The sequence below is a fragment of the Malania oleifera genome, chromosome 11, assembly GCF_029873635.1.
Source record: "Malania oleifera isolate guangnan ecotype guangnan chromosome 11, ASM2987363v1, whole genome shotgun sequence".
In the NCBI taxonomy this organism is placed as follows: Eukaryota; Viridiplantae; Streptophyta; class Magnoliopsida; order Santalales; family Ximeniaceae; genus Malania; species Malania oleifera.
Window position 1 is genome coordinate 10,135,240 of NC_080427.1, and position 72,089 is coordinate 10,207,328.

At 35.9% G+C, this 72,089-nt stretch overlaps 2 protein-coding genes across 3 annotated transcripts; one reads left to right on the top strand and one right to left on the bottom strand.

Moving 5' to 3' along the window:
- The first annotated feature begins 6,172 nt into the window (after window positions 1-6,172).
- LOC131167401 (uncharacterized) lies at window positions 6,173-35,578 on the top strand. The gene is made up of 6 exons (XM_058126211.1): window positions 6,173-6,349; window positions 8,009-8,456; window positions 8,513-8,605; window positions 8,805-8,860; window positions 8,972-9,027; window positions 35,335-35,578. Exons 1-6 carry the CDS (start codon window positions 6,173-6,175, stop codon window positions 35,576-35,578), a joined length of 1,074 nt encoding a protein of 357 aa, XP_057982194.1.
- A 5,191-nt stretch (window positions 35,579-40,769) lies between these two features.
- On the bottom strand, window positions 40,770-65,504 carry LOC131168385 (uncharacterized). Of its 2 annotated transcripts, XM_058127759.1 has the most exons (14): window positions 65,363-65,504; window positions 62,212-62,366; window positions 61,766-61,924; window positions 61,103-61,233; window positions 60,794-60,917; window positions 60,386-60,657; window positions 44,760-44,884; window positions 43,494-43,537; window positions 42,682-42,813; window positions 42,449-42,526; window positions 41,978-42,060; window positions 41,718-41,840; window positions 41,479-41,539; window positions 40,770-41,398 (listed from the first exon to the last, which is right to left on the bottom strand). In XM_058127759.1, exons 1-14 carry the CDS (start codon window positions 65,478-65,480, stop codon window positions 41,231-41,233), a joined length of 1,773 nt encoding a protein of 590 aa, XP_057983742.1. In that variant the 5' UTR covers window positions 65,481-65,504; the 3' UTR covers window positions 40,770-41,230. The 2 variants fall into 2 exon arrangements, 1 of the variants encoding a protein (XP_057983742.1); XR_009140286.1 differs by lacking the exon at window positions 40,770-41,398 and having other exon boundaries at window positions 41,474-41,539; window positions 41,718-41,797; window positions 65,363-65,502.
- Window positions 65,505-72,089: the final 6,585 nt, after the last annotated feature.

The following is a 72,089-nucleotide window of genomic DNA, read 5'->3' on the forward strand; positions in this document are numbered from 1 at the left end:
TATTACATACAGATTCCTTCACATACAACTCCATTATACACGCACTCTGCAGCATTTCAATCATACAACATTGAACACAACATAGCTATCTCAAGACACCACTCAAAAGGAATCAACCCATGATTATAATTCAAAGTTAATATTAGCATGTAAATCCACGTATGGATAGGCCATGTCACAGGGCATGTGTAAAGGATGTGATTTGTCTTACTCAGATTGCTCGGAGGCACCTACAAAACGGTCATCTTGACTCAGCCTCATTGGTTTATTCCCTCAAAATTCATTCAAGATAATGGGTTCACTCTCATACGTGAGGAGGAGTGTCATGAACAAACGTCCCACATATTTGAAGAACTAACACTAGAAGTGTGGAGTGAACTAGTCTTATAAGAAAGGAATCCAGCCCTTATTGAGGTGTTGGGTCCTTCACCCTACCATCTTCTCACTCACTTGCCACATTTAATCAAGACTGCCCTAGAGGAACTAATTCCCAGACTTGCGTGAATTCAACAAATGCATTGGTCAAAAGATCCTTCATACATGCAGATTCGTAGTGTGTGTCCTCAGCTTGACCTTTTTATCTTTTCTCAGAGCGGGTGCATATTTTTGTTTTCATTTTTATCTGCTCAAGTTTCTCTTTCTTTTTCATTTTCCTTCTTTGATGGTGAGCTAAAACAATCATCACCTTTTATATTGTCTTCATGTTTCCAATGAGAACGTAGTTCAAATAGGAGTCCATGGAAAAAATCAATCACTAAGGGAGCTTAACCTTTATGTTTTAAGTAAGAAACAAGACCTAGATTTATCTCTCCCCACTTGATGTTACCTCTAGGCTAGAAAATACAAGAGCAAATACTAGTTGTCAAAGGAAATCCAACAAAAGAAGAAAAGTTGAGTTTTATAAACTCATAGTTTAACATCAAAACTAGAGCAATGAACGAATGACTCAACAGTACCTCACAAGGTGTCATAGTCGCCACGATTGTTCTCTCAATGGTCTCAAAGAACCGTAAGTGTTACAAATCATGTGTAAGTGTATTTTTAGCCCTGTGAAGTACCATGTAAATACTAGAGTTTACATTGCCATATTAACCCAAACAAACCACTAGTCAACGACCTAGAGTAATATCAAGTTGTCGGCCATGTTATATGATCTTTACACAACTAATTTACTACATTTTTAGTGAGCATAATGAAATCGTATAACTAAAAATATTATGCATGTAACATTAGGTTATATAGGTGTATGTAGAGTATATAAAATATGTTAGTATGGTTCACTAGAATTTGTTTTGAAAAATTTAAACTTGTGTCATTTTTTTGCATGAATATATCATGCATTGTGTCACCCCCTACCCCCAACTTAGAAGTTCAGTGTCCTCACTGAAGTGTTGAAAGAAAAATATAACCTAGGCAAGGGATAAGATAGTGCATGGTGTTAGTAAGAACAAACAGTGTGCTAGCAAAATATACATGCAAATACATTGTAGCACAATAGACACATAATGGCCAACAATACCATTAATATTTATTAATAGTAAAGGTTAGCATGTTGTGATACAAACAGTGCAAAGTCAAGCACATTATGGTGCTTGAAATGACAACAAAAGAAAAGAGTACCAAAACACATGTGCGTCAGCAGCACAAACAAGCAGTATGAATTGAAACTTGGGTAGCCAACCCTTGCTCTATATTAGTCCTCTCCAGAAGAGTTGTCGTTGTCATATTTAGAATTGTCTCCTCCTAGATCACCAGATGCGTCAGAGGGGGTACCAGCTACTGATTGGTAGTCCTCGAATGTTTGTACACTTGAAGTGGCCTCCTCCTCCACTGAAACATAAGCAGAGGAGGCTGCAGCTGGTGATGGCACTTGAATAGGTGTTTGAGAGGCAGGCTCCAGGACCACTGGGGGAGTAGAGGAGGTTGATGGTGGAGTGACCTTCCTAGATCGGCTATAGCACCATATGATGGGGGGAGGTTGGATTTGCAGTGGAACTAGTAGTCGTGGTACGTCTACCAGTATGATGAGAGTAGAAGTCATAGCCTAGGTCCATGGGGTAAGTGCCAACTGGGGTACGGGAGAAGTAGGCATTGTATTGTGTAGTGGCAAAAGGCTGAACGAGATATGGAGCCTCTCCTGTTGTAGCAACTAGCATGGAAGCCACTTCTTCCCTCTTACTAGAGGATTCAATCTCAATCATAATTGCTGGGCTAGCTAAAATATTGGGCATGGTGAGCAGGAGAATGAAGAGTGGGCGAATGTCTAATTGGGGAGGCTGCTAGATATGGTGGATGAACCAGAGAAGCAGCAAGTGTAGGGGGGTGGGCCGGAGGGGCATTTTGATTTACCGCAGTAGAAAATACAAGAAGGATAACAGATTCAACCGCCTAAGGAGATATAAAATGCAAGATCTCAAGCAGACCCTAAAAACCCTGGCGCATCTCCACGTGCATATCCACCAACAAAGAATGAACAAGCTCTAGATCGTGGCATAAACGGTCTAAGCCCTCTCCAGTCAGAGGCACTAAAGGGCTCCTGATGGTGGTGGTGTTGTGGCTGATGTAAAGGGCATATCTACTATTCTCTTCTTCTTTTTCAGAGCGCAGTGAGGAGGTGGACCTAGTAATTGTATAGGCTCATCCTCGAGGATGTGCCAAAATTTTTGCACAAGCATCTCAGATCACTAGGGTCCTTCGAATGGGGCCCATTGATGAACTTTCAGTCAAACAGTGGCTACTAATTGTAAACTCTGCCACCATAACCTTTCAGTTGTTACCTCGCTAATGGGAACGTGTGCCTCTGGATTCCAAAGGTTAATCTTCAAGTGTTGCAGCATGGCCATGATAAGTTGGGCATAGGGATGAAGGGTCGTCTGAGCTCCTTAGGGGGCTGTCCCCGGGCACGCTTAGGCAGTGACCTTTTTAGCTTTGGGTGTTTCACATTCCTCTGATAAAAATTAGTCATTTCATCTACTTTTAATTGAGGTACATTCAATTGTATTCCTTTATGTATTGCATATAGCACCTGCAAATGAATGCCACGCTGCTCAGAATGATGCCTCTAGGAATAGATATTGCACTGAAGAATTAAATCCCACAGAAGAAAATAAGCAGGTAGTCTGCTTTTAGCTGTACAAGTTCCACGTACCATGTTACCGCCATCATAATACTGATCGTGGAACATGTGGTGGATGATATGATGTACATCGGCAGAGTCTAGCGCCTCCCATAGTGTGTCATCAGTCTCTGTGTAGGTCCAAGCCCTATCAATTAAGGCTGAAGTAAGCTCAATCCCAATGTCGTGGACAGCAATGGACCACACCCCCATTGTTGGATCATGCTGCATATTCTGATAAATTGCTCGGATCGGGGCTAGGTGATAAGAGGATGCAGGTGGGATCATATAATGGTCAAACTTTCTCAATTTGACGATATTGAACAACATATTTTCTTTTCTTGGGCCCGTGTCTCATCTAAATTGAAGGTGTACATTGGGTGTAAATCATAGTTGTCCAAGGTCATTCTTTGAATACTCTACTTTCCACAATGCTTTGCTGCTCCTAAGCGGGGTTGTGATGACTGGCCTCTTATTATAGCTAGATTTGGTGGGAGGTGTTCAGATTCTTACAACGTTGCATTGCGCAGTTATGTAGGGATCCTTCTCCTCTTGGTAGTAGCCCGAGATGATTGAGGTTGATTGGATGCAACCCTAGATTTGGGATGATGAGGCATTCTCATGCTATGGGGGAAAAAGGGTAGATTCTGAAGAAAAATGTAAAGAAGGATTGAGAGGAGGTAAAACCACGTACCCAAACCCTAAGAGGCATTGAATAGATGGTGTGCCTAAGTGAGAGTGTCGCCAGTGCTAGGACTTCTTAGAGTGGCTGTTGGAAGAACGCTGATGAGCGATGGATCCTAGCGAAGCTTGGATGATGAAGTCTTAAATGGGGGCAACAAAGATCGACTGGGTTGGTGGATTGTGGAGGTTTGAGCAATCACGAGGAAAAATGGGCTTCTAAGCTACCTTGTATGCCACACCGACCATGTCACACCGAATTCTCACTTTGGACTCGTTTGGTCACTTACCTTTGTACCCCCTCTTTTTTGAGTAAAAAGAGGAAAAATAAAAATCACTGGGTTGCCTCTCAGAAGTGTTAAGTTTATCATCTTCAACCAGATGTGTCAACAGTACACCTTGAAATCATCCTAGTTCAATAACAAGCATTGTGTCCTCCCCTTCTTCCTTGAACGATGTATCATTTACCCAGATTTTCCCTTCTAACCAAGAGATTGTATCACAAATTAAAAGAATCTATTCATAGGGGTCATCAAGGTTAGATAGAGGGTAGAGGATTGCTCTCAGGTTGAATCGTTTCCCCTAAAGGATTCCTCCATAAAATCAAAGGAGCAATGTCCTCAACGCACTCATCAATCATATCGACGTCCAAATCATGGGTGTCTTCAGGTGGATGCTGAGATGCGTGGAATACATTCAACTGAAGCTGCATGTTACCAAAGGACACATCAATTATCCCTATCCTACATCGAATACAGGCATTTACCATGGCGAAAAAAGGACGTCCTAACAGGACATGGATATGATCTTTTGTTGGGTCAAAGGTTTCCATATCCAAGACTATGAAGTCAACCAGATAGTAGAATTCATCATCCATAACTAAGACGTCCTCTATTACACTCTGGGGTTTTTTCATCGACCGATCAGCAAAACTTAATGTTACCGAGGTGAACTTCAGCTCTCTTAAATTAAATTTTTTGAAAATCGAATATGGTAGAAGGTTTACGCTGGCTCCTAAGTCCAATAGGGCCCCATCAATGGTATAATTACCGATTACACATGAAATATTTGGAGCACCAGGGTCTTTTAGCTTAGGAGGAAGGTAACCTAAAAGGATTGAGCTTGCATGCTTGGTCAACTTGACTTACTTGCTCATATGCATCCTTGATTTACACTTTTGCGTGCATAGATCCTTGAGGAATTTTTCGTATGCAGGTATTTGTTTGATGGCATCTAGGAAAAGGATGTTGACCTTAACTTGCTTAAATGTGTCCATGATGGATTCAGTAGTGGTCTCCTTCTTAGATTTAAAAGGTGCATGGAGAGCTACAGGGTAAGGAGCTGCAAGAATACGGTGGGGAACTAGCAATGTCCTTAAGTAAGAGAGATGAAGGCAAGCTTCCAAATCAGCCTTCAATGAACCCTAAGGGTCAATATAGGGTAGAGAATGAACCTACAGCTAGACCTTCATCATATATTAAGTGAACTCGGGCTGTCACCATTCTCCGGAATGGTAAGGAGGTTAATAATAGGGTAGGGGAGAAAATTGAACAAGAGAAAGGTAGGGAGAAGACGAGGAAAGAAACTGAAGATGAACCAAACGATCCTCCTTCTCCCAGTTCGGTAGCTGATACTGAGACACCTACCCTCTCTAGAAGTGGAGCAAACCCCCCATTACTTTCCTAAAGCACCTTACCCAGCAGCTTTTCTTACACCCTCCAAATTTAAGAAGGAGATCACCACTAAATCCATCATGGACACGTTCCATCAAGTTAAGGTCAATATCCCTCTCACAAATGCCATGAAACAAGTGCCTGCGTACGCCAAGTTCCACAAGCACCTATGCACGTAAAAGCAAAAATCAAGGGTGCATATGAACAAGCAAGTTAGGTTGACCAAGCATGCAAGCTCAATTCTCTTAAGTCACCTCCCTCCAAAGCTGAAAAACCCTGGTGCTCCAACTATTTCATGTGTAAATGTCAATTACATAATTGATAGGGCTCTTTTGGACTTAAGAACAAGCATGAACCTTCTGCCATACTCGGTTTTCAAGAAATTTATCTTGGAAGAGCTGGAATCCACCCCATTAACCTTGAGTTTTTCTTATAGGTTAGTGAAAAGACCCCGGGGTGTAATAGAGGACATCTTGGTAAAATTTGAAGAGTTTAACTATCCTATGACTTCATAGTCTTGGATATGGAACCCTCTGACCCAGCCAAGGACCAGATCCCTGTCTTATTAGGATGACCCTTCTTGGCCACAGCCAACGCCTGTATTCAATGTAGGTCAGGGATTATGGATGTGTCCTTTGGTAATATGAAGCTCCAATTGAACATATTCCATGCATCTTAACATCCACCTGAGGATGTCCAAGCTATGGACGTCGATATGATCGATGAATGCGTTAACGATGTGATCTCCTCAATTTTATCTAGGAACCCTTTAGAGGAGATACTTCAACCTGAGAGCCCCTCCATGTCTAATCCGGATGACCCATATGAGGAGATTCTTTCAAGTCGTGATATGGTCTCCAGTTTGGAGGGAAGCATCTGGGTAAGTAAAACATGGCTCACAAAAGAAATGGGGGAAGACATGCTTATTATCCAACCAAGATGAGTTTGATATTTGCTTTCGATGCATCTAGATGAAGACAGTAAACTTAGCACTTTCGGGAGGCAACCCGAGGATTTCTATTTATCTACTCTTTTCATGGTGCGTTCTTAGGGTGTACATAGTATTGTAAATAGGGTTAGAGTGAAAAGTTTTAGGTAGTTTGGGGTGCAATTCAGGCATGACCAATACGCTCACGAGCGACCTGGTCGATGCTCTAAAAGTTATCTAAATTTTCAAAATACCGAGAAGTTAGACCAAGTGAGTGACCAGCACTAAAGTTTGTACGACCTGGTCGGGAATATAAAAAAATGGTTAAAAACTCTTTTTCCCTCGCGATATTCCACTTCCAAAACTCCCTCCCTCTCGATCATACCTCGTCGCACCCACTCTGTCCATGTCGCCCAAGCTTCATCCATCCTCCTCGAACCTTGACAAAATTTCAGCCACCACTCTGGTGAATCTTAACCTCGGTTGCAACCCCCCTTGTACGTGGTTCCTGATCTGCGACCCTCTAGGGTTTCAGGTGAGTGGCATTTTTATTCCTTCATTTCATTCCTCGGTATTCGAAAAATGCCTCGCCGACCAGTATCCAAGGCTGCTTCTAAGAAAACCCAGTCATCTCACGCCATTACCAAATGAATGAGGGCTCCCATTCAACTAAGAGATGAACCTTCATCGTCAGGGTCTAAGCATATGCCTCCTGTTTCAACAACAGTGAGTGGCTAGATGGCTTAGCCAGAATGGAGAGGAGGAGATGAGGGGACGTGGCTCAAAAGATGATCCACAACGATTATGATCTGAAGCCAATGTATGTGTTCCAAATGGGGGAAACTTGTGCCCATCCATGCAAGAAGTGTTGTGTCAAAATCTTTCAAACAAAGAAGTTCAACCACTATATGACCCCACCAACCATGACATGTCATCCACAACTGATGCTAGAATTTTACACTAATATGGAGCATAACCCCACTACGGAGGTCTGGATTACTACTGTGCAGGGTGCCTCATTCGAACTAACACAAACCCTGATTAATCAAGTTTGGTCCAATCAGGAAATGGATACTATTCCATGGGTACCCCTTAACTCCTCAAAGTCAGGTCAAGAATGTAAGAAATCTCTCATTCCATATGCCCTGCTGATTATAGCCATCCTATTGAAGAAAAAATTTGATTTAGGAAATCCTGATGAGCACATTTAGATTGGCGAGGTTACCATAGAAAAGACATGGGGCTAGAGCTTAAGCTTAATCGCCACGGCACCATTGAAGGTGCATAAGTGGGCGCCCTTTGAAGGTGCCCCAGGGTCAGAATTTCTAGTACCAAGATTCATTTATGATATCGAGGATGAGCCCCCACGTTTACCCTTGCCTCCTCCTTGCCGAGCCCTAAAGAAGAAAAGGAGGACAATGGATGCACCCTTTCGCGTCCACAGCGGTACCTCCTTTACCAACATCCCCTTCTATGCCTCAAGTAGGGGAAAAGCTAGGTTATCTATGCCATGATGTTGAGCTCCTTGGTTTTGAGGTGGTAGTGACACGATGGGAGATAAGCCAGGGTTTTCAAGCCATCTTCGAGATTCTTCGTATCAGCTTCCTATAGAAAGCTGAGTCAGTTATCCTACCGGGATTCTTTGAGGCATCAAAACCAAATGTAGCCCCAGCTCCTACTCCTACACCCTCTACCTCCCCACTGCATCCCCCACCTCCCACAGCTTCACCATTAGGGCATTCTCCAGCCCATCAACCTTCTGCCCCCCAAGCCACTTCACTAGCTAGTCTAGAGATTATGATTAAGATTGACTCCTCTGGAGAGAGGGACGAAGAGGTTTTTCCTACTGTGACCTCACCCCTAGTTGCCACCACAGGCAAGGTTCAGTCCCTCGTACAAATTCTTGAGGACGCTGGTCATATAGAGCCAGTCATTCCACCCTCACCTCCTTTGGCATCTATCCTTCCAGTTCCACCTGTGACCAATGCTCAAATTCTACCAATAGATTTACCACAGCTATTAGTATCTCTTAAACTCCAAGAACCCCCATCATCTGTCGGTATAATAGATATAGGATTGTTTCTCCACTATCTACTTCATCTGTCCCTCCAATAGAACTTGAGCTAGCTTCACAGGCACCTTCTCATGTGCCATCTCTAGTTCCAGTTTCATCAACTTATGTTTCTACGAAGGAGGGGGCCGCTACGAGTACACATTCTGATGAGGCCCACTAGTCTGTGGCAGGTATTCCATCTGACGCATCTGGGGACTTGGGAGGTAGCCCTTCAGAACCAGATCAATTAAGAAATATTAAACAGGGCCTAAGGCCAGTTTTTGAAACCTTTGATGACCGCTTCAACTATATAGCTTGTTTTCTTTCTTTTTTGTCTATTTTCCTTTTTGATAGCTCACCATGCTATTAACAAGGTTGTAACTACACCTATTATGCTTTCTATTACCAGTGTATTGCCATGAGTGTTAATAAAATTATCTGGTGATTTCGACTACGCCATTTGTACTTTGATGTGTCTATGCTTTCTTGTGCTATTTCTAGAATTTCATGTGTTGATGCAGGTACACCATTTACTTCTCATTGCACCATGCAGTGTTTCCTCTACCATGCACTCCAGGTTCTCTCTTTCCATACTTCACTGAGGACACTGAAGTTCTAAGTTGGGGGTAGGGGTAGGAAACACTACATGGCACATTTAAGCACAAAAATGACAAAATTTAAAATTTTCAATGAACAATGTTCCCTTTATGCCACTTTAACACTGTTCATACCCTTTATATACTTCTATATCACTTAAATTTTACATGCATAAGTTTATCAGTTATATAATTTTGTTATGCTCACTAACGAAGTAGTGAGTTACTGGTGTTTAGTCTTACATACTATGGTCAATATATGCTTTGAAACTCTAGGATAATTGACTAATAACTCATTCACTTTAATATGGTTGTGTAAAGACTGCTATTTACATGGTATTCCATAAGGCTAGGATACACTTACATGTGATTTAAACACTTAGGGTTCCTTGAGAGCACTGAGAGAACAACCGTGGTGACTATGACACCTTATGAGATACTATTGAGCCTGTTGATCAATTATTGAGTTGTTGACGTCAAACTTTGAATTTATAAAACTCAACTTTCCTTCTATTTTCTGGATATTCCTTGTACACTAGTCTTTGTTCTTGCATTTGCTAGCCTAGAGGTGACATCGAGTGGGGAGATATAAACCTAAACCTTGTAGCTTACTCAAGACGTGAAAATTAAGCCACTCCTAGTGATAGACTTATTTCGTGGACTCTTGTTCAAGCTCAATTTCCATTGGTGGTATGAAGACAACATAAGAGTGTAATGATTGTCCTAATTGACCATAAGAAGAAAGAAAATGAAAAGAATGTGCATAAGAAAGAAAAAGAGAAATAGAAATGCAGAGGAATGAAAAGAAAAATATATACCTGCTCCAAATGAATATAAAAAGGTCAAGCTAGGGACACAACTCCACACTTCTACATGTATAAGGAGTTTTTAGCTGACCGATGCATTTGTTGTATTCAAGCCTAGTCTATGAATGAGTCAATCTAGGGTGGTCTTGGTTGGATGTGGCAAGTGAGAAGATGCTAGGGTGATGGACCCAACACCTCATAAATAGGTTGGATTCCTTTCGAGACTAGTTCACTCCATATTTTAGTGTTGTTCCTTAAAATATGTGAGATGTTTGATCTTTACATTCTTCCTCACATATGAGAGTGAACCCATTTTCTTTGAGTGATTTTGAGGGAATACCAGTGAGGTTGAGTCAAGACAACCATTCTGTAGGTATCCAAGGGTACTTTAAGTGTGACAAATCATACACCCTACACATACCTTGTGGTATTGCCTATTTATACTTGAATTTACATGACTATTAACTCTAAATTGCAATTGCTGGTTGATTATCCATGAGTTATGATTTTCTTGATGACTATATCATTTTGAGACTTGCATGAGTGATTCGTTTTGGAGTTGTCTGTATAGTGAAGTCATGAAGGACAGAGCTTGTATGTAATTAGGTGACATACTTGTATGTAAAATGGTATGACTGAGTTGCATATGCTTTTATCTAATGTTCATTGGAAATGGTGTTTGTGAGTATTTCCCTAGAAACCCTCACAAGAATAGAACTCATCCACTAAGGTCAACCTAGGGGTTTAAAGCCTTTTTGCATATGGTAAATACAACCATATTTTCCACGAAAGAGGAGGTAGTTAGGATTTTCTTAGTTTTCTTATTTTTTGCTTTGCTCGAGGACTAGTAAAGTGTAAGTTGGGGGTTTTGATGAGTCCCTAAAATGCATGATTTTAGACCCTCATTACCTTTGTTTGTTCTCTTTTATCTTGTAGGTAACCTTTTGTTAACATAGTTCAGAGTTATGTAAGGTTTGTTCGTGTTTTGGGGAAAATAGGTTAAAAACCATGAAGTTAGGCATTATAAGAAGCCAAGGGAATATTTAGGACACTTAGAACTCAAGTTAGATGTTTAACCAAGTCCTTAGAGCTTCGGTGCATTCAAGGAAGAAAATCTTGTTCGACCATGTGGAGCGACTAGCTACCAACAGGGCCACCAAGATAATAGATGTAGACTCCAAGGTCAAGCCTGAAATAGAACAACTACAAGGTTTAACCAAGTCCTTGACACAATGACTCTTTGGGATGACTAGGTCTAGATATTGAAGTTTACTGAAGATAGAACTACTAAGAGTCTCGACCAAATGCTCGACCAGAGAGACTATTACGAGTGACAAAGTCAAGTTCCTAAGATTTCTTGAACCCCGAGATCGTGCAAGTATCAATCATTTACTCAACCAACAAGACCTAATTGAGCGACTATGTCAGGAATAGCTGAATTCAAATTCCTGCTTTCCTGGGAGCTCCGCCTAGGGCACAATCGAGGAAGAACATGGATGCGACCTGGTTGAAACTGACGATCTGCATCACGAGACACTTATAAAAGTTGCCATTTTTGAATCCCAAATCTTGTATACCCTAATGGGTATAAGTTATAGCTACGAACATGTTCTTTGGGTTCCTCTTTAGCCGATTTTGGGGTAGTGACAGACCTTAAACGCCATTAAGAATCACTGTAGATTAAATTTACATGCTTTTTTATTTGCATTCCTGCTCTGCTTTTCTTTGTGTATGAGTGATCATTAGTGACAGAAGATTTGTTCTGCAATAAAGAAGCCATCTTTACATGCTTTCTCTTTAATGCTTTCCTTTACTGCTTTGATTTACATGCTTTCTTTTATAGCTCTGATTGTGATGAACACTTAGTAGATAGGACAGCACTTCTACATCTTCAGTCTAGCCTACTACACGTACTAGCTTACGGTCTCCTATAGAGGTTCTTGTGATCATTGTGATAAAGTATACTCTGATTCTCGACCGTACTATAGACGGTTGGCGCACCCTTGCTACCCTATTCCATCGAATGGCTCCTTAGATCGTTTAGCTAATTCTCGGTTAGCTTAATACGGTAAACTGATAGAACTTAGATTACACACACGACATCCTAAAGTTGATTCATGATTGAGCACTACTTTGCAGGAGTAAGTGATTCATGATTGAGCACTACTTTGCAGGAGTAAGGTTAATATAATTTTTTTTTCCTTTCTAGTAGATTGTTAGAAAACACCTTGAAAAATACAATCTTTTTTACTTTTCTTTTACACAAGGCTACAATATACTGATTTGGAAATGGTTTGATAATTGCGCTTTAAGTCCCTAAGGATCGACACCTGAGTTCCCTCACTTTTTGCAGAACTTGGGATTAGTTAGGTTTTATAAATATTATTTTTGGTAGTTAAGGACCCAAGCCTTTACGAGCTTACCAATCACCAAGGGCATTACTAGAGGGGAAAGTTGCAGAGGAGGTATGGATAGGTAATGTGGCAAACTACTCTAGTTTGAGAGTATTTGGTTGTCCAACCTATGTACACATTTCTAGTAAGGAGAGATCAAAGCTTGATGTAAAGTCTATACGATGCATTCTTCTAGGGTATTAAAAAGGTGTGAAAGGGTTTAAATTATGGGATCCAATGATAAACAAAGTGGTGATCAGTAGAGACGTGATATTTGATGAGAAAGTCGTGGTGAAGCATACTTAGGAGGAAGGTGAAGAGAAGCAAGCGCCATATAATTGGAGCATAAATGAGCATATTGTGCAAGTGGAGTTAGAGAGTCAGGGCAATGATGACGGTGTTCATAATGCATAGAGTTCTAGCTTAGAACCAGCAGGATGACAGTATAGTTATACACGGACCCAGATGCACTAGCAAACCACCGCCTAAGTATGGATTTGATGATTTGGTGTCTTATGCTCTCATTACCAATTGCAAGGATCCAACTACTTTTCAAGAGGTGGTGCATAGCTAAGAGAAAAGTAGATGGATGGGTGCTATGGTAGAGGAAATGGAGTCATTACATAAGAACCACACATGGATTTTGGTGGAGCTTCTAGAAGGGAAAAGGGCAATAGGTTGCAAATGGGTGTATATGAAGAAGAAAATAGTATCAGAAAAGGAATAAGATATTGTTGACCTTATTGGTCACGCCCGGTTTTGATTATGACAAATACTCATTGAATCTAATGAGTGGTTGAGTTTTGTGCAGGAATCAAGAATGATAAGATCAAGATGTGCACAAAGCAAGAAAGGCTTGAAGACAATTTCATAACTCTTAATTGTAATACTTTTCAGTGAAGTTGTCTGTAATAGTAATTAGGGCATTCGGTTTGTAATAAGCTCACGCACATCACATGTATGATTTACTACGTAAGCTCAAACCGAACCATGAATGAGAAAGGACCGTAGAAAGACCTTAGGGTCCCCTTCGGTTGACCGAAGGTCCACCGACACCGGATTTTTTCGGTGCTTTCAAATTGGACCCCAAGTGACCTTAGGACAACACACATATTCACATATATTTGTTAGGCACTTGAATAGGAATTGTTTGGGTCGATACGGGACCGAAATGCACACTTGGTGCACTTTCGGTCGACCGGCCAATTCAGTTCAATTTGGCTCGGTCGACCGAAACCGGTCCAGGTCAACTATCTGACCCAGGCCCGGTCGACCGAGCCCTTATAGGTCATTTGACCTCGGTCGACCGAACCACCTGGGAGTCAACAGTTTGACCTCCCGGTCGACCGACCAAATTTGTACTCCAACTACCTGGTCGACCGAGGGGTCTTGAAAGGATTCCCAACGGTCTGGTCGACCGAGCCATGCAGTTCAAAAAGGGGCCGGTTGACCGAACCTCGGAGTTTTAGAAAATCGCCCTTGCCCGGTCGACCGACCACTCAATTCAAAATGCCCCTGGTCGACCGAGCCACTTGAGTCCTGGTCGACCGAACCATTTCTGGTCGACCGGACCTCTCGGGTTGGTCCAATTTTTACCGTGGTTAATATTTTTCTAAACAGGGTTAAAATGCCTAAAACGTCATTAAACTTTTTTAATAATACCCAATAGGTCCCCAACGGTCATATTTTCTCCATTGCCTATATATACAAGTTCATTTGAGAAAATTAGTGTGGGATTAGTCACTTTGATTAGGGAAAATTCTTTGAAAAACCAAAACCCTATAACACTCATTTCCAAGCTCCACACACTCAATCCTACGTTCTCATATTGCCTACATCATTTGTAAGTTGGTTTTGAGTGTTTATATTTAATAGGTTTGCTCTCCCATTCATATTTGACTGATTTATTTTGATTGAGAGCTAAACCTAAGTATTCTTAGGAGACTTTGTTAATAAGTCTATCCTAAGAAAACTTTGATAGATCTTCTAAGATTTGCACCTTCGTTGCAACATCTTAAGAAGTTGGTATTTTCATTTTGGTTGCAAAAACATTTTCAAATATCTACTGTGTTTTTATCTCGAAAATATTTGATGAGATATTTGCTAGTGTGATAAAATCTTTGTTGCAATATTCGTTAACTCATATATCCCTTGCTGAATACAAAGATTGAGTATCCTTTTTGCAAACCAAATTTATACGTTGCTAGAGCTTCATATACATATATGTATTGAGAAAACTTGTTGATTGAAATATATGAAGTTTGGATAATATCTTTGTTTGAGCACTTAGATTGAATATCCTGTGATACAAAGATAATTTACGTTTGCACTCTCACGCACTCATTACAACGATAGTAAATCTATTTGAGAGTTGACATCTTAGACCACATTAAGCTTACATACTGAATCATATAGTGGTGTATGTTATTGTGCGAATTTGGGTACATATATGCTTTACTTGAAAGCACAATCACTGTACCATTTCATTGTAATACACTTTGGTTGTATTTCCAGGCACGGGCCTGAAGAGGGAGACTAGCCCTGGAATAGTCCCGGATTGGCTTAAACCCGGTTAGGAAAGCTAGGTGCGTCGTCCTGTTAAGGCGTGTAGGTTGAGGTCAGCCCCGCTAATTGACCTGGTTAAGGTTGAGGTCAGCCCTGTGTTAATTTGACCTGGTTGTATACGGTGTCGCTCCACCCTTAAGTGAGCTATTAGTGGAATCCTCCTGCTTGCGAGCTTGAGGCGGGGACGTAGGCACAGTTGGCTGAACCCCGATAACATATCGTGTGTTTGCTTACATTTCCGCACTTTACATTTACCGCACATGTATGTTGTGGGTGAATGATGCGTATGACTTAATTTTTATATTATATTTATCTACGCATTTGGAAATTGCATAGACAGGCCCTAGGTTGTGCATATACTGTTGTTAAATACATTAACCTAGGAGAAAAAGTTTAAAATTCCAATTCACCCCCCCTCTTGGGAATACACAAATTCTAACAGATAAGTTCAAGGAACTGTTAGTAGCAAAGAGATACTCATAAATCAAAGGGATTGATTATGATGAAATCTTCTCCCCTATGGTTAGGCACACTTCCATTAGGGCAGTGTTGGGATTGGTGGCACATTACGATATGCAATTGGAGCAAATGGACGTAAAAATAACAGTTCTCCATAATGATTTGGAGGAGCAGATTTATATGGTATAGCTATAAGAGTTCAGTCAACCCGAATAGAAGCATTTGGTTTGTAAATTGAAGAAGTCATTTTACGGGCTAAAATAGTCTCTAAGGGAATGGTACAAATGTTTTGACTCCTATTTGATCTGGATAGGCTACATGAGGTGTGAGTATGATTGTTGCATTTATGTTAAGAGTCTTGATGATGGTTTTCTTATTTTTTTTGTTGATTTATGTTGATGACATGCTAATTGTTGTGAAGGATAATACTAAGGTAAATCAGTTGAAAACTCTGTTGAATAGAGAGTTTGACATAAAAGATTTGGATGCATCCAAGAAGATTCTTGGGATGGAGATTCATAGGGACAGAACTACAGGAAGATTGTGGTTATCTTAGGGCAGTTATGTGGAGAAGGTGTTGGAAAGGTTTAGCATGACTAATGCAAAATCGTTAAGTACACTATTAGCGAATCATTTTAAATTATCTACCGCTCAGTGCCCAAGGATAGATGATAATATCCGTGACATGTCAAAGGTCTCCTATGCTAGTGTAGTGGTGTGTTTAATGTATGCTATGGTATGTACAAGACCAGACCTGACATAAGCTGTCAGTGTGATGAGTAAGTTTCTTTCAAATCTAGTTAAACAACATTGGGATGTCGTCAGGTAGATTTTCAAATACTTATGGGGCACTTCTCACTATGGCATCATGTTCGGCAGGCAACAGAGTGATTCATTAGTTGTGGTATATGTTTATATAGATTATGCAGGGGATCTAGATGACAGGAGGTCTACAACAGGGTATGTGTTCACCCTTATGGGACAACCTATTTGTTGGAGGTCTATGGTACAATCTTTGGTTACATTATCAACAACTGAGTCGGAGTATATAGCAGTCGTCGAAGCTACCAAGAAAGCATTGTGGCTTATAGGTTTAATCAAGGAGGTGGGTATATAGCAAGGTGGAGTTTAGCTGTGTTGTGACAGTCAGAGTGTCATCTATTTGGCGAAGAACCAAGTAAATCATGCAAGAACCAAACATATATATATATATATATATATATATATGTGTGTGTGTGTGTGTGTGTGTGTGTGTGAGGTTCCACAGGATTATGGAGTTGATTTCTTTAGGTGAACTTGTGCTTGAGAAAGTTCACACTTCTAAGAACGCAACAAATTTCTTGACAAAGCCAATTACCACGGATATGTTCAAGCATTTCTTGGACTTGGTGAATGTCTCCAATTGCTAGACGGAGGCGGTCCTAACCTATTATCCCAAGATGGAGCAGCTGGTTATGTTTTCAATTTTCTCCTAAGGGGCATATATTCTCTTAAGTGAAGATTGTTATAATATGTGGCTCATATGTTGAGTGGAAGATATGTGCAAAGAGAAAACATGATAGAAAACATTGAAGCTGACATGTACGAGGAAACCGTCGACGGTTTCCCTAAAATTGTCAACGGCTTTGCCAGGTGCAAAGAAATAGACAACTGTTTTTGGTGTTGTTACATCAATTATTTGGTCTCGGCTTCAAACCATCGACGGTATGTCTGAAACCATCGACAATTTGGCTTGGTTACTCAGCTTTGATTTTCAAATTTTGAATTGGGAAGTTGGATAGGTTGGGTTTTGGAGGAAAAACTTCCAAGAAAGTTGTATATACATATTGTATGATGTAACTCAGTGTCTTTGAACACAAGATAGTGAAAAATTCATTGTCATTTACTTCCATAGATGTAGGCATTGCCGAACCACATAATTTTTCGTATCATTGTTTTATTGCTTTCATTATAATATGTGTGATTTTTTTTTCTATATATTTCACTAGTAAGTGTTGCATCATGAGATTTTTTGTTTCCGTTGCACATTGATTTGCATAACAATCACAAAGGTTAAGTCTATATTTACTACAAAGGATATTTTTGCCTAATCAAACTCCCTTGAAAATTGTAGCTCACAATTAGAAACTAAGAGCAATGATTATGGGAAAAAAGTAGCTAAATTGGTGGAAAGTGAATATGCTTGCCACAATGCAAAACATGACTGTTGAAATATTAATATTTTAGATAAGGTGAAAGATTATTGCTCTATATTGGTAATAGGGCATGGTGGGAATGTATATTTAATTATCAAAGTAGTGCCAAAAAAAGGAAAAACTCATTGCAGACACGTGTCAATATGGTTGTTGAGAAGTCAAGTTATAGGATTGTTTGCTTGGAGTTTTAAAGGCATAAGCACGTGACTAAAAAATGGTTATGTGTTTATCCTATATATTAACCTTAAATTAAATTATTCAAATGTAAATTTCTACATGTATAATTAGCCAAACACATCTAAAGTAAAATAAATAAAAATAAAAAGAATCAAGACAAAGCTTGAAAGAAATAAAATGCACACATTAGGATAGAAATTACTAAAATACTCTTTATATATATATATATATATATATATATATATATATATATATATACTTTTTTCAAATTTAAACATTAATGGAAATGGAAATGGAAATGTTTAAAAAAAATTAGCTAAAAATATGGATTGAAAATCAAGGATTTATGAATAAGAGTTTTGAATCTTATACTAGTTCACAACTATAAGGGAAATACTGGATTATAGAGTTCGGGCTCACCCCCACTATATATATGTCTTTTAACAAAAATATTGTGATGCCCATGTCCCAAAATAGATAATATCTCGTGTAAGACATAAAAACTTTTGACATTAACAATTAGCACCTTTTATGGCAATCGTAGACTTTGGTTGAAGGACTAAACCAAACTATACATATATGCGCTCTCCTAAAACTCAAGATAGAATGACATTGAAAGCTAGCTGGTTAAGAATTGAGAGAAACTCTAGTTTGTTCGATTAGTGATTTTGAATGATTTCAAGCATATCAATACATGTGAGTTTCTTTAATAATCAATATCAATTGCTTTATTGGATTCATAACCTACAAAACAACCATATCTAGCTTGGCAAATGATACTTCAAAACCCAAGTCAACTTGAGATCTTAAGAATCATGTGAACGAATGGGTCTTAAACCCAAAAAAATAACATTAAAAACTAATTATACAAACAACACATTGAGTAACATATATGAAGATTAAGTACATGAAAAGGTCTATCCAAAATTATATGCGAAGAAACTATGTTTGCCTTGCATATGTAATCAACAAATGCTGCTTGAGCCAAAGTATCCACCCTTTTTCCCACGCTTGGTTGTTTGACTCCCTCTGGTGCTCTTAACTCTATAGTTGGACCCCAACTTGATCATTTGCTCCATCCTCCTTACTTTCATTAATTTCTTCTAATTCTTCATGCCTTAAAGCAATATCAACTTTAGATGATAATAAATCATAAGGCTAATCTACTCAAAGAAATTATGAATCACGGCACATGGACTAATGATTTTCACTTGAGTTTTCAAATTAAAGAACAAGGTTTTGCCCAAGGCTTCATTAACCTAGTGTTGATGATAACAAATATATTATGAACTAATGGCTTTGTGATTCAGTTGTGTTCTATAGGATTAAAGCCATTGAAGTTAAAGAATTGAGAAAAGATTTGAAGAGTTAAGTTTAATTTATTTGTATTTTTATTCTTTTATCTGTACTATACTTGTAAATCTATAAGGAGATATAAGGCTAGGCTTAAATTGGAAAATAAGGAACAATAAGTAGACCGAACGTTGACCCTTTGCTAAGGGCAGTCGACCGGCCACTCAAGGTAATTAGCCTAATGATAGTTTTCAACAGGCAAAAAATGGCTATTTTTCATCCAACATATATATATGCCCTCCTAAGCCTTGAGTGAGAAGATATTCATATTGAACAACCAAGTGCTTTTACTTTCATTCTCTCTCAATCTATCTTTGTGCTTTATTTGCTTCCTTTTGAGAGAACGCCAAGACTCTTTAGCCTCATTTTACTATCTCTCAAGAGTTTGCCTTGAGCTTTACGTTATAAGTCTTTCATTGTGAGGAAATTTTATTTGTAATCTCTCTTGTAAATTGGTGTCTTTGCCTCCAAAGCAAGTTATTTTGTGTTAGCTTTGGTGCAATCCCAAGAGTGGGGTGAATTAGAGATTTAAAAATTCTTCCTAAGATTATCTAATCCAACTACAGTAAAACTCAACCTATGGTCAATCTAAGTATATATGAAATTGCAGATATGATATATTAAATAATTTTCAGTACATGCACCACAATTTCAGTATTTCTCAACTAGATACAATGACATGTCAATCAGATATGCAGTATATTTAGCAGGCAAATATAAATCAAGCATAAAGTAGAATATAATGTAGGAAATGTAAAAGTGACATCGAATATGATATCATGGTTCGGCCAATCCTGCCTACATCCCCGCCTTGGCTCCCTAAGGATTACACTAAGGCTCACTTAACGGGTGGAGAGGCACCTAAATACAAGAAGATCAATTAGCACAGGGCCAACCTCGACCTTTACAACTAGGTCAAATTAACACAGAGCTGACCTCAGTCATTTAGAACTAATCCTTCCAGACTGGATTACCGCCCCCTCAAGTCACACCTGGAATACAACAGATTTACAATGAAAATGACGTACAAACTATATGCTTTTTAATCAAGCAAATTTACACTAATATAATCAACACACTACTGAATGATATGATAAGATAAGCTCAATGTAATCTTAGTGTCTACTCTCAAAGACTTATGCAAATATTGCAATTAGTACATGAGAGTGTAAGTGATATGATCTTTGTGTCAAAATAATAGTCTCAATTACAATGCAGCAACAAAGATCACAAGCACACTTCAAATATCTCAACAAATATTTTTCTAAAAATAAACCACAAGAAATTTTCAAAAATGGTTTGTAAAAATTATTTGATCTTTGTGTCAAGATGATACTATCAATCAAAGGATATAGCAACAACAATCTTTAGCACACAAGCAAATATCTCAAAATATTTCTCAAAGATAAGCACAAGAGATACTTGAAAACGATTTGTAAAATATTTTTCACAACCAAAACACAATATGGACTCTTTGAGTATTGCAATGAATATGCAAAACTCATAAGCTCAAGGAAGTTTTTCTATAGAGGACTTACTAACAAAGTCTCCTAGAGAAACTTGAAGCTTTGTTCTCTAATAAAATAATATCAATCAATAAGAGCAAGAGAGAGCTTAAGCCTAATAAGGAGAACACTCAAGCAATCTTACAAAGTGATTTTAGCAATAGGAGGCTTAAAAATCAAAGTATGAATTTTTGAATGTCAGAGAGAAAATTACTAATCGTTTTGCTAATCTTACACTAATCTTTGCAAATGAGGGGGTATATATAGAATTCCCCAGAATTATAATCATTCAAGACATATTGGTCATTTTAGAAAAAAATTAAGTGAGGTTAATAAAATTTAACAGTGTTTTAACCTCGGTAAAATTCACCAACCTGAGAGGGTCGGTCGACCATCTTGAAGGTTTGGTTGACCATAGTGCCAAGTTCGGTTGACCAGGGAAAATTTGAACTAGAAGTTTGGTTAGCCATTCATAAGGCGATTCCAGAACCTCCATGGTTCGGTTGACCGAAGTGAGTTTGGTTGACCGAACTGGTCAAATTTCGGTTGACAAAGATATTTTGAACTTAAGGGTTCGGTCGACTAGGCAATTGGAATTTCCCACGTGGGGGTTTGGTTGACTAGGGCATTGCCTATATATTCTTGGTCAGTCAACCGAAGGGTCAACTTGTTGACCTAGTGGGGGTTCGATCAATTGAAGATCTCAGTGTAACTGAGTTTGGTCAACCGAACATGCCATCCTTGGGCATTTTGATCTTTTTCTCTTTATTAAATTGTCCATATTTATATGATGTTTATTTTCAAGACTATGGGGGACATTTTTACGCAATATTTAGGGTCCTAAAGACAATCTATGGTCTTTGTGAGTTAACCCCAAAAATCTGGCGTCAGTTGAGGGGATCCCTAAAAGGTCATTCAATAATCCTTTGAGCTTATCTACCCTACCATGCATATAATGCATTAATTATTACAAACCATTTCCTATTTACTATTACAGACCCGAATAGAGCAATAATTTAAATTACAACAAAGGAAAAGCTTCAGGGTCTTTAGACTTTGAGTCCTCATATGCCATCAATTGATCTGCTAATATAGACATGCGCACAAACTTGATAGCCATCAATTACTAGTATTTGTCATTATCAAAACCGGGTGTGACTTATAAGGTCAACACTTTGGTTTCCTTGTCACCATGAAAAACAAAAAGTGTAATTGGTGTCCTTACCACCATGAAAGTAAAGGGAATTAAAGGAACCTCAAGATGGTTGGTCTTGAGAAAGTGGATACAGGTGGGGATAAGTAAATTGTGGCAAATCAAATAAATTGTGGCTAATATATTTCATCTTTAGTTTTTCAATAAAATCATCACGTTTAAGTACATGCCATAGAAAATTTAATACATATCTAAGCCCAAAATATTGGTGAGCATAGCAAGATATAACTTTAATTTCAAACGCTCCCCCTGTGAATTTGAATACGTGCTTAGATGCTTTTAGCTACTTATACTGAAACTAATTGTGAAAAATTCATTAAGTAGTATAAGCAACAAATTTAAATCATTTAACTTATTTTTATTGGATATATGTTAAGATATTTGCATTCAACAAGTAAAATAATTTAGAACACACATGCATAAGAACTTTAACATTTAAGGCATGCAAGGTGTTCATATGCCCCTAAAACAATCCATATCGAATATTGATTCAATAGGCGTAGGATATGATGTTCATAGTACACAAAAAAGTCTTAAGACTCAAAAAGTAGAAATAATAATAATGCGAGTCCATGAGGCAGGTGCTTTTAATCCTTTTTTCAAGGATGGGGCTTAAGCTCCCCTGTATACTTGCATACACACATACTTGCAATTTAACTCAAGGATGATGTACATTTAGCACAAATTTATCATATATTCATCATTTCAAAAGATTTCAGCATGCGGAAAATACCAAACATTTAGCACACATGCATGACATATTGAATTTTAATTTAGTGCACGATAGCCAATCAAGGTTATACTCAAAATTTATGCAATAGGGATTCACAATGAGTGTGTGCAATACAAAAACTCCTCTTAAGTCATGCAATTGTTTTAATTTATGGACCATCATCAAAACATGTGATGTTTGATTACAAGGATGATATTTTACCATTTAGGTCCCGAGTGAAAGTGCATAACCTAAAGATTTGGACCAAATGGTGTTCATGAACTAGTCCCTCCTAGGACAATGAAATGTGTACACATCTTTCAATTTATATAGCATCTAGGATTTAACATGTACTAACATATTCAATTATTTTGCATGCATTATCTACTAAGGATGAGAATTAATATTCTTCTATTATTCACTCATCCTTTCTAAAATATTTTAACGAGCAGCAAGTCATAATTGTTAGAATTGGTGTATTCCCAAGAGGGGGGGTGAATTGGAATTTTAAAATTTATCACCTAGGTTATGCCGGATAAACAGCAGTATATACACAACCTAGGGTCTGCCTATTCAATTTCCAAATGCGTAGATAAGTATAATGTGAAATTTAAGTCATACGCATCATTCACCCATAACATACATGTGCGGCTAATATAAAGTGCGGAAATATAAATGAACACACGATATGTTATCGGGGTTCGGCCAACCGTGCCTACGTCCCCGCCTCAAGCTCGCAAGCTAGAGGATTCCACTAAGAGCTCACTTAAGGGTGGAGCGGCACCGTTTACAACCAGGTCAAATTAACACAGGGCTGACCTCAACCTTAACCAGGTCAATTAGCGAGGCTGACCTCAACCTACACGCCTTAACAGGACGACGCACCTAGCTTTCCTAACCGGGTCTAAGCCAATCCGGGACTATTCCAGGGCTAGTCTCCCTCTTCAGACCCGTGCCTGGAAATACAACCAATGTGTGTTATACTGAAATGGTACAGTGATTGTGCTTTCAAGTAAAGCAAATATGTACCCAAATTCGCGCAATAATATACACCACAAATATGAAATAATTTGTAAGCTCAGTGTGGTCTAAGATGTCAACTCTCAAATAGATTTACTATCGTTGTAATGAGTGTGTGAGAGTGCAAACCTAAATGATCTTTGTATCACAAGATATTCAATCTAAGTGCTCAAACAAAGATATCATCCAGACTTCATATATTTCAATCAACAAGTTTTCTCAATACACATATGTATATGAAGCTCTAGCAACGTATAAGTTTGGTTTGCAAAAGGATATTCAATCTTTGTATTCAGCAAAAGATATATGAGTTAACGAGTATTGCAACAAAGATTTTATCACACTATCAAATATCTCATCAAATATTTTCAAGATTAATAACACAGTAGATATTTGAAAATGTTTTGCAACCAAAATACAAATACTATCTTCTTAAGATGTTGCAATGGAGGTGCAAATCTTAGAAGATCTATCAAAGTTTTCTTAGGATAGACTTATTAATAAAGTCCCCTAAGAATACTCAAGGTTTAGCTCTCAAGGATAATAAAACAATCAAATATGAATGGGAGAGCAAACCTACTTAGACTAGCACTCAATCAACTTACAAAGGGTTTAATTTGTATGAGAAGGTAAGTATGAGTGTAGGAGGCTTAAGAATGAGTATTATAGGGTTTTGGATTTTCAAAGAATTTTCCCTGATCAAAGTGGCTAAAAAATGAATCTTTAATCTTTGCAAATGAAGGCATATATATAGGCAAGGGAGAAAATATGACCGTTGGGGACCTATAGGGTATTATCAGAAAAGTTTAATGAAGTTTAGTGCATTTTAACCCTGTTTAGAAAAGTATTAACCACGGTAAAAATGGGAGCAACCCGAGAGGTCCGGTCGACCAAAAGTAGCTCGGTCGACCGGGACTCAAGTAGCTCGGTCGATCGAGGGCATTTTGAACTAAGGGGTCGGTCGATCGGGTAAAGGCGATTTTTGAAATCTCCGAGTTTCGGTCGACCGAGGCCTTTTTGAACTGCACGGCTCGGTCGACCGAGTTGTTGGGAATTCTCCCGAGGACCTTCGGTCGACCGAGTTGTTGGAGTACAAAAGTGGTCGGTCGACCGGGGGGTCAAATTGTTGACTCCCAGGTGGTTCGGTCGACCGAGGTCAAATGACCTGTAAGGGGTCGGTCGACCGGGACCGGGTCAAATAGTTGACCCGGACCGGTTTCGGTCGACCGGGCCAATTTGAACTGTTTGGCTCGGTCGACCGAAAGTGCACCAAGTGTGCATTTCGGTCCCTTCTTGCAACATAAAAACCTTATTCAAGTGCCTATTACATACAAGTGCAAAGGTGAGTGTCCTAAGGTCACTTGGGGTCCAATTTTGAAGACACCGAAGAAGTCCGGTGTCGGTCGACCGAAGGTCGACCGAAGGTACATCCTAAGGTCTTTCTATGGTTCGGTTTGAGCTTACAAAGTAAATCATTCATGTGATGTGTGTGAGCTTATTACAAACCAGTACCCTAATTACTATTACAGACAGCCTAATTACTATTACAGACAAAATTCACTTAGAGATATTACAATTGGGAATATGAAATTGTCTTCAAGCTTTCACGTGCCCTTGAATGTATGTTAGTATAAACCTGCACATGAACTGGATATTTATTAAATACAATTGAGTTTGTCATTATCAAAACCAGGGTGTGACCTATAAGGTCAACAATAATTATCTTGGTGCGTGTTTTATGATTTTTTTTATTATGTTAGGAAAGTCTAACGAAATTTCGGTAGCATACCGTCTGTAAATAGGACATTTTCCAAAAATTCATGCACTAAAATTTAGGTTGTTTACAACAAATAATTTAATTTAAGCATGCAACAACCTAGGAAAACTACCAGCATGCAATTCACATCACTGCATCTGTCATGCAGGTGGCATTCAGTTCAAACATGCAAGTCAAGTAATAGATTATGCTAAAAGATATCCATCCATCAAATAATATAAACATTCAACAAGAATGGACATGTAGAATTCAATTCAAATAGCATGCAATCTATTTAAGCTCAAATAATAGCTTATGTTATGAGTTATCCATCCATAATATAATTATTTAGCAATGACTGATATTACGTTCAGCTCAAAAGATTATAATTAACCATCCATCAATTGATGTAGCATTAAGCTAAGGATAGATAGCAAGCATTTAGCTCTCAAGTCATCCAATATAAATGAAACAATAAAATATTTCTAAATTTAGCACAATACAATTTATTGCTTATTGGATGAATTTTAAAATGCTGCTCCCCCTCAATAAATGCAACCAAAACATTAAGATTTTAGCCAAAGGTTTTAAATGTTCAATAAACTCAACTTTGGCTATTTATACTTAGATTAAAAAAAATTAAAACAATATTTCTTAAAAGAAAATATCCCTTCAATTTTAAATAACTCTATTTTCATTATGTGAAAGGGCACAACAAAAATTTTCAAGCCAAGAGAATTATATATTCAATTTATTTACATTTGGCTTTTTATGTTTAGATTTAACTAATATTTTTTAACCAGGGGATTGTTTATTTAAGATTATAAGTTTAGGATTATAAGATATATATATATATATATATATATATATATATACATATATAACTATGATAAATTCACTAATACTCAATTCTTCAAATTAAAAATGGACAAATATATGCTATATTTAAGATATTTATACTAAAGCATATATAGCATTAAAAAATCTTTTAACAAATAAATACTCATTTGTCCATTTGGAGGGGATTTATTTAAACATGCTATAGCCAATGTTTCATTATATAACCAATCGTTATGATATATGCATCTTAAGAAATTGGATTAGATATTATCATTAAAAATTTCATATTGGCTTGTTTCCCTAATGATCTTAGTATAATAGCAGAGTATACTAAGATTTATCATTATAAGCACTAACCTCAATCAAAGTATTTAATTATTACTTCCCCTTATATAATATATCATAACTTAAAATCTTATGAGTATAAAAAAATTCTTTGAAAAGTTTCTCATAAGATGGCATGTAATTACAACAAGATTCATATGATTTCAAAATTAACACAAGATATACATTATACGAATCATGACATTTAAACATCTAATAAAGTAGAAGGAGGTAGATGTACCTTTTCAATTTACTCCTTAATTGTTTAAGCCTAAAATCCTTGGAGTGGAGTTCTCCTCTCTCTTGATTTTTCCATATCCCTTAATGTTCCCAAATGTCCTTAGCACTACTACAAATCATGAACTTTTCTAAAACATTAGTAGCTAAGGCACAATATAAAATATGTACGGCATTAAAAATATATGCATTAAAATTATGTCATGCTCATTCAATTCATTTTCAAGTTTGGGAAACTATGCATTTAAAAACATTTCCATTGGGATAAAATTCTTTTGACAAAAACTTTTTCAAAGACCTCCAATCAAATGATTTTACAAAGATACTCATTTTCAATTTTCAAACAATAAAATCTGCACAATAAAAGTAATGGAGGATTTGCAAAGGATTGACCCTCAAAACAGGGATACACTAAAGAAGAGTCATTCCAATCTTTATGCAAATGCAGTAAAGCTTATTGCAACCGAGCTCTGATACCAATTGATAGGAATGGTGTATTCCCAAGAGGGGGGTGAATTGGGTATTTAAAATTTTCTTCCTAGGTTGACTAACCCCTTTGTAAAAATTAATTTTTTTTGCCTTCCTTAAACTTCAAAACCATTTTAAAACCTTTGGATAAGTTAGGCTATTGGCCTAACTAGGCTTACAACTCTTGATTTTGATGATAACAAAGTAAGGTTATCTAATAAGTTTCCAAGTGATACTATTTCAAGCCAAGATGATTTCAATAATAAAAAGGAAAATTTCGAAAGCTCAAACTTCAAATGCCATATCTTGAAAGCTCACAAGGATCAAGGAACAAGGAAAGTCTTACATAAATACAAGTGATCCATAATGAAAGCTTAGAGAAGTCTGAAAGATCCAAGATCAGCGACAAAAAGAACTCAAAGCAAAGAAGTATCAAAATTGTTTTTAGAACAAGTTGTGTAAGTGCTTCAAGTTGATTCAAGTATGAATATTCATTTTGAAGCTCATTAGGCAAAGAGACTAAGAGACCTTCGTTTTAAGACTTGGAACTTATTTTTCAAGGAAACCCAAATTGAGATTCTAAGTCAAAATAAACAAGAGAGAGAGAGAAATCAAAAATGTCTTAAAATGAGAAAAAACTACTTGGCAGATGACTATCTGTCTATGGACAGACTACTGACACATTAAAGGAACTTAAACAAGTAGGAAGAATCATGACAGATGACTGTCAAGTACTTGACAGACGATTGTTGGTGACAACTGAGATGACTGGGTGTGTTTTGTTAGTCATCTGGCACTCTTCTGTATGTTGTTAAAAACTTGGTTGTTCAGTGACAGACGACTGCCACCCCGATGAAAGGAAACTACCACCTTACTGTTTGTGAAATATATAATTGAAATGCATGGACAGATGACTGTCAGTGACCGCACAATCGTCTGGCTCGCGGCAGATTTTAAAATACTCAACGGATATATTTTTGAAATTTCGATCGCTTGAGGCCCAAATTAATATAAAACTTGGACCCTACACCAAGTAAACTTGGGAAACAAGTTAGAAACCTTTCTACATCTGTAAATACCCTCAAGTTACATTAATTTGAACACCAATAAATCAATTCAACAATCAAACTCTCTCTCAAGCATTCTGAATTTCTAAAAGCTCTTTGTTGCTCACAACTTCCATGAAGTTACTGAAGTCTTGCTGATTTTCTCACTAAGATTGTGCTTCAAATACTAAAACCTTTCATCTATTGAAAGAATCCTACGGTGGAAAATTTCTAGAGCTTCAATCTGAATTTTGTATTGTGAATGTTATTGAAGTACATAGTTTTTTATTTGTACTAATCAACTCTTTGAGGAGCAATTCTTATACGTCTTATTTCAAATCGTTGTAGCAGATTGATAGACGATTCGAGTGTTGAATTGTTGGACCAAACAAAGGAATATTGTTTGGAGAAGGCGGACTCTAGCCTTAACCAAGGAATGTTGTAATCGGTATTGTTTCTCCTGGTAAAGGAACGATGATAGTGAATCCTTTGGTGGTTTTTCCAAGGGCGAGGATGTAGGTTGTGTTGAAGCCAAACCTCATAAAATCTCGTGTTCTTCTCTCTTTCCCTACTCTTTACTTTTCAGCAAAGATTATAAATTGCGTGGATGTTTTATAAAACTCTGAATTCTAAGTGTTTGGTTGTTTAATAGACTGAAAGGTAATTTTTTTTTTTTTTATCAACATTGATTGCAGAAACAAAAAGGGACTACATTAGTTGATCATCCTTAACTTATTAAACTAAAAGTTTATTTAACAGTTGAACATTGGGAAGAAGTGTGTTTGTGAATATTGACACAGGGCTTATACACATTCAGCAAGTTTTACATATTTATACAGGGCTATTATTACAAGAATTAAGTGGTTGATTATTTTGTTTTGATTGTGATTACTCTGAATAAATTTTGTGATTGTGTTTGAGCATTGACTATTGTTATAACACAAAAGTATTTAAAAAGGGGAATAAAATTTTTAAATCTCAATTCACCCCTCTCGTAGGAAAGCTATTCCAATTTCAATTGGTATCAGAGCCTAGTTATAATAATTCCTAACAAGAAACTATAAAAAGATCAAATGGCAAATATAGGAGTAGCTCCCTTCGGTAAGGGTCAATCCTCAACCCGACCACCAATCTTTTGTGGACATAATTATACCTTTTGAAAGAAGAAAATGCAAATATATCTCCAACACATGGATTGGAAAGCTTGGGAAGTAGTTATAGATGGAGACCTAATTCCCACTAAGATAGTAGATGGAAAACAAATTCCTAAAGAGAAAAAGTATATGATCGATATAGATTATAATATGCTCCAAATAAATTCAAGTGCTATAAATGTCTTATATTGTGCTTTATATGCCAATGAATTCAATAGAGTTATGGCTTGCAAAACAGCTAAAGAGATATGGGACAAATTAGAAGTAACATATGAAGGAACAATAGATGTTAGAGACAATAGGATAGACATGTTAACAAGTGAGTATGAAGCATTCAAAATGAATTTAGATGAAACAATCTCGAGTATGTATACCAGATTCACTCACATAATCAATTCCTTAAGTGCCTTAGGAAAAACTTACACTACCTACGAAATGATTAGGAAAATTCTAAGAGATCTTCCCTCCATATGGGAACCAAAGGCTACTACTATCACATAAGGTAGAAATCTTAAGACCACCTCACTAAATGAACTTATAGGTTAACTACTTACCTATGAAATGGCTTTAAAGGAAAGAAACCCTAAACTCAAGCATAAAAGTTCCATTGCATTAAAATCTTCTAGTAATAGCTCAAGTGAAAAGGAAAGTGAATCAAGCGACTTAGATCAAGATGAATTAGCATTCATCACTAAAATACTAGGCAAGTTCCATAGGAGAAATAAAAGGTTTCCTAGAAACTTTAATAAAAAGAAACCTGAAAAATGAGAGACAAGTAGAAAAGAAAATAAAATTAAAAATGAACCTCCTATATGCTATCATTGCAAGAAACCAGGGCACATCAAGCTGGACTGCCCGTTACTCAAGAAAGACAAGAAGAAAAAAAAAAAGGAAGCTATGAATGCCACTTGGGATGATTCAACCTCTAGCGAGACAGAAAATGAGTCAAGTGGACAAGAGATGGCAAATATATGCTTCATGGCGAATGACGAAGAGGTAAATTCCTTATACTCCTCAATAGAATCTTACAATGAGTCATACGATAGCATACCCTCCTATAAGGAATTACAAGTTGACTTGTTTTCTTTACATAAAAAATTAATAAAAATTTCCAAGAGAAACATAACTTTGAAAGATTAAAATAAAGAATTAATCAAGCAACTTGAAACATCTACAATCAGTGAAAAGGAGAAAGATTCTTGTATTGAAAAATTAGAAGATGCAATAAAAGAAATTACTCAAGAGATAGGAAAAATAAAAGACGATGATTTAAATAAAAAGGAGTTAGAGATAATCGAACTTAAAAAGTCAGTAGAGGATAAAGAGAAAATTATATATAACTTTACCAAAGGAAAAGAAAATTTTGAAAAAATAATTGGACAACAAAGACTACACAGAAATAAAGAAGGGATAGGTTATAATGGAAAAAAAAAAATAAAAGGAGTAAAAAATTATACATTTGATATTTTGTCAAAGAAGCCAAGCACTATGCTAGTACTTCTTCAAACAATAAACATGAACACGCCACTTGCTACATGTGCAAGACTAAAGGTCATGTAATGTTCAATTGCCCACTAAAAAAAAAATATGTTAAAGTTCCAGGAGAATGGAAAGTAAATAATGGAACTAAAAACAATTCAAAGAAAGTTAAGAGAATTTGGGTTCCAAAGACTAACGCAATGAATCCCTCATTGTAGGTGTGCTTTAGGACAACACCATCAACAGATAAGTGGTACTTGGACAACGGGTGTTCAAGGCACATGACTGGTGATAGGACCAAGTTCACCACATTAAAACAAAAGGATGGGGGAATACGTCACCTTCGGTGACAATGCCAAAGGTAAAATTGTTGGCATTGGAAAAATAGGCAAAGAACCTTCTCTTACTATTGATAATGTGCTATTGGTAGAAGGATTAAAACACAATCTTTTAAGCATTAGCCAATTAAGTGACAAAGGATTCGAAATAACTTTTAAGAAAAAAAAATGTGTTATTCAAAACCCTAAGAATAATAAAACCTTGTTTATAGCCCATAGGACAAATAATTTATATTGTATAAACCTTGAGAACTTAGTAAATCAAAATGTAACTTGTTTAGCTGCAATGAATGAAATGAGTTGGCTTTGGCATAGGAAACTAGGGCATGCTAGTATGGATCTATTATCCAAACTATCCAAGAAATATCTTGTAAAAGGGTTACTAAATACAAAATTCATAAAAGACAAGATGTGTGATGCACGCCAAAAAGGAAAGCAAGTAAAATCAAGTTTCAAAATTAAAAAATACATATCAACTAAAAGACCTCTAGAACTCTTGCACCTAGACTTATTTGGTCCAACTAGAACCCTAAGCTTAGGAGGCAAACAATATGCTTTTGTAATTGTAGATGACTATTCAAGATTTACTTGGGTACTATTCTTAGCAAACAAAGATGAAACTTGTAACTTGCTAATCACCTTATGCAAGAAATTACAAAATGAAAAAGGATATAATATAACTAATTTTAGAAGTGATCAAGGTAGGGAATTTAAAAACAAAGATGTTGATAAATTTTGTAATGAACATGGAATAAATCATAATTTTTCAGCACCAAGGACTCCACAACAAAATGGAGTTATAGAAAGAAAAAATAGAACTCTCCAAGAAATGGTAAGAACCATGATAAACGAAAATAATCTACCTAAATACTTTTGGGCAAAAGCTGTAAATACAGCTTGTTATATTATAAATAGGGTATCCATTAGGTCAAGTTTAGATAAAACACCGTATGAACTATGGAAAGGTAGAAAACCTAACATTTCCTACTTTCATGTATTTGGGTGCAAATGCTTTATTCTTAATACTAAAGATGATTTAGGAAAGTTTGATGCAAAATCTGATGAAGGTATCTTCTTAGGTTATTCTACAAATAGTAAAGCCTATAGGGTTTATCATAAAAGGACTCTTACTATTGTTGAATCCATTCACATAACGTTTGATGAATCAAATAATTATGACAATGAAGTTAAGAATGATGAAAAAGAAGATATCTCACAAAGAGAAGAAGATCTTGAAACAAAAGAAGAAAACAATGATGAAACCACAAATGAAAACTTCATAGAAAATCAAGAACTACCGAAAGAATGGAGACATGCTAAAGTCGCCCAAAAGATCAAATTCTTGGTGAACCATCAAAAGGAATAACCACTAGAGTCTCATTAAAAAATATTTGCAACCATTATGCTTTTTTGTCTTAATATGAACCTAAGAATATTGAAGAAGCCTTAAAAGATGATTCTTGGATTTTAGCTATGCAGGAGGAACTAAATCAATTTGAAAGAAGTCAAGTATGGGAACTTATACCTAAACCCAAAGATAAATCATCCATAGGAACCAAATGGGTATTTAGAAATAAAAATTATGAAAATGGGGTAGTTATTAGAAGCAAAGTTAGGTTAGTAGCACAAGGTTATAATCAAGAATAAAGTATCGATTATGAAGAAACATTTGCTCCCGTAGCAAGAATGGAAGCTATAAGGATGTTTCTTGCCTATGCAGCACATAAAGATTTTAAATTATATCAAATGGATGTAAAATGTGCATTTTTAAACGGTTATATAAATGAATAAGTTTATGTTGAACAACCTCCAGAATTTGAAGACTCTAAAAACCCAAATCATGTATTCAAGTTAACAAAAGCGTTATATGGTTTGAAACAAGCTCCTAAAGCTTGGTATGAAAGACTAAGCAAGTTCCTACTCCAAAACAATTTTTCAAGAGGAAAGATAGATAGCACTCTATTTATAAAAACCAAAAATAATGATATGCTTATATTTCAAATTTATGTTGATGATATTATATTTGGAGCAACTCATGAAGATTTGTGTAATGAATTTGCTACATCTTTGCAAAAAGAATTTGAAATGAGCATGATGGGAGAGTTAAATTACTTCCTAGGGCTACAAATTAAACAAGCTAAAAATGGAACATTCATAAATCAAACTAAATATATCAAAGACATGTTAAAAAAGTTAAAAAAGTTTGATATGGAAGAAAGCAAACTCATAGGAACTCCCATGAGCACCTCAACAAGTCTTGACAAGGATGAAAAATGAAAACAAGTAGATACCAAACATTACCGAGGAATGATAGGAAGCTTACTATATCTAACAGCAAGTAGACACGATATCATGTTTAGTGCATGTATGTGTGCTAGGTTCCAATCGGCTCCTAAGGAATCACATCAAATCGCAGTTAAACGAATCCTTAGATATTTACTAGGCACACTTGATCTAGGTTTATGGTATCCAAAGGGAACTGATTTTGAAATGATAAGTTATTCATATGCAGATTATGTAGGATGTAAAATAGATAGAAAGAGCACTAATGGGACTTGTCACTTTCTAGGACAATCACTAGTTTCATGGTTTTCAAAGAAACAAAATTTCGTAGCATTATCTACAACTGAAGCAGAATACATAGCAGCTGAGAGCTGTTGTGCTCAAACGTTATATATGAAACAACAATTAAGGGACTTCAAAATTCAATATCAAACAATTCCTATAAAGTGTGACAATACAAGTACTATAAATATTTCAAAAAATCCAGTATCACACTCAAGAACTAAACATATTGATATACGTCATCACTTCTTAAGAGATAACGTAGATAAGAAAGAAATAGTTCTTGAATTTGTTAGCACACACTATCAATTAGCTTATATATTTAAAAAACCACTAGCAGAAGATCAATTTGTATTTATCTGACGGGAATTGGGAATGTTACATATATGAGAAGTAAACTAAGAGAGAAAAGAATTTTCCTACAGGGCAGACAACTGCATGATATCAGGCAGGCGCCTAACAGGCTACTGTCTATCTAGAAAGACAGTTGACAGCTGACTGTCACCTTGATGACAGACGCCTATCTCGCGGCGGTTCAAGTTTACTTAATATGAAAAACAATCTTTTTAAAACCTTGGACGCTTGCTCATTCATCTACCCTTCACTAAACCAGTTCCTCTTTATCTCTCCTCTAAGATTCTCCTCTCCAAACCTCTACCCAACTCCACTTCATCAAACCCTAAATCCTTCACACCTAGGGTTTCTCAAATTTCTGCTACATCAATATGCCAAGAACCAAAACAGTCAGGAAAAAGGACAAGGCATCTTCTTCTTCAAGGCCTGATAGCAACAACGACATTGAAAAATGGTTGGTTTCATCTCATGCAAAAACCTTGTACCAAAATCATATCTCCACTATCGATCCAATATTTGGTAAGGTACTCGATGTGTCTTTCTTTGAAGAAAATTTCCCTGAGATTATTGAGTTATTCAAAAATATACGTTGGGACAAGTTTGTTCTTCACCAAGTTAAAGGATATTACCTTGATCAGATTAAACGTTTTTACTCAAACTTGGTAAATAAAGATGTTGGATTTTCCACCGAAGTATTTAGCCAAAAGATCACCCTTACTCCACACTCACTAAGGAAAATACTTTGTATAAAGCATGGTGATTTTGAGTGCAATCCAATAGAAAATCAATGGACAATGGAGCAGGGTTTTTCCCCACAAGAATTTCTGCCTCTTGTGATGAATGATCAACCTATCTATTTTGGAAATCCTCCACAATACAAACAGCTCAATTTGCAAGCACAAATTCTTCACAAATTCATTGCTTATAATATAATTCCTAGAGCAGGATCCTTTGATCATATTTCCTTCTTTGATTGCTTTGTCATGTGGTACATAATAAAAGGAAAGAAATTGGATTTAGCTAGCCTAAATGGATGGTCATGAAGCTCGAATCTCCTAGAATTGGACTTCCAAATAGCGGCATTCTTTCCTTAGTTTTTGCTCACTTTCAAGTCCTCACTCCATCTTCCAAAATAGTGAAGTAAACCCATTATAACATATTCTCCTCCACTACTCTAAAAAGGATGGGTTACAAGAAATATACTGAGGGATGGATGTTTAAGGGAAATAGGCCTATTCGACCAAAGCCAGAAGAACGTAATCCAGCTCCTGAAGAAGCTGATATGCCTACATGGTTTCTTCCTTTTTATCAGCATTATTCCTGCTTCAGTTCTGATATGAGGGATGGTTTTTCTTCTCTTCAAGACAAGATCTCAAATATTGATGATAAATACACTTTACTGGATAAACGTCTTGACAACATAGAGCAATGTGTCACTAGCTCAAAACCAAATGACACTGATGAAGAAAGTGATGAAAATGATAATGGCTCAAACAAATCATCCGATGAAGGATCACAACAATCTAAAGGGAAAGCAATTGCTGTAGAGAGTGATACAACTTCGGATGCTTGACTAAATACTTTTTATGATGCTTGAACTTTTTGCTATTTTGTATGCTACACATGCTCCGTTTATAGATGTATTATGCCTTTTTGTTGATGTCAAAAGGGGGAGTATGTGTGTGCGCAAAGTCCATGAGTCTATGGTTTTAGTTTGATGAACTATGAGTTCTATGTATTTGTTTTTATGTTCAATTATGTATATGCTTCTATGTTAAATCTGAAATTGAACCTTCTAAGTCTATGTCTTAATGTAAATCTGAAATTATGTTTATTGAAAGAGGAAGTAGTATTTTAAGTCTATGCTTATTGACAGGGGTAGTATTATTTTTGTACCTTTGCTACTTCTTTGTTATCATCCAAAAGGGGGAGATTGTTGGCCTAACTAGGCTTACAACTCTTGATTTTGATGATAACAAAGTAAGGTAATCTAATGTGTTTCTAAGTGATACTATTTCAGGCAAAGATGATTTTAGTAATAAAAAGGAAAATTCTGAAAGCTCAAACTTCAAATGTCATGTCTTGAAAGCTCACAAGGATCAAGGAACAAGGAAAGTCTTACATAAATACAAGTGATCCATAATGAAAGCTCAGAGAAGTCTAAAAGATCCAAGATTAGCAACAAAAAGAACTCAAAGCAAAGAAGTGTCGAAATTATTTTTAGAACAAGCTGTGTAAGTACTTCAAGTTGATTCAAGTATGAATATTCATTTTGAAGCTCATTAGGCAAAGAGACTAAGAGACCTTAGTTTTAAGACTTGGAACTTATTTTTTAAGGAAAACCAAATTGAGATTCTAAGTCAAAATAAACAAGAGAGAGAGAAATCAAAAATGTCTTAAAATGAGAAACAACTACTTGGCAGACGACTGTCTGTCTATGGACAAACGACTGACACATTAAAGGAACTTAAACAAGTAGGCAGAAATATGACAGACGGCTGTCAAGTACTTGATAGACAACTGTCAGTGACAACTGAGACGACTGGGTGTGTTTTGTCAGTCATCTGGCACTCTTCTGTATGTTGTTAAAAACTTGGTTGTTCAGTGACAGACGACTGCCACCCCGATGAAAGGCAACTTCCACCTTACTGTTTGTGAAATATATAATTGAAATGCATGGACAGATGACTGTGAGTGACCGCACAGTCGTCTGGCTCGCGGCAGATTCTAAAATATTCAACGGATATATTTTTGAAATTTCAATTGCTTGAGGCCCAAATTAATATAAAACTTGGACCCTACTCCAAGTAAACTTGGGAAACAAGTTAGAAACCTTTCTACATCTATAAATACCCTCAAGTTACATTTATTTGAACACCAAGAAATCAATTCAACAATCAAACTCTCTCTCAAGCATTCTGAATTTCTAAAAGCTCTTTGTTGCTCACAACTTCCACGAAGTTATTGAAGTCTTGCTGATTTTCTCACTAAGATTGTGCTTCAAATACTAAAACCTTTCATCTATTGAAAGAATCCTATGGTGGAAAATTTCTAGAGCTTCAATCTGAATTTTGTATTGTGAATGTTATTGAAGTACATAGTTTTTTATTTGTACTAATCAACTCTTTGAGGAGCAATTCTTGTACATCTTATTTCAAATCTTTGTAGCAAATTGATAGACGGTTCGAGTGTTGAATCGTTGGACCAAACAAGGGAATATTGTTTAGAGAAGGCTGGCTCTAGCCTTAACCAAGGAGTGTTGTAATCGATATTGTTTCACCTGGTAAAGGAACGATGATAGTGAATCCTTTGGTGGTTTTGCCAAGGGCGAGGATGTAGGTTGTGTTAAAGCCAAACCAAGTAAAATATGGTGTTCTTCTCTCTCGTCCCTACTCTTTACTTTTCAGCAAAGATTATAAATTGCGTGGATACTTTATAAAGCTCTGAATTCTAAGTGTTTGGTTGTTAAATAGACCGAAAGGTAATTTGTTTTGGTTTTATCAGCATTGATTGCGGAAACCGAAAGGGACTACTTTGGTTGATCATCCTTAACTTATTAAACTGAAAGTTTATTTAAAAGTTGAACATTAGGAAGAAGTGTATTTGTTAATATTGACACAGGGCTTATACACATTCAGCAAGTTTTACATATTGATATAGGGCTATTATTACAAGAATTAAGTGGTTGATTATTATTTTTTAATTGTGATTACTCGTAATAAATTTTGTGATTGTGTTTGAGCGTTGACTATTGTTATAACACAAAAGTATTAAAAAAAAGGGAATAAAATGAGCTTCAATTTAAATCACATGAGCATGCAGGCACATACAACCCTAAGTTACTATTACAACCAAAAAAAAAAAGTCTTCATACTTTGCTCCTTTGCAATCCCATGAAATACGCGGAGATATGATCAATTACGTCCTTTTACGACTTCCATATGGTATCTATCACTTGTGCTTACTGAGATATACACATATTCAAACACTTAGTACACAATTGAGATACTATGGTTTGTTATAATCAAAATAAGGATCGGATTCAAAAAATCAATAATGATTTTATTGTTTCATATTAATTTGTGTGATTTTCTTGATTGTCTTAATTGCTTTAAATTTTGTATCAAACAATTTAATTTTCATTAAACTCAATTCGCCCCACCTTTGGGGTCACCTTCAGTCCAACAATTGGTATCAAAGATAGCGCTCTTCTTCTAAATTTTTTAGGACATAACCATATTAGGGAGGATCCATGGCAACCAACACTTTCTCATTTAGATTTGAGGGGTCTTCCACCACTAAACTGCCATTCTTTAATGGAAATAATTGTTATTATAACACTAGAATGAGTATATATCTTCAATCTCTTGATTTTGAAGTATCAAATATTATCAAAGATAGATATACTCCTCTAACTATGGTGGAATATGGAGAGATTATGCCTAAACCTAAAAATAGGTCGGAAAAAAATAAAAGACATTTGCATACCATCAATGTAAGAGTTATGCACATACTATATAGTGTCTTAGATCGTGATGTATTTAACAAAGTCTTTGTTTATGATATAATGTGTCATCTAGAATGCACATTTTCAACCAACAAGTTATAATTAAGTGCACAAGAGGCCAACATTCACTCCTCGGTATCCCACCCCCAACGGTGTTTTGTGGGGGAGGGTTTGGGGTGATGCATCATGTGAAACTCAAGTAAACTCTAAGAATATTTGGAATGCTCTTGAAATGTTATATGATAATATGTATGATGAAATTACTAGCTTGTTTGCACATCATTGTAACACTGTTGAAATGGAGGTAAGAGACAATGAATATGGCGAAATCGAATATCATTGCCTTATTGACCTTGAAGATAAAGAAGAAACAAGGGACAAAGAAGAGACAAAAGGACAAGGAAGAAGAAGAAATGCAACCCTCCTCTGATGATTTATAAATTGTTTTCCCATAATGATAAATCTAACCCCTTCCCCTACCTGCCTACATATATGGGATATTTTAAGAAATGAACCTCTTTCTTTGTAGCAGGGTTCGGGGAGAGAATAGGAAAGACAATTTCACTATATTTTTTACCAGGTATCACAAGAATTATTTTTTTTTAGTGAGGCAATAGCTCTAAAAAGACAGATTGCCTCTTTGAAGAGCATGATGATCTTGAAAGCATTTATTTTAAATGCAAAGAGCTCAAAAGAAAATTAAATATTTTAGAAAATAAAAATGAGTTCTTTACAAAGGAAAATGAAATTTCAAAAACTAAGATTTTGTCAAGCTCTACTTCAAATGGGTTGAGATTGGAAAATTATTTATTGAAAAAGAAAGTTGAAAATGCCAGCCATGTTTTTTCAAAAATTGTTCAAGTAAAGGAAAATTTTGATAAAATATTAGTTAATCAAAATTTCATTCTTAAAAAGCATTAACTATTCAAAAGAAATTCTTATATTAAAAATATATGAGTATCCAAAGGGTTTAGGTCAAATTCACATGACAGTGCCTGGAACTTAATTGAAATGGTTTTTTTTCAAATAAAATAAATGAATTTTTTTTTCAAATCTATTAGCATTTTTCAAAACAAGTTGTTTTGCCCAATGTTTCTTCTTAATTAAGGGATTAAAAGTGTTTTTTTTAACTTGTACTCTTGTGTTTCCTTTAAATTATTTGGCATAATTGTTTTTATGATAATTTATGCAAATATTTTGCTATTTTATGAAACACAATGAAAATTTTGTGAAATATTGATTTGTTTTGATAGTTGATGATAAAATATGTTGAATTTTGTTTTGTTGAAATGCTTATTGTGAAAACCTAACTAGAATTTTTATATGCATTGATTTAGGGGGAGCATGTTTAAAATTGAATATCATATTTTATAGTATAAATATCTTGTTGATCATTTTGGAAAATTTGAGCACATTGAATATTATGTTATCTCATGGTAATATTAAAGAACAATTATTAACTCGTGTGATGATTTCAATATAGTTCTTGGCAGAATTCATAATTCTCAACTCTTCACTTTCTTCAATTGTATTTACAACATGAAGGGCACATTTAGTTCTAAAAAAATTGTTGGCATTTTACTTTCTAAGTTTTTAAATATTACAGAAGTGTCATTTTTTTTTAAGATTTATTTCATTTTTTATAGAGAAAAAAATATATAAAAAAATTAATTTCCATCTTATTTTCCTTTCATTTTCTCAAGTAAAATCTTTAATTCAAACAAACAATTAAAGCCCATTTGGAACTTCGAAAATATTAAAAAAAAAAAAAAAAATCAAAGAATCCTTGAAAAATAATAGAAAAAGAAAAAAAAAATCAAAGAATCCTCATTTTCATATTTGATTATAAAAAAAATGAGAAAGAAAATAAAAAATATACTAAATCTATTAAAAAATTTATGATTTTGCACATCACTATATTTAGCGTTTCCTAATTTTTAATTATATTAAAATAAATTTTTATTTTTATAATTTTCAATAGAAAAGAAAAATATAAGAAAAAATTATTCTCCTTATCTTTTTTTTTTTTTTTTTTTCTATATAAAATTCTTGATCCGGACGAGCTCCTAAAGCGTGTAGATTAGAAATCACTTTCCCTACAAATCACTATCACCGAGAGAAAAATCCTTCCTAACCCTTCTTTTGAGTCTTGCCCAAAGCAGAGATTAAGGAAAAAGAGTTTTCTTATAACTTTCTTCTAAAATGCTAACACAAAAGGTGAAATATATAAAATACTACTGAGTACTGAAACATTTCATTTCTCGCTGATAATCTGAAATAAATAAATAAATAAATAAGAAAAACATACTCCAGTAAAATGGTCAGTCATGTAAAAGAAGCAAGAGACTATTTACTGTTGCACTTAAATCCTATTGGGACTTGGATTCAGAATGAGCAAGCAGCAAAGTTGGATGGAAGGCTCAAGGCAATGTGATTGATTTTTTCGTTTGGCTCACTGCTTGAACCTTCGATGCTAATATCACGTGCAATATTACAAACAATGTGACACCAGTCAAACCCTGGTTCTAGAATTATTGTTCTGTAAAATTCTGTGGAGTTGAAAAACAATGCACAATACAGTGGCACCAGTAAAATGTAAAATGGTTGGTGGTTTGAATTTAAGGAACTCTCGTCTCTGAAGGTAGCACTACTCAGAAGGATCCATTTCCAAAAATGTGACCATGTACTCATTCGACCAAATTAGCTCCTCCAACTTAATCAGCAAAAATCAAGCTGTGATTTATTCATGCTACGGTTGGAATTTTGGAATTTCTCATCTTGAATACTAAGCAAAGCCTTTCGTCGATTCATAGCACTCTCAATGTATTCAGAGAGAGGTGGAAGGCACACTTTTTCTGAATCTTTGGGAGCATGGCCTCGAATTATCTACATATCAATAAGCAACGTTCGCAATTAAGACGATGGGATGAAGTCAGCAAAAGGAGATAGAGGTCATTAGTCATTACCTTCGATGCCCAGTACCTCTCTGCTTGTTGGCATATGTCCCGGATATCTCTCCCAGACATTCTGAAAAGTATAGAGTATGGAAGAATACTTCCACCATAAGATGTCATGCAAAAAAGGGTAATATATTGGATTTAACCAAAATGGGCGAAGTTACACTAATCAGAATGTTAGGCTCCGTTGAACTAATAGCATAAACATAATGTTCTAAATATTAAGTGAACCCATGTATTGAACTTACCCTTCAGTGGCTCGAGCAAATTCAACCAAGTCTGATTTTGTTAATTGCTTTGCATACTGAGCCACTATTTCTTCACGACTCTGCTGATCAGGCAGCCCGAAGGGAATCACTGAATCAAATCGACTGAAGAACACATGGATAAAATAGGAGTTTTTTTTTTTGGGGGGTAGTCAGGTTGAAAGATAAAACATGGGTAGAAAGCAATGGATCAGTTCTGCACAACTGTCAGTATAGAAATTTAGAAGTGCATTCATATATACCTCATCAAAGCAGGATCAAGGTCTTGCTTTCTATTTGTTGCAGCAATTACAACCACTTTCTTATCCTGCTCAAATCCATCAATCTTCTCCCAAAAAAGAAATGTTTTATTAACATGTAAGACTGGTATCACACAATAATAGATGAATCAGTATGAACTTCATCAAGGCAAATTCCTTGAAGAGTATAACACAGCATAAAATCAAGGTTTGTTTTGTCCAAGGGCCCAGAATATGCAGTGTGCTAGCACAGAATAAGTTATAAATTTAATATCCAGAACCCACTGGATTTCATGATCTTTTGATTCAGATTCAATGACAGAAATAAGATTCATTCTGCAGGATGCTTTCAGCAAATGCTACATCTGCCTACTACTGCAGAAGGACTACAAAGGAATGGAGCCTCTATTGGAATCTAATAGAAACATTTTTGACTGTCCAGGTACATCTTAAAAAGATATGGAACCATTTCACCTGTCGCAGTAAAACTGATAAAATTCTCCGTGTAGCTTCATGCATCTCATTATCTCGAGCAACAGCAAAAGAATCAACCTGAATTTTTTTTCAATAGAAGGACAGGGAAATAAGATTTTTAGTATATTTAAACCAAGCGGCAAATGGAATATAAATATGAAGAAAAAAAATTAATTAAAAATAAAATAAAAGATATATGGCAACCACAGGCATGCACTGTTTACACCAATCACCTCATCTAGGAAAACAATTGCACCATTAGGGAGCTCATTGGCAAGAAAAAACACTTTCCCTAGCAAGCGTTCACTTTCACCATAGTACTTTGACATAACAACCTCCAGCGGCACATAGAGCAAAGGAACACCCTGCCATGGCATACCCGGAGCTCATTATTCCAGTCAGCTAAACATTGAGGTCCCTGATCCACTAATTCATCAATACCAAAGCAACCCAATCAGGTTAACAGAACATGACAATGCAACTTTTTTTAACATGCCTCCCATGAAAGAAAAAATGAGGTAACGAACATAAATAAGGATTGAGAGGGCAGGAGTTGTCTCCTCAAGCAGATGCCACGAAAATTCTGCAATACTCCTTTCAATTACCACAATTCTACTGTGTTTTGTGTGTGTGTGTGTGTGTGGGGGGGGGGGGGGAAGAGAGAGAGATTTACTAAGCCTGATACATGGTGACAGAATGGCAGATACTTATTTCCTAGAAGAATCCATAACTTTTGAGCAAATAAGATCCAAAATACTATAATAATGATCAAGGGATGATAATTTATATTTACTGATCTGGCATGATATAAATACTCAACATGCACAGTTAAATAACAAAAAGAACATATAAGATATCATAAACTGCAATTAATGAGGATAATGCACAAATTGAACACATTTTGTTACTCCTTCCTGCCAGGACAATTTAACAGTGTGTTCTTGTGAGAAATATGTGATAGTTATCAGATAATTATAATTAATTAAAATGCCACAAGAAACAGCTTTACATGTAGCAAGAGTATGTAGATTGCCTACTGGCTTACCGCTTGATTAGCAATAACTCGAGCACAAGATGTCTTCCCTGTACCTGAAATTGAAAAAACAGAATGAATCATTTTGCCCAGCAAACCAACTAGCCACACAGAATGCACCTAACGCATGTCTGGGAGAGAGATATTTATAAAGCTGACTATATGGTGAACAAAGATTTATCTTGTAAAGGAAATTAGAAAATTAGTGCAACTAAGATCTAAATTCTTAAAATATAAGATATCAGAGGATGATAATTTATTGACATAAGATGATAAACAGCTCAACATATACAATTAATTAAGAATAAAAAATTAAAAATTAAAAATATATATATATAGCATATCATAAAAAGCAAGTAATGAGGTTATTATACCAATTAAACACATCTTATTACTTATTGTACCGGCCAGGCTAAGTACTAGCAAATATTTGCTGCACACAAGCAGCAGTTCAAGCACAACATATGCAACAAAAAGTTAAGGGTTGCCTATGGGCTTGCCGCCTGATTAGCAATAACACCGCTAGCGTCAATTCTAGGATACAAATTGCCTCATTGTGGAAATAATTTTGCTCAATAGAATATTATCAACTTCTCCAAGGTTCATTTGGCCTGTGTTAAGTCTTTCAAAAGCTTCAAAATAACAAGTACATTATTATCATTGCGTGCAATCCTGACAACTGGAAAATCAGAAGAAATATCTTACATAATACCCCAAAAAAAGTGCATAAATGAAAGGGTTCAAGATTGACAAATCTAACCTAACAATTGATGTTTCAAAATAAAACAATTAAATCTACCTCTCTTCATAACCTTAATCCATGCAGCAAGAGGTACATATTTTAACCTCAAATAAGGATGCCAATTGCCAAAGCATCATGTCCTAAATTCAAACTCTGTTACTTCCACCCACACACACACATACAGAGAGAGAGAGCGAGAGAGAGAGAGAGAGAGAGAGGGACCGAGGTTGTAACTTGAAACATACACCTGGCACAAACACATTCAATCTATAAACCTTCAAGCACCATGGGACAAGATTTGACACCAGATATCCATTTCTTGACAGGGAACTATGACAGTAACACGCCCATTGAATCCTAAAGCGATGAGCGAGACCACTCAAGTCTCATGATTGTCTATGCATCACAGGCCACCCACAGCTTGAGTAACAAACAGTGCATCCAATGCATTTTGTGAAGTTTCCATACAAGTAAAGCAATTCAAATATAATTTCAACTACAATCATCTATGATTTGTTCTGGACAGGAAACCATACCTGGAGGACCTTCAAAAAGCACAGCTCGGGGCCTGTTTGACTCAAACTTGCACCGTGTCCCATGAGCAATATCATCATATACTTCAGGACTATGTAAAGCCAGCAATATTGTATCCTCGATTTCTCTGTGCAATTCACAATCAAAAGCAGGAGCATAAATGCATTTTCATGTATATGAACATAGATGTATCTCGAAGACAATTAAACATCCGTATTGACAAGAACTACTAAAACATAAGGTATGCATGTATAGACACATAAAAGTTTGTTCATGGCTTTGTTCATTGAACTTTCACAAGGTGCAATCTTCAAAACAAAAATCAGGAAGTAAAGTTTGTTAATAAAGATATAGAACAACTGTCTCGTCCTTCCTCAGAAGATTAAGGTAAAAGCCTTTATATATAATTTATATATCATTATATTAAATTATTATAATATTAAATAATACATTATTATAATAATACATATTACCACAATTTGACAAATGAATATATATTATTATCATATAAATAATTATTATGATTATGATGATTATTTATTATTATTATTATAAGTCAAATCGATACTTATTTCTACCATAGCCAAATACCTCTTTTAACTTTTAGAACTTATAGTTGGCATTTTGCGTAAAGGTATTTCAAAAGCTTTTACTATCCTCTAACTAGGGGTGAGCATTTGGCCGGTTCGGTTAATTTAGTTAATTAACCAAACTAACCAAAAAATTTTGGCAAAAAAATCTCATTAACCAAACCGAACCGAAATTCCATATTAACCAAACTCAAAACCAACTGAATCAAATTTCAGTTAAATCGGTTAACCGACATTAACCTATTTAATATTTTAATATATATAATATAACTTTTTAATATATATAAATTTTTATATATATAATATATAAAATATATATAAAATTTTAGTATATATATGATATATAGAACATTTTAATATATAATATATATAATTATTTATTATTAATTTATACTATTCAGTTAACTGAATTAACCGAACTGAAAATCAAAATTCAACAAAAATGAAAACCGAACCGAACCGAATAAATTTTTAACTAAACCGAACCGACTGAATTTACTCGGTTAATTCAATTTTAACCGAATTATACTCATCCCTGTCTCTAACAGTCATTTAAATATTTTATTTAGTTTTACTAATCATTATAAAACAATTTTGACCGTTGTTAACCGTTTTAATGACTCCTTTTTTACCATTTTTTAACCGGTCTTGTGACCATTTTGCAACCATTTTGTGGCAGTATTAAAATTATTTGTTGATAAATACATACATACATACATACATACATGTGTGTGTATATATATATATCGGGATAAAGATAGATCAAAACAAAAAAAAAAAACTGCTAATGCTCTCCTCCCTCACAAATTATTTTTTTATCTAAATTTTTTATCATTGCGGTTTATGTCCAATTGCTAAACCTAATATTCCCGCAATTGTAATTTTTCTGTTCTTATTTTATCGTTTTCCCATATCTGTCTGGGTAACTAAGCAAAAGTCATTTCTGTCTCCCAACTAGTGCATGTACAAAGATTAGAAGGATTGTTATATCCTAGCGGTGGATGCCGAAAAGCCTTCTGCACCATACGAAAGGGGCAAAATCTACCATAAGACAGTTCTATGCATCACAAGCCTAGCTTGTTCAAGGCATTATGCTTGCCCATGACCGCTTGTCTCGTGTGTTTGGGATGAGTTTCCATAATGTAAATACTAGAATAGAAAGTTCTTTAGGGGAGGGTGAGTGTTCATCAACTTGTAAAACTCACTAGCAATTGTAAACATGTTTAGCCTACTTGCTTCCCTTGCTATACACACGTTGTTAGTGGAGGTGTTGATAATGAATTATGTTGCTTCAATGTTTACTGCTTACGTGCATGGCTTTCATAAGTTGCTTATTGTTTCCGCTTATATTTGCTTGAATGACAATTAAGGTGTTCTATTGGTGAATTGTGGTAAATGCTAGGCTAGCTAGTTAAACAAGAGTGTTTTAGCTAGTGTTGCATGGTCCTTTCACAAAGGAGTGAAATATTCAGCCCGTGACATGTGGTATCAGAGCTGGGTTATTTTCTACGTGAATTCAGTTGCTTTCGTCGTGGGATTGGTAAAGCTTGGTAAATGACAATGTCGACCAACACCCAAAGAATTGATGTGCTAGAAGCACAAGCTGAGACGGAAACCAACAATGTGGTCATAGAGATAGCCCGACTAACGAAACATGTTGATGAATTGGATCGATCACAAAGGCATCAACAAAGTTCGATGGTGGAAATGTCAGAGGACTTTCACCACACTATGGAGACCTTGCAAGTTTAAATAGCTAATCTGACTGCAAAGGTGAATGTGATGGTTCTTGCTATGGAAAACTCTTAACACTCAAGGGTTTAGCAAGACCAAGGTACTAGAAGCCAAGATGTACAGGGTTGCCCGTGATGCCAAGGAGTTGGAGAACTTCTTGTTTGATATGGAGCAATACTTTCCCGCTTTGAGGACCGATACTATGACTATGTACTTGGTTGGTGACACCAAACTCTAGTGGCATACCAAGTACAATGAAATTGAAAATGGGCGTTGTGTAGTTGATTGTTGGGAAGACTTGAAGAGAAAGCTCAAGGCCCAATTATTTCTTGAAAATGTTGAGTACAATGCTAGAAGAAAGCTGAGAGACCTCAAGCATACTGGGTCAATTAGGGAATACATGAAACAACTTTCTGCTTTGATGTCGGATATTAGGGACGTGTTGGAAAAGGATAAGTTGTTCTATTTTCTCGAGGGATTGAAACCATGGGCAAGGACAGAACTTCATAAGCAAAGAGTTCAAGACTTGTCTACTACACAAGATGCTATGGAACAATTGACTGACTACACTAGTGATAATATTGCTTTGTTCAAAGAGTGGCATAGGTGGAAACAGAAAAAAATCTTTCAAGAAGGGCAAACCCAAAAGTGGGGGAGCCAATAGTAATGTGTCAACTTCAAAAGAAGTTTCATTGCCTCATGGGCTCAACACGCCCAATGGAAAGAGTAAAATTTCATGCTACTTATGTCGAGGCCCTCACAAAGTTGCTAAATGCCCTCATAGGTCATCCCTCGATGTCTTACAAGCTTCCATCGCGAAGAGGGCACTAAAGAGTGATAAGGAAGAGGATACCTCGAGGATGGGTGCATTGGAAAAGAAGGCGAATGCACCGAAAGTTGCACAGGCAATAGAATTGATGTTTGTGGACTTATGGATCAATAGGAAGAGTACCCGTGCTATGGTGGATACCGGGGCTATCCATAATTTTGTTTCACAAGAAAAAGCAAGGAGAATCGACTTAACCTTAGAAAAGGATTTAGGACTCATGAAAGCAGTGAATTTTGTAGCCCAACCTACTTTAGGAGAAGCCAAGCAAGTAACTATGAAGCTTAGGCAGTGGACAAGTCATACGAATTTTACAACGGTGTGGTTGGATGACTTTCAAGTCATTTTGGGAATGGAATTCCTAAGGAATACTAAGACAGTGCCAATGCCTTTTGCTGATTCCCTGTGTCTAATGGGAGATCACCCTTACATGGTGCAAGTTGTTGCAAAGAAAGGAGATGATGAGAAGTTCCTTTCAGTCATGCAACTCAAAAAGGGATTGAGAAGGAGTCAACAAGTATATATCTAGCCACAGTGGTGGTAGATGAAGAAATAGGCCAAGAGTCGGTGCCTACGACCATCCAAGTTGTGTTGGATGAGTACAAGGAGGTTATGTCGGATAAGATGCCTCACAACTTGCCTCCACAATGAAGTGTGGAGCATGAGATCAAGTTGTACCCAGGAGTGAAGCCACTTGCTAAGGGGCCATATGGGATGGCCCCTCCAGAGCTAGCAGAATTGAGAAAACAACTTGAAGATTTGTTGGAAGCAGAATATATTCGCCCTTCCAAAGCACTGTTCAGAGCACCAGTGTTGTTCCATAAGAAACATGATAGGAGCATGTGGATGTGCATAAACTACCGCGCGCTCAACAAGGTAACAGTGCGCAACAAGCCTATTTCGTTGATTGCCAATCTATTTGATTAGTTGAGTCATGCTAAGTACTTCACTAAATTCAACTTAAGGTCGGACTATTATCAGGTGAGAATTGCTTACGAGGATGAATTGAAGACAACTTGTGTGATGCGGTATTGGGCATATGAGTTCTTGGTGATGCCATTCGGGTTGACGAATGTGTGCAACATTCTGTACTTTGATGAACCAGGTATTTCATGAGTACCTCAACAAGCAGTGTACCTGGATAATATTGTTGTCTACAATTCCCACTCTGAAAGAACAGAAAGAGCATCTATGGAAGGTGTTTGACAGGCTGAAGGGAGAACAGTATGTATGTGAAGAAAGAGAAGTGCTTTTTCGCTCAACGGAGCATCAAATTCCTTGGTCATGTGATTGAGCAAGGTCATATCAAGATGGATATGGAGAAGGCGAGAGCTATTCAAGAATGAAAAATTCCAATGACAATGAAGGAGCTGCATTCCTTACTTAGTCTTGCCAATTACTACAAGAAGTTCGTAAAGGGGTACTCCAGGAGCCATTGACAGAACTACTGAAGAAGGGTCAGGGGTGAAACTAGATAGGGAAGTGTCAGGGAACCTTTGATGACTTGAAGGGTGCCATGATGAGAGTTCTAGTACTTGCTCTTCTGGATATCATAAAACCCTTCGAGGTACAAACAAATGCATTAGACTACACCCTTGGAGGAGTATTGTTACAAGAGGGGCATCCTATTGCGTACGAAAGTCATAAGCTTAGTGAAGTGGAACGGAAGTACACAACTAAGAGACAAAGATGCTAGTGGTGATACATTGTCTCTACATGTGGAACATTACTTACTTGGGTCAAGGTTTGTGGTGAAAACGGATAACTCAGGTGTTAGCCACTTCTTAACACAACCGAAGTTGACACCCAAGCAAGGCCGATAGCAAGAATTCTTTGTAGAATTTGATTTCTCATTTGAGCACAAGGCGAGGCTCCTAAACCAAGTTGCTGATGCACTAAGCAGGAATGCCGAGCTGGCGACCTTACAAATGGTAACAAACTCAACACTGAGTACTATTACCACAACGAAGCAAGAATGCATCAAGGAGAACCTAGCCAAAGATCCAATTGCTTAGAACCTCATAAAGCTAATAGAAGAGGGGAAAGCGGGTTGGTTTTGGATGGAAGATGGATTGCTGATGACCCATGGTAATCAGCTCTTTGTGTCACAAGCTAGAGATCTGACGAAGACATAGCTGAGAGAGTGTCATGATACCATGTGGACTACACATCCAGGATGGTAGCACACTTTAGTATTACTGAAGTAAAGGTACTAATGGCCACACATGTGTGATGATGTGGTTGATTATACCCAGACTTGTCTCACCTGCCAACAAGACAAGGTGGAGCGGAATAATATTGCAGGGCTACTAGAGCTCCTACTAGTCCCTGGACTTCATCATCAAACTGCCTAAAATGGGAGATGCAGGGTCTACACTTGTGATTATAAACAAATTTTCAAAAAATAGTACGTTTATACCTACACCAAAGTACTGTTCAACATAGCAGACAACACAACTATTCTTTAAGAATATTGTTAAGTATTGGGTTGTTCCCCAAGATATCGCTAGTGACCAACACTCAAGATTCACTGGCAACTTTTGAACATAACTTTTTAGAATCCTCAGTTAACAGCTTGACATCTCTTCGAGCTATCATCCACAAATAGGTGGACATACGGAAAATATTCAACAAGCTACTGGAAAAGTACTTGTGCCATTTCGTTAATGCCAACCAGAAGAATTGGGTGCAACTATTTGATGTATCTCTGTTATGTTTCGATGCCCAAAAGAGCTCAACAACCAATAAGAGTCCTTTTGAGCTTGTTACAAGCCAGCAGTCACTATTACCTCACATAGTGGACGAGCTGTATAGAGAAAAGAGTCCCAAAGCATACATCTTCACCAAAGAATGGAGAAAAAATGCAGAAATTGCCCGAGCCTACCTGGAGAAAGCTTCTAAGTGGGTGAAGAAGTGGGCAAATCAGGGGAGAAGACCACAGCACTTCAACGCAGGTAACTTGGTGTTTGTTAAGCTCAATTTTGAACAGATTAGGTCACTTTGAGGACGGGATAAGAGACTACTTCATAAATATGAAGGATCAGTCCCCATTTTGGCCAAAGTTAGACGGGCCTCTTACAGAATTAACCCTTCGGCTTGGATGAAAGTGCATCCCATGTTTCACATCAACTACCTCAAGTTGTTCAATACCAACACCAAAGATTCAAGCAAAAGTGAGAAAACTAAAGCAGAATTAAAGAAAATGCAACCCGACAAATGAGAATTTAAAGACATTCTTGCAAATAGAGAGTTCACATCTTCAAGGAAGAAGCGACAAAAGTTTTTAGTGAAGTGGAAAGGCCTTGGTGACGAAGAAATCAGCTGGGTTTGCAAAAGATCTACAACCGTTCATGGACAAAGTTGAAGTGTACCTACTATCAAAGTCTACGAGGGCGTCGACCGCATAAGTGGGGGAGCATCACGAGCCGATCTTGTTCAGGGCATTATGCTTGCCTGTAACCGCTTGTCTCATACGTTTGGAATGGGTTTCCATCATGTAAATACTAGTGTAATGTTATTTTCAGAGATAGTTTTTTCCTAGGCTAAAAAGGGGATTATGACTCCTCATTCATATTGATGTTTTCCTATTGCCAGAGTGAGAATAGCATAAAAAGCTATTTAGGAGAGGGTGGGTGTTCATCAACCTGTAAAACTCTCTAGAACTTGTTTATCCTACTTGCCTCTCTCACTAGACACATGTTGTTAACGGAGGTGTTGATAATGAATTATGTTGCTTCAATGTTTACTGCTTACAAGCCATGGCTTTTATAAGTTGCTTATTGCTTCCGCTTATATTTGCTTGAATGACAATGAAAGTGTTCTATTGGTGAATTATAATAAACGCTAGGCTGGTTAGTTAAACAAGAGTACTTTAGCTAGCGCCGCACAGTCCTTTCAAAAAGGTGTGAAATATTCGACCCGTGACACTATGCACACCTTAGTCGATAAGTTCTCTTTAATTAGTTTTGCCCCACATCTGATTATCAGTCTATTTTTACAACATTCTAGGGGTAGAATATTTTCTTATTATCATGGATGCTGCTTTGCTCACTACCAAAAGTTTTCTAGACACATCCAAAATTGAGACATTCAGTGGTATGCACTTTAAACGATGACGTGAAAGAGTTTATTCTACTTTGGACCTATTAGAAATAGATTTTTCCTTGACTAATCCCTAAACATTCTGATGAATCAGATAATTTTGAGGAAAAACTAAAAATCTGGGAGCACGCTAATAAAGTGTGAAGGCACACGATACTTAATACACTGTCAAACGATTTATTTGACATATATTTTCCATATAAACAAGCATATGAAAATTGGGATTTTATGAATCAAAAATTTAAAATTAAAAATGCTAGGACACAAAAATTTGTAATAGGAAATTTCCTGCAATTTCAGACAATTGATGATAAGGATGTGCAATACCAAATTAGTGAATATCATAGGTTGTTGGAGGATCTAAAAAAAAGCAAATCACTCTCCCTAATGCTTTTATGACTGAATGTCATTCCTCAAGTCCTAAAATAATTATAAACAACAATTGAAATACAAAAGGAAGCTTATGAATTTGGAAGATGATACAGTACACATTACTACAGTATACAAAAAAAAAATGCAGATCAAGGCTGCAAAGGCTAAAAAGATGTCCTCCAAGGCAAATTGATTGAGACAAAGCACATATCACATAATGAAAATTTTAAAAATAATAACAAATTTAAGGGACTAGTTAACAAGGCCAAAACCAACAACTCAACCTTCAAGAAGGAAGGAAATTGTTTTGTATGTTAGAAATCGGGACACTTTGCTTCCCAATGTATACACAAAAAAAAGAATGATAACCCTACCAAACCAAGAACAAACCTAGTTGAAGTAGATGCTATTGTTGCGGTCTTAGGTAAACACGGTTGCAGACAGAAAGGACGAGGTGGTAGACTCTAGTGCTACTAGGCACATTTGTGGTGATAAAAGTGCCTTTACCTCCTACACTCCGCTAGAGGAAGGGGAAGAATCATTGTACATAGATGACTCTAGGCCCACTTCTGTAGTGGGAAAAGGGAAGGTTCTTCTCAAGCTTACATATGAAAAAAATCATTTCACTGTTTGACATGCTTTATGTTCCCGACATTAGAGTGAATATTGTGTTAGTATCTCTTCCAGGAAAGATCAGGGTAAAAGTGTCATTTGAGTCTAATAAACTTGTACTCACAAAAAATAATGTGTTTGTGGGTAAGGGGTAATGTAGTCAATGTCTTTTTGTTCTACATGTACTTGAAATTATTTAATAATAATGCATCTCCTTCTTGACTAATACTGTTAATTTGTGGCATGGTAGATTGAGACATTTTAGTGTATCATACTTAAACAAAATGAGTGAAAAAAGATTGATTTTTTTTTTTTTTAACTCTAATTTACATAAACGTGAAATTTGTGTTGAAACTAAATCAATTAAAAAAATGTGTAAATCCAGAAATAGAGAAACTGAACTAGTAAATTTAATCCATATAGATTTAGGTGGATCTAAAACACTTTATGACTAGAGGAAAAAGATATTATGTAACATTTATTGATGGTTACTCTAGATACACTAAATATACCTTTTAAGAAACAAAGATGAAGTTGCTGAAATGTTCATTAAATATAAGAATGAAGTTGAAAATCAACTAAATAAGAAAATTAAAAGACTTAGATCTAATTGAGGAGGGGAATATGAATATGGTCCTCTTAATGAATTTTGTGAAAAGGAATACTACATGAGGATGCACCTCACCTAAATCTAATGGAGTTATAGAAAGAAAGAATATAACTTTAAAAGAAATTATGAAACACTATGCTAATAAGTGTATGACCACCAAACAACTTGTGGGGAGAAGCACTATTGTCTAGGTGTTTGTCTAGGTGTCACATTCAAAATAGGATAGCTAATAAGAAAACAGAAAAAAAAAAAAAAAAAAAACCTTGTAAGCTTTGGAAAGGTTACAATCCTAGCTTAAAATATTTCAAAGTGTGGGGGTGTTTGCCAAAAGTGATGTTGCTAGAACCTAAAAAGAGGAAACTTGGGTCTAGAACTCTTGATTATATGTTTATAGGTTATGCATAAAATAGTACAACCTATAGATTTTTAGTTATTAAAAGTGATGTGCTAGATCATAATACAATAATAGAAACTAAAAATGCAAACTTCTTTGAAAATGTTCTCCCTCTTAAAGATAATCAAGAGAGAATTATACATAGATCTAATGTAGAAACTGAAAATGGAAATTCTAAAATAGAATTGAGGAGAAGCAAGGGACAAAGAAAAGAAAATATATTTGGAGATGTATTTTATACATTTTTTCTTGATAGTGATCTACATACTTAGTAGACACAAAAAGCGAAAATAGACTAGTTTGATACTTTTGCACCTGTGACTACAATTTCTTCAATTAGAGTGTTGATAGCTCTAGCATCAGTACATAAACTTATAATTTACCAAATGCATGTAAAAACTGCTTTCTTGAATGGTGATCTTGAGGAAGAAATGTATATGTTGCTACCAGAAAGATGTGTTGTCAAGGGTCAAGAAAACAAAGTGCACAAAGTAGTAAAATCTCTTTATGGTCTAAAACAAACACCTAAGCAATGGCATGAAAAAATTGAGAGCATTGAAATGTAATGGTTTTTCTACTCTTAATGTGGATAGATGTGTATACTCTAAAGCTGATAATAGATCTTGTATTATAATTAGTTATATGTTGATGACATATTAATTTTCGAGACAAATTTGGAAATAGTGGAAACAACTAAATGTTTTCTAGCCTCACAATTTGACATGAAAGATCTCGATGAGGATATGGTTGTTTTGAGGAGTGAAAATCACAAGGAAAAATAATGTGATAATGTTGTCTCAAAAACATTACATAGAAAGACAACTTAGAAAATTTGGTCCCTTTGACTAGAAACCTGTTTCCACACCTTTTAATGCAAATTCACAATGAAAGAAAAATACAGGTGATAGTGTATCACAATTAAAATATGCAGATAAATAGGAGTTTGCTGCATTTAATGAATTATACTCGTCTTGATATAGCATATGCAGCATGTAGACTTTGTAGATATAACCAAAATCCTAGCCTAGACCTTTGGGATGCATTGAAAAGACTATTAAAATATTTGAGAGGTACCGTGGACTATGGTTTCATGTATAGATCTCCTGTTGTATTAGAGGGTTACTGCGATGCTAATTGGATCTTTGATTCAGATGAGACAAAGCCCACAAGTGATTATGTCTTTACCCTAGGAGGGGGTGCTGTGTCTTGGAAATCATCCAAACAAACTATTATATCTTGGTCAATCATGGAGTCCAAGTTTATTGCATTAGAAATGGCAGGAACTAAAGCCAAGTGGCTAAGAAATTTCTTAGCAAATATCCTTTTATGGATGAAACCAGTTCCATCAGTGTCTATGCAGTATGATTGCCAAGCTGCAATAGCTTGTATAAAGAATAAAATATATAATAGGAAAATAGTACACCTGAGACAATTGAAAAGCAACTGCTAAGAGAGGGAGTAATATCCCTAGATTATGTAAGATCATAGACGAATTTAGCAAATCCTCTGACTAAATCCCCAAGTGTATGACTCATCGAGAATAATGGGGCTTATGTCTATAATCAAAGGTCAACTATGATGGTAACCAGCCTATGTGATTAGAGATAGAATGAAATAGGTTCATATGGGTAATAACAAGTCATTGGTTGATCTAATATAACTATCATTGAATCTATGAATGCCCATTCCTATGGTGAGGAGAATGTAAGACTAACGTGTGGGGTTGAGCATTTGCTTTTAATGAATTTCTTAACCCTTTATGGGTGGTGTGCTTAATTGCAATGCACACTTGATGGCTTCACCTATATGAGGGCTGCTCCAATGTAATCTTAGGCAAGGTTGCAAGAGCACTCATGAAATCCAAGAAGGGCGCATGGCCTAATCGCGTCAACCCGCGTTGAATAGCTTAGCTTTAGACTATAATGCAGATGGTAAATGTGTTTGACTTGCAATAGGAATTATCGTCCATAGAGTTTTAATGTCTCGCCATATTTTTGTGGGTCACAACTTATCTTCCTAGGTCTAGTTCATAGCCCAATAGGCACCAAATACAATACATTACATTTGATTGGTAACCTAGATGTTTTTTCCATCTAGGTGTTTCAAAAGTTTTTACTACTCACCTTTAATAATCATTTAAATATTTTATTTAGTTCTATTAATTGTTATAAAACAGTTTTAGCCGTTAATAATTTTTGTAACCGTTTTCGACCATTTTTGTGACCCTTTTTTGACCATTTTTAAACCATCTTGTGACCATTTTAAAATTAGTAGTTATAAGAACAAAAACTACTACTGCACTCTTCTTCCTCAAATTATTTTTTCATCTAAATTAACAATCGCATCGGTTTATGTCCAATTGTTGAACCTTAGATTCCTGTAATCATAGTTTTGCCATTCTTTTTCATCGTTTTCCCATATCTGTTTGGCAAACTAATCCAAAGTTGCCCCCTGTCTCCTGATTAGTGAGAACACACAAATCGAAAGGCAGTGAGATTCAATTGGCTACTAGAAGATTGCCCCATTTTGTCAATGCCAACCAGAAGAATTAGGTGGAACTACTTGATGTGGCTCAGTTTTGTTTCAATGCCCAAAATATCTCAATAACCAAGAATCCTTTGAGCTTGTTACAAGCCAGCAATAGTTGTTACCTCACACAATGGATGAGCTGTATAGAGGAAAAAGTCTCAGAGCATACATTTTTACAAAAGAATGGGGACAAAATGCAAAGATTACCTAAGCATACCTAGAGAAAGCTTCAAAGTGGATGAAGAACTGGATAGATCAGGGGAGAAGATTGTTGCACTTCAACATGGGTGACTTGGTGCTTGTTAAGCTCAATCTTGAATAGATCTACTCACTATGAGGTCAAAATAGGAGATCACTTCACAAATATGAAGGACTAGTCCCCATCTTGACCAATGTCGAGAAGGTTTCTTACAAGATTGACCCTTCGACTTGGATGAAAGTGCATCTCGTGTTTCACGTCAATTGCCTTAAGTCATTCAACGCCGACATCAAAGATCCAAGAAAAAGTCAATCAACCAAAGCATCAGTGAAAACGGCGCAACCCAACAGAAGAGAAGTTGAAGTCATTCTTGCAAACAAAGAGTTCTCACATCCTCAAGGAAAAAGCTGCACAAGTTCTTAGTGAAGTGGAAAGACCTTGGAGACGAAAAAATCAGTTGGATTTCCAAGGAAGATATGCAACAATTCGTGGACAAAGTTGAAATCTACCTAGTGTCAAAGTATACATGGAAGTCGACCGCATAAGTAGGGGAGCATCACAAACCAAGCTTATTAAGGGCATTATGCTTGTTGGTGGCTGCTTATCTCGTGTGCATGTGTCACGGGCTGAGTATTACACACTTTTGTGAAGGGTCGTGCAACACTAGCTAAAGCACTTGTGCTTAAATAGCCAACCAAAATTGTACAATAGTTTACCAACAGAACACATTCAAAGTAATTGAATGAAATATAAGCTGAAGCAGTAAGCAATTCATGAAAGTAATGGCAAGCAAGTGGTAAACATCAAAGCAATGTAATTCATTAAAGCAACACCTCCATTAACCATGTGTGTCTGGCGAGAGAGGCAAGTAGGCTAAACACTCTTACAATGATTAGTGAGTTTTACAGATTGATGAGCACTCAGCCTCCCTTAAAGAGCTTTATATGCAAATCTAGCTCCTATGCATGCCTCAGTCGATAAATTCTCTTCAATTATTTTTTCCGTGCATTCATTTACTAGTCCATTATTACAACACTTATAACTAAGTGGTGTTTGGTTCATGGAATCAAAAATAATCCCACGGAATATCACATTTCGAAGAATCTCACATGAATGGGATGAAGCGGGCTTGTATTGTAAGATCCCCAGGAATTCATACAAAATGCTGCTGTGAGTGTTTGGTCTAACAAGGGAACCATGGCAAGAATTTCAAAATGAAATGATGACTGGAAAGTGGAGTCTGAAAATAAGTGGCGCGACTGTAATTTTCTAGAAAGTTGCTTGTTGATGAATAGTGCTTTAAATTTCCAATTTTTCTTGATTTTTGTGTGTAAAAATTGTTGGAATTCTCTGGTTTGAAGAAATGTTCACAGCAATGGAAAAGAAAGTGAAAGGGAAGTACAGTTGATCTTTGGTCTATTGCTTTGATAGAAGCAGCAAGGGAGGGTCATGGATATGGCTATGGAGTGGTGATCGTGGTTTGCTATAGTATCAATAGGATGGTAAGAAAACAAAATGAAATAAAAAATTGAAGGAGAGAAACTGGAGGAAGAGAAGAAGAAGAAAAGAGGAAGGAGAAGAAAAGACATACAGCAAGGCAGAACAGAAATTATAGACATAGTAGAGAATAAAAGTAGAACATAGAGAAAGAGAAAGAAGGAGAAGGAAGAAGAAGAACAGACAAGAAGAAAGGAGGAAATGTTGATATATGGATGGATCCTCCTAAAAACAGAATAATGCTAGATGGGGGTGAATTGTTTGATATCCTGGATAATATCAAAGACTTGTTTGGAAGTTAAATTATCTTGCAGCCGCCCTACCAAATATCTCCTTCAAAAATGAGTGTTGTGAGTTTAATGCCTCGATCCAATCAGTCGCTAGGATGTCGTATATTGCCATATCAGGGTTGTTCTCAAGTTTAAGGATAAGTGATGATGATTGGGCTCGACCAAAGATTCACAACTAGACACAATGTGTTTGTTGGTGGCAACTTGGTATCTTGCACATCTAGGTGTAGAGCCCAAATATAGAATAATTGTCTATACTACCTGTGACTTGATTTGATCAGAATTTGTTGGCAGAGCTTGTGTTTCGTTATTCCTGGACTACGGAGTTGATGTGCGATGAAGCTGCTATTCATATTGTTTCAAACCCATGTTACCTAGAATGTGGAACATTCTGGTTCGAGAATGGGATCACAAAACAGCACATGCTCTAAAATGTGAAATGTTATGGGTATACATAAATAGGTATATTGATGAAAAAAGTGCAATGACACTCATATATCTTGGAGAGGATTATAAGTGTTTCTGAATGCAGAAGATATTTTTTGTTGAGATATATATTAATAATGAAAGAAATAGAATTAAAATGTGACGATTCCCAACTTTTTAACTGTTAAAGTTATGTCATGTGAAAAATATTGGATTAAAACTTTGGATCGTTAGATTTAGTGTTCTAGAACAAAAATGTTGTAAGTCTTGGAACGTTTGTACCTCAGTAGGGTGTTAGCGTTTTCTGGTAACTATACTTCAAATCCAGCTTTTTGTAATAGGATGAAACCCAGCAAAGTTGATAATCATTTTCTTCAAGCAAAGTTTGTGCAAACGACCATTACAACAACTCATATAATGTCTAAATATCAGTTGATTGATTTTCTTGCTAAGTGAGGGCGGGCTTTGGATCAACAGTAAGGTTGCTCCTTAGTGACCAATTGGTCATGGGTTTGAGTACAAGGAAATAGTCTCTCTACATAAAAGTAGGGGTAAGGCTACGTACATTGTGACAACCCTCCCCCTACCCTTGCAAAGCAGTAAGCCTTGTGGCCCAATTTGTTTGCTAAGTCCTTAGGGGGTGCTCACCTCCCAGATTAAGTTCACTTGTTACAAATTAGGAGCATGTGATATATGTAGAAGGGTTCTTCAAAAGGGAAGAGAGTTTGTTTGTGCATGAGTAATGAATATTCTAAAGAGGCTTGGGAGGAGAACCAAGCAGCTCCCATATAACTGATGCAAGTGAATTTTTGTATAAACAAACTTAAAAGAGTAAAAATATTCTTGTCAAAAATAATGTTCTATGCTCTTTTTTAACACATTGGAATATTTATATATAGTAGATAACTGATGTAGGTGTATTTAACAATGTCATTTACTTTTATATAGTAGACGACGTGCATTAAAAAAAATAAAAAATAATAATAAAATAAAAAACTGATATCATTGTACAAATATGGATTCCTTGAGGGAGATTAGGAGATGCAAATAGCAATCCCATCAATACTACATTTACAAAATTCTAACGATGATAAGTTTTTACATGCAAGGCATGTGCACTACTGCATGTTGAATATAACTATTACATGCAAGTTGTATCTACAAACTTTTGAAAATAAAATCCTTGAGCAAGTTTTTGACAAATATAATTGGCTTATACAATAACCTAAAAGCAAACCATCTGTGTAAAACACCAAGATACCAATATGGAAATATGCAATCACGCAAAATCAATGTACTTATTTCAATTCTGAACAAAAAAATGTATTAAATCATCACCTTAACCGGTCAATTATGTTGCTTTCTGCCTATTCCTACACATTGGCATAAAATCCACTATATATTAAGCTGATAATATAGCATGCCATGAGTTGTTAAGATTTACATACCGCTTTTGCCTATCATAACCAGCAACATTGTCCCATGATATCTCACTGTTAGAGTAACCAATGTGGGGTCCATCAAGTCCAAAAACTCTCACACCTAAGGCCTCTAGACTAGAAACCGATTTTTCTGTAGACTGCATTGCTGGAGTATCACCCTCTTGTTTTCTTTCCAAGGTTTTGTTTTGTCTCATTTTTCCACCAGCTAATTGTAGCACAGACACCAATGCATCAAGCTCCTTAGGACTAAAGCTCCCCTGCCTTATGAATTCAATTTCCTGACAATTATCCATGAAAACTAATTTGTAAGACTAAAAGCTAACTAGTTTTTACTTGTAATTAGTAGCACACAAAAGGAAACAAGGAAACATATAATTCAAAGGAAAATATGCAATAAATGACGAGATGAATAACTGCTTTATCAGAGCTGATTAGTGAACGGGAAATAAGGATGCATAGATCTCCATATGTGCACTGATCTCCTCCACTACCCTTCTGGTTTTCTGGATTTCTAAGAGTTAGTTGCCAAGCAACTGCACTGTAACAGCAAAGACGAAATGTAGCCATAGTTGGAATCTGTGACAAATACAGCTAACTACTGACCCAAGCATAAAATGGAATTCTTTTTGCTACTAAAATTGCAAACAAAAAAGGAAAAAAATTAAAGGAGCTAGAAACAAAGACAAACAAATAGACACTATTAACTACTGTTTTGAGCTTAACCTGTCCCAAGAGCACAGTACCATTTCTGAACCAGCACCATGCTCCTCATGTTTCAGTCCAAAATGTGAAACGAGGTTGGCAATTAGGTGAGGAACTTCACATGTAGGAGGTATTTCAAATTTGATTGTAACCTGTAATGCACCACTCTTTGCCATCAAAATTATATCAAAATTTGTAGGGAGAAAAAATGATAATGATGAAAAGATAAAGAAATTGAAATTACACAGGGTCTCAAAAATGCATTCAGAAAAATAGAACCAAATGAGAAGACAAAAGACATGAGAGAGAGAGAGAGAGAGAGAGATTTTACTCACTCTAACAAGTTATTTTCATTAAGTACATGCAAGGCAAACATCAGCACATGCTTAAATTGTCAGATACAATTTTAGACACAGTAGTTTAAAATTAAAAAGTAATTCAAGATGAGCATGTGCAGGAAGTCTTGGCATGGAATTGCAAAAGAAGGGTGAAAACTGAAAATAATTAAAGTATGATATGAATGAAACAGAAGTGTGCACTTCTAACAATCCATAAAGCATATCAACAAGGAATTGAAACAGAAATTTACAGAGTACGGTAGCATTGAAAAAGAAAGCCACCAATTGTCCATACTTGAGGCATAATTTATGGGAGTATTGAAAATAATAAATGGATGCAAAAAACCTTTTGGCCCTTAACAGCAACAATGAACTTGGGATAAGAACCATATTGCATTCCTTTACTTCTGAGCAACCCCTCTAATCTAAGCCTTTCCTTCCTGGCCAACTCCTCCAAATCCATATAACTTGAAGGAGACTCTGATGGCAATGGAGTGGCAGCTACCTGCAGAGATGCAAGTCCATTACAAAATCAATTCAAAGATTGCAAGTTAGATATAGCATGTAACTACTCTTTCAAATCATGTCCACTATCCATGAAAATTTTTCAAACGCTTCAACTGTAAAGGAATTAACTTAAAATATATAGAGCATTTCTTTTGGGGGGAGAGAGAGAGAGAGAGAGAGAGAGAGAGGGAGAGAGAGAGAGAGAGAGAGAGTAGGAAAGAAAATTAGTTCACACTCATAACTGAAAAGACTAACAACCTCTTCCAGACCATAATATACACAAACCTCGTCAGCATCTGCATAGGCTACATCCACTAGTCCAGCTCCAAATAAACAGGCCAAGAAAGCTGGACATGCTGAAAATGATTCAGGATTTTGAGGCAACAATCTTGGCCAGTGACCTTCTGATGCATGTGGAGGAGGGTAGCCCAAAAAAGACCCTGCATGCACCACCTTTTAATCTATGTTTCAAAGGAAATAATATCAATTGTCTTCCCTGATAGGACCCATAAGTATTTTCCAATATTAAAAAATCTGATGTATTACAAAAAATAAACAGTTTATCCCAATGTTCTAAAAGGAAAAATTAAAGCGAGCATAATGCAAAGCATATCAAAAACCACAATGGCTTCGCTGGAACATAGAAACACTTAATAAGACAAACCTCTTTGTAAATAAGGCATATGCCTCACCACGGAGTTGGAGGCCTCACACACCTGCTTTATTAAGCATGTGCTTCACAAGACCCCTACTCTTGAACCACCTATTCTAACATTATATGACTTTAAAAGGTGCAGTTTATTTCCATGTAGAAGCATTTGTGTTTCACTATTACTCCTTATTTTCAAATCATAGTTTCTTACGCTACTTTCTTTTTAATGCATTGCAAACAACTTATACAAGCTCACTCTTTCATGGTGTCAGTTGAAAGTTTGAACCATGAAAACAATTATCACTTAGCATGGTTAATAGTTCAAGCTTAAGTTTGTAAGCTTAGAAGGGCCTACAAATGGTGTTCAAAAACTTTATTCAATACTTATTTTCAATTTTTTCGCTAATTCCATAGTCAATGCACAAATTCTATAATTTTCATAAATGTAACTTATATTTATATATTTTAACATTTTTTAATAAAAAATATATTTATAAAACGCATACACCTAAACAATTTTGAGTCTCCCCTTGTTGATTTGAAAAGCCTGAAATATAATTAAATTTTTATGCAAAAAACTCTAGAGAATCAACATTCAACAAGGGGAAGTATCAATGCCTCGCACTTCAACAATGGGGTTGTCTCGGTTTCCAACATGCATCGAACACCAAAAATACCTCCAACACACCCAAACACGTGATAGGTACTTATCAAGGATGTCGCCCTTATTTTTGTTTATTTAGGGTCTAGACATGTTTTGATCAATGAGCATGATATATCCAAGTGCTTGATACTCACATAAGACGAGGGGTGTTATTCAAGGAAATAAAAATAAATATATTAAGAGCCATGTTGTAATATTATCAAATTTTTGAGCCTAATTATATTTTTAAAAAATATATATTGCCTAAATTAATCAAACTTGTAACTTGCATCAATCAGATTACCAAAAACCAAAAGGTTTGCTTCAATGAATGGAGAATCAGAAAATTAAATGGGCCATATTTACCAAAGTCAGATGCAAATTCATTATACTTATATGCTATTTTTCTAAAGAACCATATCTGGACTAAAAATGTGTTATAACACGATTTTATATCAAAATTCTAATTATCCATGTGTCCTTGGCATGTCATGTCCTTAATTTATAATATTTTATTTGTCCACTTTCCCAACACCCATGTATGTGCTACACAGGGCAAAATTAATTCCAAAACTCATAAAAAGGCACCAAGTTTTAAATTACACCCCCCTTCCCGCCCCTCCAAACAACAAAAAAAGGCACCAAGAGAGTAGCATGAACAAATAAAGATTCAAAAGCAAAAAAGCCAAACTAGTACACAATGTGCATATCTCTCTCAAATAACTGATGTAAAGAGAAATATTCACATTTTAAGCAATGGGGATTATGACACACTCAAAAGGCAACAAACATTATGATACGCAAAAAGGGAAGAAAACCAAACTTGAGTTATTTCCCAAGTCACTCATCTGTTTGGAATTATAAACACTAAGGAAAAGAAAGGAAAATGTAAAGTAATCCACCTTTTCTTCTTTCACAATCTAGGAATATGAGATAGAAAACATTACATAGAAAATTGTCACGGTCCCACATCGGATGTGTATTAGGGATAACTTGGGCTTATAAGGGTGGTTTGGACTTCAACTATGTGAGGCACCGTTTATAGGACAAACCCGTGAGGCCAGTGGGTCAAAGTGGACAATACCTCCCCAGAGTAAACCATTATATTTGATACCAGAGCCACCTTTGCGGTACTATCATGTGAGTAGATACTACATAGAGATATAAGCCACTCTGATGAGGACGTCAGAGAGATCGTACGGAGAGCCTACCATAGTCCCACATATAATGTAATAGTCTTGGACTCAACTCCAATGAGGTATTGTCCGCTTTGACCCACTAGCCTCACGGGTTTGTCCTATAAAAGGCGTCTCACATAGTTGAAGCTCAAACCATCCTTATAAGCCCAAGATCTCCCTAGTACACATCCGATGTGGGAGCGTGATGGGCTCCCAATTTCTAACATCCTCATCAGAATGATCTCCCTAGTACACATCCAATGTGACACCGTGACACAAATCAATGGCCAAATTTTTCTAGTAAATGTCAATAACATTGTAATTTTTCTTCATTTTCAATTATATTTGGATAATTTTTTATTATGGACATACTTGAGATAGAAAACACAGAAAAATCGATTTCCATCTTATTTTCTTTTCCTTTTCTTTTCCCTTACAATACCCTTAATCCAAACAAAGTTAATGAATCAAACTGACAGGAAGTGTGTAACTTTGCATTACATTTAACTTTAGAATGGTCTGCTGGAACACACAACCAAATAACTGAAAGAGTCTGATTCTGAAGATAAGCAGAGGTGCACCATAACTGGAACAAGGCAGAGCGTTGAGTACAACCAAATTAAGGTATGGAAACAGACAAAAAAATTTGTCAACTAATGATATGAAAGACCACACAATATCATATTGACAAATCCAGCAACAATGTCGCTCTGCGAATTTAATAAACAGCTGCAACCAAAAAAATGAATTAACATAAAATTCTTCAATTACGAGTACATGAGCTCAAGTACAGAAAAGGAGTCATGATAAAAGCTAAATAAAACAAGCTATGAACCAGAAATGCTCGAAGAATCCGTCTCTTAATCCAAAAACCATTGCACATAAAATACCAAGGGGCCTTGAAGAATCAAAAAAACAATAATTCAGATACAATAGAAATGATTATTGGACAGAGCGACGTACGATGACGGGGTCGTATGCGTTGTCCGCGGGAAGGAAGAAACAAAGGAGCTAGGCTTTTGGGAGAAACGATTGTACGGCATGACTGCGCTGCCCTCGCAAGTAGCCTTGCTGCAGCCATGAAGTATCGGCAGACCAAGTGAAAAGCTTTGGAACTTGTGAGCGGCAGGGGTTTTATATTTACTGTGAAAAGGCCCGCCTTCACCCTGTGTAAACATAAAATAAAATAATTATAAATTAAAATAAAATAGAATTTTAATCGAACAAGTGTTTCTTGTCTTTAAATTAAATAACAACTAAGTAAATAAAAAATAAAATAATAAAAAAATACAAGAGAATTAGTATTGTACTTTGTACATGACAATTAGAATATAATAAAAAATATTTCTAATTTGCTTGGTCACAGAAAATTTATAAATATTTTTACTTTGGTAATATCATAGATTCACATGATCATTTTATTTTTTTATTTTAATGAAAAATTTGTGCATGATATGATATGATTTTGGATAATAAAGTATTATTACAAAAGGATGTGAAAACAAGTTAATTAACGGTCCGAAATTGACAAGTGGGAAAACAAATAACATAAGCAATTGTATTTTCATAATGCTCCTTCACTACCCTGCAACAAAAATAGGAAATAAAAACAAAATGAGAAATTTAAGTGACCCTTACAAACGGGTAAATATGACTAACGTTACTTGAATTTTTACTTAATATACCCATTTGCGTCACACAAATATTCGAGTGACCCTTGGCTAGTCGTAATGATCTTCATAATTTTGAACCTAAAGAGCTCGCAATACGTTCCCTTGTGTTTGAGTTTGGCTTTGGTTGTTAGCAAGATGCATATATGAGCGTGTAAGTATATACCTCTTGTATGAATTAGCCTATATGACACATATGTATGTAAAATCTACCTTGTATGAATTAGCCCATGCAGTGCGTATAAGTATGTCAATAGTTATTTTTTGGCCAAATAAATAATAATCTAGTTGAATGAACTAATTTTCAAGATACATAAAGAGAAAAATCAAATTTGCATACAACGGTCGATTGGCCACTTATGGGCAATGGACCAGCCTTTTTCCCATGCTTTACCTTCTCACACACACAAAACGGTTGACAGCAGCTTGATGAACAATCAACCAACCTCTTGAGGGGGATCTATCAGTTTGGGCAGTTTCTAAAAATGCGTTGTTTTCTTAGATTGGCTAATTGTTATGACGTTTCCACGCACCTTGACCATTGATAGTTGTCCTACAACAATGAGGACAATGTTAACAACCTTGTCTCACATAGGGTTGGTTTTTTGGTTGAGATTTTGAAAATTGAATTCAAATTTCAAAATTTTTCGTCCCTAGTAATTGATCTATAAATAGACTTTGTTGGGGCAAATTTTAGGCAAATTGATAGCGCGGAAAAAAGGAAAAGAATGCTAGAGAAATAAGAGGATTTGTGTATTTTGTGTTGGAGTTTTCACATAATCTTTGTGAGAATTTGCATATTCTACTATTCAATATTTTCCTTACCTTTTTTTCTTGAGTGGAGTGAGTGTTTTCCCCACAATCCAATATTTAATTGCACTTCAAGTCAGTCCTATACCATGATTTTCTTTGGGTTTTCCATTGTGTTACATTTCATATTTCTTTAAAATGTTTGTTATGTTATGTTATGTTACTTTGCATGAAAGTGTCAGATGATTTTTACATATGCATGTTAATATTTAGTGTCGGCATGTCATGTAGGCTCTGTTCAAAGTCGGATGATATTTTGGTTATATAAAGGATTTGTATGAAAATTTGTAGTAACTTGGAATTTGTATGCAGGTGGTTGACTAGTCAATCTAAAGGCTAATTATGATAATTTTGTGGACGTTTTCGTGGTTTGTTCTAGAGTTTTAGAGTCTATGCATTTACAGTGATGACTAGTTGAGTCTTTTGGATAATTATTTTGTGTTAGTAAAAAATTAATTTTTTTCATTTTTTTTTTAAAAAAAAAAAGGATTTTTACAAGGTTGTTCATGAAACAACTTTTAAACAAGTGTTAAAAATAACTTTAAAAAAAAAATTATGTATTTTCAAAGTGTTGTGTTTTGTAGTTTTTATGATTTTTATTACAAAAAATCAAAATCAAAATCTCTTTCTTTAAAGAAAAATTGCCTTTTAAAATATTACCTATGACGCATCTTTAGGGTAAACAAAATGGATATTATTCTAAAAAAAAAATCAAAAATTTCAAGTTGCGGCTTTTTCGATGTGATTTATAAAAAAATCAAAATTTTCTTCTGAAAAATATTAATTTTCCAAAATTCAAGTTTTTCAAAATAAAAACTCAAAATGTTTTTGAATTTATTTGAAATAATTTTGGGAATTACAGTGGCTTAAGCCCTCTCTAGTGGTATGTAGGTAGCCCATGCATTGTGTAGGTCCAGCCAAAACAAAACAAAATAAAAAATAAAAAACAAAAATTCTTTTTCCTTTCTTTTGTGTCATTTTGTGTATTTTATTAAATTTGGAAATTTGGAAAGGTAATAAAAGTAGCATGGTTGAGGCTTTGCCCTCTACATAGACCTATGCAATACCTTTTCAAGGGTTTGGGCATCCTTAATACATTTGTTTGAGGGGAAAAAAAAAAAGATTTGAAATCTGGCCATAGGCAGACGACTGCCCACTATAGGCTAGTCAAGAGCAAGTGCGGTCGACTAATCCTAGAGGGTGGTCAATTTGTCCCTGCCTTTTCTTTATGCAACATTTTCAAAATTTACCCTAAAAAAAGTGCTTCTTTTTAAGGGAAATAGACACACATAATGTAACCACACTAACCATTCTTAGAATAGGTATAAATAGGGTGCTAGCTGGTTAATTTCCTATTTAGGAAATTAATGAGTTACCTTCCCTATTCACAAATGCTCTCCCAAACTCAAACTCTAAAAAAATTTTCCTTTATTATTATCTTTTCAAAAAAAAAAAAAAAAGTGACGACTCTTTTTAAAATAAAAAGATGAGTTATGAAGTCAATGAGTTTATTTTCTATACTTAAAAGGGTCACCAAACTTATTGGCTTAAAATGGGCCAGTCAAGTTTGGTGTTGATAGCTTTGGCAACTTCACCGGGGACTAATAAGAGTTGAGCCACCTTTTTGTGTGTGTTTGTGATTGTGCTTGTTTTTGTATTACGTTAGTTGCTTATGCTTCATTTCTTGCATATGTGTGCTATTTATAATTATGTTTGTATCTATAAGCTTATGTTATTGGTATGTTATGTGTTCATGCCATGTCATTCATGCATTTTCATTTCATACACGAGTCCTATAGGACTTGCACAAGTCCTATACCCGAGCCTTTCACCTTTTAGGACATAGGAAAGGGAAGAAGTAATGGGGCCTCCATGAAAATTCCCTCACTCGGTTTGTTCTTTTTTAAGACAATTGGGAGCATTTAGATGTTGTGATATATAGAGTTTAATCCTAGACTGGAAACTATACCCTTTTCCTTTAGGATTTGAGCCCTTTTTTTTTTTAGTGAATGGAGACAAAACATACATGATAAAACACATGGAGTTATAAACTGTTGACTCTACGAGTCCAATCCGGTTTTGATAATGAAAAATAACTTGGTATTTGATCTGTGTATTGAGATTGTGAATAGGAACTATACTTAGCATACACAGAAGGATGTTAATGTAATAACCCCAATAATTTCTATAGGACTCATCGACGAACACAGGGGTTTCGTCGACGAGGGCTCTTTAGGATCTCTTCGACGAAGACCCATCTCGTTGACGAGGAGATACCGAGAGAGGTTTTTGGGGCAGTCTGAAATTCGTCGATGAGGGAGGAAGTTCATCGATGAAATTCTTTAAAGACTCATCGACGAGATGAGGTGTCTCGTCGATGAATCCAGCACTATAAATAGTGGAAACCCGGATTAAATTGCAGAATTTGGCGCGGCAATCACTCTCTTTCTCCCTCTCTCTCTCTCTCTCTAAAACACCTCTCCCTCCTTCTCTCTTTCATTTCAAGTCCATTTTACATTGGATCGACGATCTGAAGCCACCATTATGCTCCTGGCGAAGTTCTCTACAAGTCTGCTGGAGCTGATCGTTGGTGGAGTTGGTTTGAATTTCATCCCAACCTCAGGGTAAGACATTTTATTCGGTATTTGTCTTTCCCTCAGTTATAAGAAATACAATACACGAATAAATACTGATGTTTTATTTTGGGGAATATTGTTTTCAGGATGTTGAGTAAGAAACCCTGCGGGTATAGAGCTAGAATTTAGTAAGGGCTTTTCAGAGTTAAGGGAAGGAAAATATGCTATGCTAACAATTTTAATATGTATACAGAAGATTATGAAAGTATATTTACAAGCATGTATATCAGATTATTTTTCAAAAAATTATGAATATTATTTTTATAGCAGAATTACAAAAAATTGAGCATAAGACTAAGTTTATTCAAATGTGTGGCATGAGTTTATTACAGTACCATATATATAGATTTCACAGTGTTACAGATATACAAATATCTAGATATTTCAAAATATTAGAAATGCATGAGACTTACAATATTTTCAGAGAAAAACATGATTTCTAGACTATAACACTCAGACAGTTTATTCAGACAGATCATACAGTGATAGCATCAAGATGCTACAGCAGATATATAGAATACACAGATATTATATATATAGCATATAGATATTATATACAGAGCATACAGATATTATATACAGAGTATACAGATATAATATACCGATATTTTATACATATATTACAGATAGTAAAGACAGAAAGCACAAATGATACAGATAGATAATATATATATATTTCAATCAGATATCTCAGATAATATAGCTCAGAAATATAGTGTTATGGTTGTTTTTGAAATCATGTTAAAAGCGGCAATATTAGTATATAATATATATGTATACAATATTACATAGTTATAGACCCCTGTGGATATTATAGACAAAGATATACAGCAGAGCACGGTACCGTTGCTAGTTTCAGACACGTGCAACCACATGACTCGGATAGCATGTCGATTCCGTCTAACCGTGCTAGGAGAGATTGTAGTCTCCCCAGCACGCTGGGTTGAGGTAGCCGGTTAGACGATGACAGAGGTTTGATACAGGGCGGAGAGACTGCAGTGGGCTAGGAACTTTATAGATCATTATAGATTGGCGGATGTACAAATATAGATTGACTTTCTTGGTAGGCCAACCAGTGTAAGTCCAGCCTACGGGCTGCACAACCCTATAATGAGGGGATATATCATGATATACAGATCCCAGGGTATAGCAGAAGTTCATATGTACAAATATATCACGCAACAATAGTTGTATTATTATATTAGCAGTACCTTTAGATGGCAAACTCAGATACATGGTTATATTTTAAAGATTACATGATAGATATATATTCTATACAGTTTACCAGTTTTTTCAGATTATAGTATTATTTCAGTATTTTAAATGATTAACTCAGCTGTCACACACTAGTAATAGCATATTTCCACTTACTGAGCGTTGTCTCATCCTAGTGACTTATCATTTTTCAGGAAATCCAGCTAGGCTAGTAGATCAAGCTCACGGGTAGAAGTTGACTTGAGCTGTCCTTGTGGGAAGGGTAGGTATTTTTGAGATAACAGTGTTTTAGGATAGTTTTCAGATTATAGTAACGTCACTGGGTATTTTGTATTGTAAATCTATTTCAAAGTTCTATAATTTTATGGTATTGTATTGTATATAGCAGTTCCCAGTTTTTGTTTACCGCTGCCTAGTTTTGTATGACGTACAAAGTCTTCCCCAGTGCTCCTTTTGGGTCTGGGATGTTATTAGTAGTAGTATTTCAAACGGATGATATTATGATTTACAGATAAGGGAAAAAATTGTTGAATAAATAGCAGGTCGTTATAGTTTGGTATCAGAGCCTAGGTTGTTAGGTTCTATAGACTTTAGAATGCAGTGAATACAATACCAGAATATAGGAAATTTTTTTAAGGATTTTTTCTATGGTATGAATATAGGATTATCGTGGTGGTTTCTGTGTTTTTCCTGGGATGACGATTTCAGGAAAATCATAGTAAACTATCAACGAGTTGTGTGTTTGGGTCGCAGGGTTGGATTTTGGGGTAGGAACAAGAGAAATAGTTGACAATGAATTTGAGGTTTCAATTGGATGAAGTGAAGTAGATCTGTATAGGATTTTTAAATAGCATTTTGTGTATTTTTAGGATGGATCCGGGTAGTAGTGGTACATATGCTGGAGGTGATAGACCAGGACCCTCCAATATGGGAGGTGGAGATACAGATGTTGTACTGTGCATCGTCACCCAACAGGTGATGGCTTAGATGGCCAGGAGTGGAGGAGAGCGTGGTTGTACGATCGAGCTGTTTACATGGATGAGGCCTCCTTCTTTTGCTGGAGGACCTGACCCGATTGTGGCTGAGAATTGGGTTCAGGATGTTAAGGAGATTTTAGCAGTATTGGCATGTATAGACGAGCAGAAAGTGGCCTTTGTGTCATTTAAGTTGACAGGAGAGGCAAAGCGCTGGTGGAGGTCAACGTGATTGATTGCAGAGCAGAGGCCAGATCCAGTGCCAATATCTAGGGGTCGGTTCAAGGAGTTATTCTTCGAGTGATATTTTCCTGCTATCATTTGGAGTGCGAAGGCAATTAAATTCCTGCATTTGGCTCAGGGGTAGATGACAGTATCCCAGTAT

Coding starts and splice junctions, on each gene's coding strand:
- LOC131167401 (XM_058126211.1), top strand. CDS start 6,173: ATGGACGTCGATATGATCGATGAATGCGTTAACGATGTGATCTCCTCA. Junction 8,606..8,804: donor GAAGGAGGGGGCCGCTACGA/GTACACATTCTG, acceptor CCTTTTTGATAG/CTCACCATGCTATTAACAAG. Junction 8,861..8,971: donor TTATGCTTTCTATTACCAGT/GTATTGCCATGA, acceptor GTGTTGATGCAG/GTACACCATTTACTTCTCAT.
- LOC131168385 (XM_058127759.1), bottom strand. CDS start 65,480: ATGGCTGCAGCAAGGCTACTTGCGAGGGCAGCGCAGTCATGCCGTACA. Junction 60,658..60,793: donor TAATCAGCTCTGATAAAGCA/GTTATTCATCTC, acceptor GATAATTGTCAG/GAAATTGAATTCATAAGGCA. Junction 42,814..43,493: donor GAGTTATTGCTAATCAAGCG/GTAAGCCAGTAG, acceptor ATGCCATGGCAG/GGTGTTCCTTTGCTCTATGT.